Source organism: Rhipicephalus microplus, chromosome 1 (assembly GCF_043290135.1).
Source record: "Rhipicephalus microplus isolate Deutch F79 chromosome 1, USDA_Rmic, whole genome shotgun sequence".
NCBI lineage: Eukaryota > Metazoa > Arthropoda > Arachnida > Ixodida > Ixodidae > Rhipicephalus > Rhipicephalus microplus.
Window position 1 is genome coordinate 252,574,785 of NC_134700.1, and position 72,089 is coordinate 252,646,873.

General features: G+C 45.3%; 1 protein-coding gene across 1 annotated transcript; it reads left to right on the plus strand.

The window, feature by feature from the left end:
* The first annotated feature begins 5,268 nt into the window (after positions 1–5,268).
* Positions 5,269–45,049, plus strand: LOC119186551 (adipokinetic hormone/corazonin-related peptide receptor variant I). Its single transcript, XM_037435095.2, has 4 exons — positions 5,269–6,029; positions 8,219–8,386; positions 43,224–43,428; positions 44,226–45,049. The coding sequence occupies exons 1-4, from the start codon at positions 5,658–5,660 to the stop codon at positions 44,879–44,881; spliced, it is 1,401 nt and encodes a 466-aa protein (XP_037290992.1). The 5' UTR covers positions 5,269–5,657; the 3' UTR covers positions 44,882–45,049.
* Positions 45,050–72,089: the final 27,040 nt, after the last annotated feature.

Here is a 72,089-nt window from a genome sequence, read left to right on the forward strand (position 1 = left end):
ACAAAAAGCCAGAAAAGAACTTTTAACATGCTTCAACAACTCCTGGCTCAGCGGCAGTGTTCCCCGAGAATGGAAAATAAGTCGATTAATACCGCTTTTGAAATCGGGAAATCACCATTGGACTTGACAGCGTATCGTCCTATTGCCCTCGCAAGCTGCCTCGGAAAAGTAATGGAAAGAGTGGTTCTATTTCGCCTCGAATGGTACTTGGAACGATACACCAAATACCCTTCTTGCATGGCAAGCTTTCGTTGGGGCCGCTCCTCCATCGACTGTTTCCTTGACTTATCGAAATTTGTGCAACAAGAAAAAAGTTGCAAGCGCATATCAGTGGCACTCTTTTTTGACGTGAAAGGTGCATATGATAATGTAGCTCACGATGCCATCCTCACTTGTCTCACAGCAATGGGCATTGGTGCACGAATGTTTCAATGGATAAAAGATTATATAACTGGTAGGGGTTTCTTTGTGCAAACATATGAGGGTACAACTTCTCAACATTACACCTACTGCGGAGTACCTCAGGGAGGTGTTTTAAGCCCCACATTGTTCAATGTTGCCCTCATTGGTCTGGTGAAGGTTCTGCCAAAGTCGGTGTGCCTATCCATATACGCCGATGATATTTGCCTCTGGAGTGCTGCAGTTACTCGTTCTCAGGTGCGTGCACGAATACAGCGGGCAGCAACCATCACAACAGCCTACCTTCAGAAGCAAGGCCTAACTATATCAACTGTGAAGTGCCCGTTGATGGCGTTTACACGCAAACCACTGACGCCATACCCTGTTTACATCAATGGGCAGAGTGTCAAATATGCACGGGCGCATCTTTTTCTGGGCATAATAATCGACAGAAGTCTTTCGTGGAGCCCACATTGTGCGTACTTAAAGAAGAGACTGCTATCTATTGCGCATATAATGAAATTCATGTGCGGGAAAGCAAGGGGAACTTCTGTGGCCTCCATGCTACAGCTGTACAGGGCCCTATTTCTGGGTCTATTGTGCTACAGCTTGCCGGTACTGACTAACACTTGCAAATCCAATACTCATTCATTGGAGGGTTTGCAGGGTCAGGCACTGCGTATCTGCCTAGGACTGCCCCGATGCGCTTCTACTTATGCCACGATTATGCTTGCCAAAGACCATCCGGTCAGGACATATAGAGTTGTGGATTGCCTCAGAGTGCACATTCGACATGCTAGCCGTGTCCCCGACCACCACTTGGCCCTTCTACTCTCCGAAAGACCACGTGCTACGTTTTCAGACGTCATATTCAAGCACCTAAACAGCATTCCATCAGGATATACGCCAGCTGCGAGAATGGCATGTCCTTTGTGGTGCCTCGACCAGCCGCAAGTACGCCTAGAAACTCCGGGAAACAAAAAGAAAAGCAATCACTCCAGAGTAGCATTGAAGCAAGCAACACTGCTATTATTACATGAGTTGTACTTAGACCGAACGCAGATATACATTGATGGGCCCGTCTCGTCCAGCAGCTCATCAGGTGCCGCTGTAATTCCGGCTGCAGCAATGACAATCAAGTTTAAGTTGTGGCATATGACTACATCTACGGCATCAGAGCTTGCTGCTAAAAGGGCTGCTTTACAATATCTCGTTCAAGAACGTCCAGGAAAATGGGTCATATTCTGTGATTCGAAGGCAGGGCTTCAGAGTTTGCAGTCTGCCATGCGTAGGAGGAGTCATGACCAATTGGTACAAAAAATAAGACATTGTCATCATGAAGCTCTAGCACGAGAGCATGATATTATATATCAATGGCTGCCTGGACATATCGGTAATACCGGAAATCAATTAGCCAATGATGCAGCCCGCTCAGCGCATGAAGGAACCCATGTAGTCCCGATTTCTCTATGAAGGAATGATGCAGCAAGACATCTTTACCTGCTGGCTCGAGATCTCACACGCACGTTCTGGTCGTCTACCAGCTTCCAAAGGTGTCAATTTTATGAACTGGATCCTTCGCTCAAGCTTAAGCTACCATCACAACTTTCCCGCTCCGATGCGACACTGTTATGCCGCCTTTGGTTGGGTGTTGCATTTACAAAGGTGTACTCCTTTTGCATTGGTATGGCAGACACTCCTACATGCGACTACTGCGGAGCTGAAGAGACCATCGAACACGTCCTGTGCAGCTGCGCTTGCTACGACACACAGCGATGCCAGCTCCGGATGGTTTTGAATCAACCTGACCCCGGACCATTTTGTGTGCAGAAGATACTAGAACCTTGGGCATCTGCCTCAGTTGCGCAGAAAGCAACTAAAGCACTGCTACTTTACCTAAAGTCAACAAACCTGAGCGACCGCCTGTAGACTGTGTGTGCTCCCCGAGTGTGCTCGTGATTGTGTGTACCTTCTCATCTCTCTGCAACCTCTTTTCTCCCATTTATCCCTTCCCCAGTGCAGGGTAGCAAACCGGATGTGCGTCTGGTTAATCTCCCTGCCTTTCCTTGCCCCTTTATCTCTCTCTCTTTCTCTCTCTCTCTATGTCATCAAGAAGTGACTTCCGTATACCTTCAAAGTTCAAATGCCTTTTGCCAATCTCAGGGATAACGGCGGTACTACGGTCTACAGGTCATGGGGAAGCGACTATGATAGTCAAATGCGAAAAGGGTGAATACATATATAGAACTTTAAAAAGTACGGCCTATCATGAAAACTACGGAAGCTCGCATGGTCCTTCATAAATTTGCATAAGACGACTGGAAGTCGAAAGTCAGCTTATTCTTATTGATTGATCTCCCTTCCCGAAAACTTTCTGCCCCTACCAAGCACTGCACTGCTTCCGAGATTGGAGGCATTCAAAGCTTTCTCTACATGGTTTTATTTCAGGGCCTCCGCGATTGGCTGACCGTTGACCTAGCGACGATGCAAAACTTCTAGCGGGCTTAGCGTGAACGAATTCATCTTTCAGCCACTTTGTGCGAGACAAACAAGGACGATGTAAGAAACACACACGGACGAGTGCTCGTCCGTGTGTGCACCTTACTTCGTCCGCGTGTGCTCCTCACTGTATGTGGCTAAAATTTGAACTAGCGACGATGTCACGTGATGACGTCATATTGTGACGTCCCTTTATTTGTCCATAGTGACATCATGGTGTCACAAACGTTCGTAACATATAACGTCATGTGACGTCATTTGTGTCGTAGTCGCATGATTTCTTTAATCGCTCACGTTGACGCCGATGACTAGTTTTCACGTTCCATGAAGCACGATTTAAAATTGTTTATGTAGGCTTTGCACAAAGCAAATCTGCATGTGTATTTTCGAACCAAGAAGTATTATGCTCAGAGGCAGACTTTGAAAAAAAAAATGAAGCATGATGAAGCATCTAATGCTTTCACCTTTGTAGTAGGGACGTGCGAGTGTTTGAAAATTTCGAATAACAAATCGGTCATCGTTCTATTGAATTCCGTATTCGAATCAAATTGCACGTGTTCATAAAATGAAATACCTTTCAAATAATTTTAGAATCTTAAGCACCGACGAGGAAACCTCTAAGGGAGAATACGTTGAAAGAGTGAAGGGTCATCTGTTCCTGTTTTTTGTGCTGTATAACAACTGAAGGGAGATACTACGGCTGACCTCCGCTTCAAAAGCGTAATTCTGCACACCTTTACATGAATAACTACAGTACAAGTTGTTGTGTCATTGTAAATTGATCTTGCCAGTACCAACGTTACTAGAACCAGTTGGCCAGTAGAGTATTCAGCATTGATAATTAGCTGCTTTTTGTGCAAAGGCACATGTTGTGATATCTTATTTAGATATTTACCTACACGTGTGCTGCACGGTGAAACATTGTTTCAGGATATATAGACAGAGTAGCCCCTTGAATACGGTGGTAACCTCCTGTACTTCAACTTACCGTTACGAAATACCTCGTTGGCCATAATCACTGCATTAGGTGAGCTTACCTCAGTTTTCTTAATCTTGGTTTTTTTTTGTTGATTAAGGTACTGGTAATATTTCTCTGTTAAAGTGAAGAACATTTATTTCAAATACTTAATAATATCTGGGTTTTAACGTTCCGAAACTGTGATTTGATAATGTGGGATGCAGCAGTGGATGGGCTCTGGAATTTTTGACCGTCTGGTCTTCCTTCACGTGCACGAACATTGTGCACCGGCCTCTGTTATTTCATCTGTACCAAAATGCTTCTTTCGCTTCTGGGACCGATTCCTTCAATTCAGAATCGGAGCACCATAACCATTGATCTAGCGTTCCACACAATATATATATATATATATATATATATATATATATATATATATATATATATATATATATATATATATATATATATATATATATATATATATATATATATATATATATATGTATATATATATATATATATGTATATATATATATAATTTTTGAGGAATTACTGGGTTCTATTGCAATTAGTTTCATGATTCGAATAGTTCCCAAGTCGTATTCGGCGTGGTTTCATCGCTATTCGATTCGTGTTTGATTCGGTTCGAAAATTCAGTATTCGCATGTTCTTTCTTTCTAACTTTATAAGGTAACGTCATGACAGCCACCATGTCCTTCCCGTAAGCGGTGCCTGTTCCGCGACTCGAACCGTCTTCCCGCCCAACGCACCTGTACATCTGGTGTGAATTTCAGCTTGTTACCGAAACGAGCTCATTGAACTTCTTCCGACTGCGTCTCCTATAGCTCGTTTGTAATTTTGAACACGCGAACATTCCGAAGGACGCAATGAACCACTTGAAACGAGGCGCGCCGTGCTCCCATTGGCGGTGAGCGCATTGCTCCGGGCCCTATCGACTTCCAGCTGTGCTCGCTCTTCCGCTCGTCCGAGCGCGACTTGCGCGGCGCCGAACGCACTCGCACCGTTGCGCTCATTCGTGGCGCAGAAGACGGCGCAGGATGAACGCTTGCATCCGAGAAGCGGGCGGCTCGCTCCGGCGTACTTCGTTCGCGAAGCCGCCAGGATTAAGGGCTACGCTATGGCTCAGTGACGTCTCGTCGTTGAAAGCTTCGCCGTAGACCGCTGCAGAGGCAAAATTTTGCAGTATTTCTGATTACGCGAAGTGCGGACAAAAATTTTTTCGCGAAGATAGCGACGAAATCATCGTGATACGTCGGGAAATGTTACATTTGGAGAGTGCGAACTGTTCCGAGGTACTCGCAAAAATGTGGATTGACGATGTAAGTGCCGCCGCAAGTGTGCACCGTGCTTGTGAGTGAACGTGACGTACCGCGCGTGAAGAACTGACGCATCCGTAAGTATGCGATAATTACTTTCATCATCTGAACATTTCTTTTCTATACGGAGTGAAAATATTTTGAAGAAGGCCGCTGCTCCAGGTCAGCCTAACAAGAACTTCGGAGCGTGAAGTATGCTTCGTGCTGAATAGATGAGTGTGCGCATTCTCTTTGGAATTGAATGGAGTGCTCCCAGAAGCAAACCATATAAATGAAAACAACTTGGAGCACTGAAGAATGATCACGGACCTCCCTACAACGCTCTGCTCGTTTACGCTGTGTTCATACAAGGACAATTAACAGCTAATAAATGTGCCGGCAAATGAGCTGGGCTTTGGCTGAGAAAGCTGATACCGCAAGTACCGCTTTCAATTACGACTGCTTTTGACGAGGCACCCGCTACCATGGTATCGAACGACACGCTTTCCAAGCTCATCTCCATGCCTATTTTCTCCGAGCTCAACGACACTTCGTTGACAATGGCGTTGGACGCCAGTGCCGCGACGCCAGCGCTTCCAGAAGAGTTGACGTTCACGCGCAAGTCGCTGATTCAGGTGATCGTTTACGTGGTGTTGTTCATGGCCGCAGCAGCCGGAAACGTGCCTGTATTCTTGAGTCTGCTCGGCAAACGAGCCCGCAAGTCTCGCATCAAGCTGATGATGATGCATCTGGCGGTGGCTGACCTGATCGTCACCTTCGTCATGATTCCGCTAGAGGTGGCCTGGCGCCTCACGGTGTGCTGGGTGGCTGGAAACGCCATGTGCAAGATCATGCAGGTTAGTGCCGGTGAACAACGTCGAGCTATACACTCTTAGAAAAAAGATTGACATATTCCCTAACAAAGTACTAGCCCTTACTTGTCACAGAATCCACTAACCAGCTAGCTAGTAAATGCAGCTAGCAAAAGTAAGACTAGTGAATAGCACTACCTCGTTGGTCTTGTAACCAGCAATAGCCCAAATACTAAAAGGCTGGATAAAAGCACTACGTCATTGGGTAGTTCAAATTATTAGTAAGTGAATAGGGCTGACTCTATTGGTTAGTTCGTTACTAAATTGTTAGTAACCCGCGCAAATCGATGTTTACGCCTATTTTGTTAAATGTTCGTGTGCGTGGCCATATCAATATGGTTTTATTACAAAAGTATAGGATAAAAAAACAAATTGACATGGCCTTCGTAAATTAATAATGGCTCTTAATTACGCCATGTAACTTACTGGGGTAAGTGCGCAGCACAACTACATACTTATAGAGAATTGACGGCACTATTATACGATCAAATCAGATTCAAATATGTGTGATCATATGCGAATCTCATATGCTCATGTGAGTCCATATGAGCATATGATTCTCATACTCACATGAATATGTGCTCATAGGAGTATGAGAACTCATATGAGCGGATCACGAGCACACGCATGCACAAATGCATGCACAAGTGTGTTTAGAAAAAGTTGTTAACGATTTAGAGTACTTGGTAATCTACTATGGCAGAGCAAAAAGCCGTCCCGTACGCCTGTACCCAATGAAAATCTGGACTGAATTGCACAAGTAAATCTTAAAGACTTGAACGTAGCGGAATCCTGCTATAGCAGCATTTTGAAGACTATGTATACCCCTGCTTTGGGACTGCACCCCACGTACTGGTTAGCAGTCTCAGAATTTATAAGAAAATTGTTGTTTTCTATGCATTATCATGTCCCCTTCTATTTACTTACGTGTGTGTCATTACGTAGCACGAAACTTCTTTATAAGGTAGTAAATAAAATTAGAGCTTGCCTGAATTTTGCTTGCGATGCCACTATTACGGCAAAATGTACTGCGGCATCTACGACCGATCTGGCAACGTAGGTGGCTTAGTAGTTGCTTAGTTAAAAACACTAAGAAAAGTTCCCTGGTTAGTAACGGCTAAAATTACTAGCTGTACTAGCTGGTAGCTAGGGAAAGTACGCCGCGAAGGTAGTAAAATGCTCCGGAAACTAGTAAACATACGCATTTACTAAGTGATTACTTACTTTTTTTCTAAGAGTCTACGACTGAAAGAAGGAATTACCGTTGAGTAGATCTCCACTAAATCGGAGCTGTTGAAACAAAGCGAAGTAAATGGACAAAAGGCACGCGAACACAACTTAGTTTGAACCGCGTTACATCATTTGCTCTGTATATTTCTCCGTAGTAGCGCATGTTATAAAAAATGCGGAGAATAAGAGTATGTTGAATGTTATAACATCAGCGTTGCTACAATTGTTTTTTTTTCGTTGACGCTACTTTTCAATATCTAGCTGATTAATCCACACAATTCATCAACTGCTTGTTTGACGCCATTATGTCGAATACCACATGCTGCTGCAATCTCATTTTGTCGTTGGTGTCAGTTAACAGAATTTTTCATAATCGGAAGACTTGGGAGGAATTACCGCTTAAATGTTTCAGAGGTTAGGTTGTCTCAATGCGTGCTCTCGTCACTGAAGTGTGGCGATCATATTGTTCATTTTATTCTTACTGATCGTACGCATCTCAAGTGGCATTATATTCCAGCAGTCTTCCGAGGTTATGTATCTTGCAACTGCCGTGACTTTAATTATGGTATAGTTCACATTTTGTCAATTGAGCTTAGATGCACTTAAAAAAAACTCCATTATCTCTAATTTAGTTCTGAACACTCAGCAACTGCCAATCAATCAATCAATCAAGCAATCAATCAATCAATCAATCAATAAATCAATAAATCAATTGTTCTGCAGTTGTGTGTGCGTCTCGGGTCTGGTTCGAGCGTGGGCGTCAAGCAGTAGTCATATATTAATGGCGTACTTTAATGTGCCGCAAGTAGGTACCTTGCGTCTGTATTTCCGGTCTTGAGCGCGCGTTTCGAAAGTCTAGAGAGCGAAAAAGCGCGCTCTAGACCTGCCGTGACCTTACATTCGCAGGCACTCAACCAACATCTCTCTTTACTTTCTGTACGCAGATTCTTCGCGCGTTCGGTCCGTACCTGTCCTCCATGGTGCTAGTGTGCATCAGCGCTGACCGGTACTTCGCCGTGCTGCATCCGCTGCGGGTGCATGACGCCCGCAGGCGAGGAAAGTTTATGCTGGCCGCGGCGTGGTACATCAGCCTCGCTTGCAGTTTGCCGCAGGTGATAGCCACAACCATTTTTCTTTCTTGTACCACGTGTTAGATCTGCAAAAAAAAAAAAAAGTGCGGCGCTGCTCAGTATACGGCTGGACTGTATGTGTGATATATGATACGTGTGATATTGTATGGTACATCACAATCGTAATATTCGATTTTAATGGAAAAAGAACATGAAAAATGTGCAAGATGGTTGCTTTGACTTGCAATATTCTTTCATAAGAAGCATATGTGTGAGAGAAAATATGAAAAATGCCGTTCTTTTGATTGATTTGTGGGGTTTAACGTCCCAAAACCACCATATGATTATGAGAGACGCCGTAGTGGAGGGCTACGGAAATTTCGGCCACTTGGGGTTTTTTAACGTGCACCCAAATCTGAGCACATGGGCAAATGCCGTTCTTTTGTAGGTCTTGGTGTTGTTATAAATTCTGCACTTAACTGGGCCCAGCAACGCCTCTTCCGCATGGTCAGAAAACACTGCAGATTGGTAGACAAGGCTCCAGGAAACATACGAGCCAAACATTGCAGCACAGCACGCCACCTGAAATTTAAGACAAATGAACAAAGTCCACTAGAAATCACTGCCTCTTCTCTCTGAAAATCACTGCCTCTTCTCTAGGAGAAATTACAGTGGCAGTTGATTCGTGAGGCAATAAGCTCTTATAAAGAAGCCATTTGATGTTTACTTGTTAAGTAGTTGAGTGCCCTTTCAGTGAAGCTCAACTGTCATGACAACTGAGGAAGTTTGCACGGGCGAACCAGTTTTTTTTTGTTTAGGCAATCGCGTGCTTGCCGAGGTGGTGGCGCCCTCTTATGCGTGGCGCGGGTATCAGTCAAATCTTTAAGAAGCATTTTCATACATCACTGCGATTTATTTTGGTTATTTTTCTAGTTTATGTTATTCTAGATTTCGTGAGAATATATTACACTGGTTCAAGTGTTGTTGGCCTTGCTTTGGGCCCGTATCGATCACTGCGGGACTGTACGACATGACAAAGTGGACGGATGAAAAGGCGGGCTCCTAAAGTGCTACACGGCCTTAAAGTAACACAATTTTCTTTTGATAGTTCTTATCCCCTGTGTTGCTGCACAAGCATGTTGTACAGTTAACTTAAAGGTATTTAGACTATGTGCACGGAAACACGGAAAAAAATTACGCCATCTTTTGCTAACGAAAACCAAGCATACGTTGATGGTGGTGGTAGTGGTTAGAAGAGGACAGTGCATCTAATTTCTGTAGCCCGGCAGCAAGCATGGCGCAGTGTCTGTTGTGTTGACGCTGGCGCTCATTGCGGCGTTGCACAGGAGAAAAACTTGGCGAGGGGCAAGGCACGCAGTGATGGTTTCCTACTGGAACATGCCAGTCACTGCTAATGGGCAACGAGAGACAGAATACTTCGATTGGACACAGAGACCCACAGTGCACAGTTCGTTCAATTTTCAATGTTCAATGATGCACAGAAGAAATCTCTGATCGCCACTGCCTTGGAGGTCAAGATCCAGTGCCTATATATACAGAGTGGCCAGTGAATGGTTGTGCAACGTGAGAAGCCGGTTTTTTTCAACGAAAAAACACGCTAGCAGACACTGCCCGCGTCAGGGTTGCGAGGCGAGAAAGGGGGAGTTGACGCGCATGCGGAATGGGGGTGTAAACACTGCGGGGAGGAATGCCAGAGGACAGAGTGAGCGCAGGCTAGCAAACGCTGCCTTCGTTGCGAGGCGAGAGAGGGGTAAGAAAAGGAGATTAGAGAGTGAGGAACAGAGGACGTGCATGCGCAGTGGGGGTATAAACGCCGCGGGGAGGGATGTCTAGAGAAGACAGAAGGGAAGCGAGCGTGGGTTAGCATACACTGCCTCCGTCGGCGTTGCGAAGCGAGAGAGGGGAGGCGGAGCATAGGAGAGAAGGGAGAGGGGGACGCGCATGCGCAGGAACTGTGGTCACGCCGCACACCGGCGGATTGAACCTCACTCTAAGATGCTTCGCATTTATAAAGTCGCATGTACTAATATTAGAACCTGAGCAACTACGCAATGTTTCTTCTGGTGCTTTTGTGCGGCCGTTCCTTCCCAAAATATGAGCCAACTAGCGCAAGATAAAGCGTCTCGCGGAATTTTTTCATTCAGTGCCGTGTTATCCCACGCTGCAGTGTTTCCGCCAGTACTCCGATCGGAGCTATTGATTCAAAAGTGGGCACGTACACGAAGTATACGCATCACCAGCTTCAAAAGCCAACGCCATATTACGGCACCGCCTGCTACCACTGCCCAGCGCACATGTGAAGAACAATGGTATATGAGACGTCAACTACGGCCCCTTCGCGAAAGCGCGAGCAGACCAGCTGACGCGTATCAAGCCGAGCGAACGCTGGAACGATCGAGATATCGAGGCGTGTTGCAATTTCACGAAACGCGTCCACGATGTGACATAGTTCTCGTCTTCTCCCGAGCGGCCACTGCACTGTGAACGGGGAGTCGTATTGATAATCGAAGTATCTCGAGTCTGGGTTGGAAACGAATGGAAGCCGGCGTAGGTGTAACAGAAATGGTTTATATATATATATATATATATATATATATATGTAGTGTTCCTACTTAAAATAACGGAACAGCATTAAAGCTTCAGTATGGAACTGGCGTCCATCTTAATCTGCTTTATTTTTCACTTCATCCTCCTCTTCTTTCCTGCCCCGGCCCTCGCGCTTCTTCATCTTCTGTCCAAAGGCTCATACCGCTTCACCCTTCCCGCTTTCTTTTAATTACCCCTCCTGGGGTAATACTTGAAGACATTCCCAATTGAAGCACATTCAACAGATCCACGTTCACCAGTGTACCAGACAGTCTTCAAAATTCCGTTCTGGGTGGCTGTCTTGGTCACAGAGTAAGGCCCATAAAATTTGGCACTGGAATCTCTTATTCCTTTTCTCACTAGTACGAGGTCGGTGACTTGAATGTCTGGCATGTCTGCTCGATGCCTCTTGTCGAAATTCTTTTTCATTCGTTTTCGGTACCTCTCCTCCTGTGATTTTTGTTGCCTCTCCTCGACAATCTTGAGGTTTTCCAAGAGTCCCAACTCACGGTCTGCCTGCAGAATAGGGGTCTCTCCTGTAGAAGCGTACTGTGGACTGCACCCCAAGCCACTTGTGTAGGATCGGTTATGATGTTTTACGGCTGCTTCTAAAGAACATTTCCATCCCCCAGGAAAACTATCGTACATCTTGATGTATTGTTTCACGTCCCGTATGGCACGTTCTGCAAGCCCATTCGCCGCAGGATGGTATGGCGCACAGAACTTGATCGATACATTGTGATCTCGAGCCCATCTTACTAGCTTTTCACTCTTGAACGCGGGGCCGTTATCGCATACGATTGTCCGCGTAGTTCTAAACATGTCCCTTTCGAGAAGGGTTATGACGCTATTTGCATCTTCTTTTCCTGCTCGTGCCGCGACCATCCTGGTGCATTCATCTATGGCCAGCAGAAAAGCTTGCGTTTTTCTGACTCCTTCCCGTTTCTTGTTAAGTTCGGCGAAATCCAGGTGAACTACTTCAAAAGGCACGTTCGAGTGGCAAGGTAGTATCATGGTGTCCGTAGGCTGTTTATACTTGACTTTGTGTACTTGACACACATGGCATGAACGAACGTACTGACTAACGTCTTTCTTCATGTGAGGCCACGTAAACCTCTTGACCAACTTGTTGTAGGTACGCCAAAAGCCGTCGTGTCCTCCAGATTCTGGGCTATCGTGGTACAAGTAAAGCACTTTGGAAACAAGAGTTGGTGGGACTTGATACCGACCTTCCGTAAAAACCAGTTGTTCTGAGCCTTCCCACAGCTTCACTTCATTGATTTCTTCAGATTTTTCTGTGTTGTTTTGTACCATCAATCTTGATAGAGCATCTGCATCGGTTAAAAGCGGTCCTGGTCGGTGCGAGATGGTAAAGTCAAATTGCTGCAAGTAATTCACCCATCTGGCGATACGCCCTTTAGTTTGGGTCATATTCAAGAGATGAGTGAGTGCCTGGTGATCGGTGAACAAAGTGAACTTCGTACCTTCCAGGTACGTGCGGAAGTAGTCAACGGCCTTCAGAACCGCCAGTGCTTCTTTTTCCGTAGTAGTGTAGTTTGTTTCAGACGGCTTGAAAGTGTAACTGTAGTAACCGACTACGTGTCGCTTTTCTCGGCCAGATGCTTCAATACATTTTTGATACAACACTGCACCAGTCCCATAATGTGAGGCGTCAGTGTTCAATTCAAAGGGTAAAGTGAAATCTGGTATACGCAGAACGGGGTCAGAAGAAATTCTGTGCACCAAGTCACGGTAGACTCTCTCACATTCGTCACTCCATTTAAAGGGAACTTCTTTCTGCGTTAAGCGCGTGAGGCATCTAGTTTTGACAGCAAAGTCCTTTATGAAAGATCGGAAATGTCCTGCCAATCCCAAAAACACACGCAGTGAATGGACGTCATATGGTTTCTTCAACTGGGAGATCTTCTCGACGGACTCTTGTTTTGTGCTTTTGGTGTTCCCATCGAAGACTCTTCCAAGAAACACCACTTTTTGTTGAAAGAATACACTCTTCTTAAAATTAACCTTGAGATGTGCCAAGCTCAAGGCGTTTAACACCTGAGACAGATGGTCCTGATGCTCAGCCTCTGTTTTGGAGAAGACTATAATGTCGTCTATGTACACATTACAAAAAACACCAAGGAATGGCTTTAGGACGTCGTTCATGATCTTCTGGAACCACGCTGGCGAGTTTTTCCAACCGAAAGGGAGCCGGTTGTATTCGTAGAGATCGAATGGCGTGATAAAAGCGGTGTACATTTTTGTTTCTTCGGTTAGTGGGATCTGCCAGAAACCTTTGCATAAATCGATGCGGGAAAAATGTCGGCAACCCCCGGTCTCATCTATAATTGTGTCGATCTTCGGCATAGGAAATGGTATGAGTTCTGTCTGACGATTGAGAACCCTGTAGTCGGTGCATAATCTGAAGGTTCCGTCTTCTTTCGGTGCGATCGTTATGGGAGAAGCGAAGGGTGATACCGAAGGTCGTATGATATCAGCATCTAGCATCTCCTGCAACTCTTTCTTGAGCCACATCTTTCGCTCCCTTGACATATTGTAAGGTGCTTTCCGGATGACGGTCTTGTCAGCGAGTTCGAAAGGAACCTTGTGGGACTTCATCGCCTGAGGATAGCTTCCTATGCATACAAGTTCAGGGTAGGTCGTTGCGATATCCGCCGCGCACTTGACAACTCGTAGATTATCTTGTCTACCTTGATTTGTCTCGTTCCTTGCTACTCCTTCTACTAGAACCACATCGTCCCAGTACACGTTGATCTTTAGTTTCTTTATATCTGGTCTTGATAGCAAAAAGTCGTACGTTACCCCCTCTATCACCAACACTTCGCTCTCTATTTGCTGACCCTGGAACTCGATGTTTACCAAGGCCCACTGATCATGCAACGTTACTTTTCCATCATAGCCTTGTACTCGTAGAATTCTTCCACTATGCAAGCGATTTGCATCCACCAGCTTGGCATTTATAATGGACACAGAAGCACCGCTGTCTACCAGAGCCATCATATGTTTGTTTCCTACTTTGACGGGAATGTGAAGTAGGCTAGAGCAACTTAAATAAACAGTCTCATTTGGAGTCATCGGGTGGGACTGGTCACCCTCGTTTATTAGTTTTTTTCTGTCGAATACTCCTGAGCTTCAGTGTCGATATTATTCACTCGACCTCTTGGAACACGCCAGGGCAAGTTATCTGTGCGAGTTGCGAGGTGGCTCGGTTCTCGCTGAGCGCGGCTTGACCAGTCCGATTTACTCCGACTGAAACAGCTGCTTGACTCGGCGGTTATGCTTGTTTCCGAAGCTGATGGTATGTTCTGAAGACACGCGAGGAGGTCATCTAGAGTCTTTGGTGACAGTATTTGCACTTGCTTCAACACGTTAGTGTGCAATCCATGCATTATTAAGGCAACTACGGCCGTAGATGGAAGCAAAGGCTCCGCCAGCTTTAAAAGACGGCGTTTCTCAAAGAAGTACTCGACAAGGCAGCTTTGCTCAGACTTGAAATTAAGCGCCGTGTTCCATCTTTCTACTGGATTGCTTCGGAATGCAGTCAAAAACTTTTTCCTCCACTGGCTCCAAGAGTCGTCACTGTCTTCCAGAATGCATGTTTCATACCACTTTCGCGCAACACCTCTCAAGTAAACGCGCATGTTGGTGATTTTAGCCTCATCAGAGAGCCACTTGTTTTTTCCAGCGGCATATTCGTAGAAATCAAGCCAACTTTCTGGATTTGAAGACACACCGTCGAAAGCATCAGGTTCTACGAAATTAGGTGTCGGTCTCTCAGCATTCAGAGAGCTTATAAGAGATGTCATTATTTGGTTTTGTTGAAGCATCTGTTCCTGTTGCAGCTGAAAAGCTTTCAAAACGAGGCTCACCTCTTCCGTCGAAGATCGTGATCCTGAGTGTTTTCGACGCGCTGGTTCAAGAACTAGGTCGTTGAAGGTCGCCACACGCAAGTTCACTTTCACAGCACCTTTCCGTCGTAGTTCAGTAGTGTCTACGGCTGCCTTTTCCACAACCAGGTTTACGAGTTCTTCCGAGCTGAGCTCACGAGGTAGGTCTACCGCTGCTTCGTCTTGAACTTGGTACTTCGAAAAGATGATCTCCTCGGAGGTCTCGTCTATGAAGAACGTCACCCACATGATGGCTTCGATGGCCGGCTGCGCCAAAATAATGTAGTGTTCCTACTTAAAATAACGGAACAGCATTAAAGCTTCAGTATGGAACTGGCGTCCATCTTAATCTGCTTTATTTTTCACTTCATCCTCCTCTTCTTTCCTGCCCCGGCCCTCGCGCTTCTTCATCTTCTGTCCAAAGGCTCATACCGCTTCAATATATATATATATATATACATAAAGTTGGTCAGTGATGTGAAATGGTGTTCTCAGTGATGAAGTGAAGCGAGGGTCAAACGTTGTAGAAGCGATAGCGCTTAGTACATTAGATAAGACCAGTGGAATTGACAGGACGTGCGTTACTCACAATCGATTTTAGGGGCGGAGCTCCTTAAAGCGGCACCTGTTCGTCCCTCGTAGTCGTAGTGTGTAACAAGTGTTACATTTTTACCTGCAAGGTGGTGCCGGTGGAAGATTTGTCCTGTGCTTTGTTGAACAATAAAAAGTTTGCGGCGTGCACGTTACCTAAAAGCCGAATGCTCCTGTCTCTCATTCCCCATTAGCAGTCATTGGCATGTAGATTGATCCCTATCTGACAAGAAAGGGTTGCTACGTGATACTCGCTGGGTGTAACTTCCTTATTTTTAGAAAGGTTTAGCGAGCGTTGAGCCGCAGTGCCATGAATACAGTGAACTAGTATATACTGTCACGATGAGTCACAAATACTGGGAGATATATTGAACAACCGGGTAGCTAGCTCTAGGACGATGCGTCAGTCGTGGCTGGCTCTCGAGCCGAGAAGAGACACGCAAATCTTCTTCCTTTCCTCCAGATGGTAGAGCCGCTCTTGCAGTCGACCCACTACGTGTGGGTGGCATTATCCCCCCTTTCGAAAAGAAAAAAAAAGTCCCAAAAGGGGGAAAGAAAAGTACATAGCACCACCACGATGTTACGACATAGGCACGTGGAAAAAAAAAAGAAATTGGAAATTCGGATAAAGTAAAAATAGAAATGAACGAGCGTGCCAATATAGGAAAAATCAGTGAACGAAGAAGCAAGTTCACAAAAATAAATAGATAACACAAAGAACGCTGTACGGCAAGAAAAAAGTTATGAACAACGCGCAATAAATGGTTTCATGCGCAACACATGAACGACATCCGACCTCGGTCGTGTCCTACTCCGTGCCTGCGATGTTGAGTCCGGAACCACTTCATAGTTCACGTCACTGACGCGACGTAACACTTTATAAGGGCCAAAGTACCGGCTCAGTAACTTTTCACTAAGGCCACGGCGGCGGACGGGCGTCCACACCCAAACTTGGTCTCCGGGGTTGTAAAATACTTCACTGTGGCGGATGTTATAGCGCCGTGCGTCTGCCTGCTGTTGCTGGCCGATGTGTAGTCGCGCGAGCTGCCGGGCTTCCTCAGCACGCTCTGCGAATTCATCGGCGTCAGTTGTCAACTCGTCTTCGTCTTGACACGGTAGCATAGAGTCCAGCATGGTCTGCACTTCGCGGCCGTAGAGAAGCCGAAATGGCGTGAATCGCGTGGTCTCTTGCACGGCGGTATTATACGCGAAGGTCACGTAAGGTAAGATCCGGTCCCATGTTTTGTGCTGTACGTCGATGTACATTGAGATCATGTCTGCAATGGTCTTATTCAGTCGCTCGGTAAGTCCGTTGGTTTGCGGGTGGTACGCAGTTGTCTTTCGGTGTCTGGTGTTGCTCAGTTTGAAAACTTCGTCCATAAGCTGCGCCGTGAATGCCGTCCCTCTGTCCGTTATTATAGTGGAAGGAGCACCGTGTCGTAACACGATGTGGCGCATGAAAAATTGTGCTACCTCAGAAGCCGTGGCTCGTGGGATCGCCTGCGTCTCAGCGTAGCGTGTCAGATAGTCGGTCGCGACGATCACCCATTTGTTGCTGTCCGCAGATAGGGGGAATGGCCCGAGAATGTCCATGCCGACTTGGTCGAACGGCGTGCAGGGTGCTTCAATGGGCTGAAGCAAACCAGCTGGCTTAACAGATGGTTGCTTTCGACGCTGACATTCCCGACAGCTCTTGACGTACTTCTTGACGCTTGCCGAAAGTCCTGGCCAATAGTACCTCTCACTCACTCTGGCAAGTGTCCGTGAGTAGCCCAGATGACCGGATGTGGGTTCGTCATGGCAAGCGAAAAGGACGTCGTCTCGCATGTCTCGAGGAACCACCAGGAGGTAGGTACGGTTGTTCGAACGAGCGTTCTTCTTGTACAGCACACCCTCTCGAAGGCAGAATGACGGCAACGAGCGGGATAAATGACGTGGTATGATTGTGTCCTGGCCCTCTAAATGATCGATGATCGGACGAATCTCTGCGTCATCCCGCTGCAGTTTACTCAAGTCTGATGAGCTAATGGCGCCCAGGAAGCCTTCGTCTTCCTCTGCTTCCTGACTGACGACATGAAGGGGTGCGCGTGACAGTGTGTCAGCGTCTTCATGCTTACGGCCGGACTTATGGACGATGGTGACGTCAAATTCCTGCAGCCGCAAGCTCCACCGTGCTAGCCGTCCTGAAGGGTCGCGCAGGCTTGCCAACCAGCAGAGGGCATGGTGGTCCGTCACTACCTTGAAGGGACGACCATAAAGGTACGGGCGAAACTTGGTGATTGCCCACACGACTGCGAGGCACTCTTTCTCCGTAGTGGAATAATTCGCCTCGGCACGGGATAGAGAGCGGCTGGCGTAGGCTATCACCCTTTCGATGTCGTCTTGACGCTGAACGAGCACTGCACCAAGCCCAACGTTACTAGCGTCAGTATGGACCTCCGTGTCAGCATCATCGTCGAAATGAGCGAGAACGGGTGCTGATTGCATGCGCTGTCGCAGTTCATCAAAAGCTGCTTGTTGCTCGTTTTCCCAGACAAACGGCGTGTCGTCCCTTGTGAGACGAGTCAGAGGTTCTGCTATCTGTGAAAAGCCATGAATGAACCGGCGATAGTAGGCGCACAAACCAAGGAAGCGCTGGACGGCTTTCTTATCGACAGGAGCTGGTAATTCGGCAACAGCGGCAAGCTTGTCTGGATCGGGCCGGACTCCTTCAGCGCTAACTACATGTCCAAGAAATTTCAGTTCTTCATAGCCGAAGTGGCACTTCTGTGGCTTTAGAGTGAGGTCCGCCGATCGGATAGCCTCCAGCACGCTGCGCAGGCGCTGTAGGTGCTGCTCGAACGTGGCAGAGAAGACCACCACATCATCAAGGTAGACAAGACAAGTCTGCCACTTGAGCCCTGTGAGGACAGTGTCCATCATTCGCTGGAAAGTTGCCGGCGCTGAACACAAGCCGAAAGGGAGTACTCGAAATTGGTATAGGCCGTCTGGAGTCACGAAGGCTGTCTTTTCGCGGTCTCGCTGATCTACCTCGATTTGCCAGTACCCGCTTTTGAGGTCGAGAGAAGTGAAATAATGGGCACGACGAAGTCTATCCAGCGAATCGTCGATACGCGGTAGCGGGTACACATCCTTTTTGGTCACGTTGTTGAGCTTTCGGTAATCGACGCAGAAGCGTAGCGATCCGTCTTTCTTTTTAACAAGCACGACTGGAGATGACCACGGGCTGTTGGATGGTTCGATAACGCCATCGTCAAGCATCTCGCGAACTTGCGTACGTATCGCTTCACGTTCTTTAGCCGACACGCGGTAGGGGTGCTGGTGTATTGGGCGTGCGTCCTCGTACGTGATGATCCTGTGCTGAGTGATGGACGTCTGGCGGATCTTTGAGCAACTTGCGAAGCAAGACCTGTACTCGAACAAGAGCGCTCGCAGCGCAGTCTGGTTATCGGTGGACAGATCAGGATTGATGTCAATGTTGCTCATTGATGTGTCTGCGTTATCCACTATTTCTGACGTGGGACAGTTGGTTACGTTTGCTACTTCGTGGGCAAACGCTATCGAAGTGCCACGGAAAAGGTGTCGATGCTCGTTGCTAAAGTTGGTAACGAGCAATTCAGATCGGCCGTCGCGAACGTGAATTACACTTCTCGCTACACATATGCCTTGCTGCAGGAGGTGTTCTAAATTTGTCTCGGCCACCACATCGCCATCGCTCAAACCACAGCATCTTACGTCGACTAGAGCACTGGCTCGGGGAGGAAGCGTCACGCTCTGTTCAGAAATACGGAGTACGTCGACACGCATTCCGTCATCCTGCACGTTGATTGCTCGCTGGGCTGAGAACGTGACGCGGCGCTCTTGCAGATCAATGATAGCTCCATTTTCCTGTAGAAAATCAACTCCCAGAATGACGTCACGGGAGCATTCACGTAGAACAAGGCAGCTTGCTACGAATGTGTACCCTTGAATCTGTACTCTAATTGTGCAGGCACCCAGTGGAGTTACGACATGGCCACCAGCTGTCCGAATCTGCGAGTTATGCCACGGCGTGATTACTTTCTTCAGCTGCGTTGTCAGTTTCCCGCTCAGTATGGAATAGTCTGCGCCGGTGTCCACTAACGCATTAACTACACAACCATCAATTGTTACTGCTATGTCGAGTGAAAGCCGGCTATCCTTTGCAGCAGCAGGTGATGTCGGACCAGTTTCTGTACGGTTCTGCGTCAATAGGAGGTCTTCAGCGCTTCGACGTTCAGCGACCCCGCCCCCAGAGGTCGCTTCGGCTAGTTTTCCCGGCGGGGGCTGGGAGATCGTGTGGTAGAATACCGCTGGGGCATTGATGAAAATCGCCTCGGTGATGGCGAGCGCGACTGGCGCCCGGCAGACGGTGGTTCATGCTGCTGGGAGAGGTAGTTTTGGATGTCGCGTGGTCTCTGACCGTAACGGGGGGGCGGCGAGTACGCAGAGAAGCCGCGAAGCCCAAGACGGCGATAAGGACACTGGCGGTACAAGTGATCAGCTTCTCCGCAATGAAAGCATAGAGGCCGGTGATCGGGTGTGCGCCAGACATCAGACTTCCGAGGATACGAGTGCCGATCGTCGATGTACTGGACCGGTTGTACCGAACGATGGGCAACAGAAGCACCACGGCCAAAGGGCAGGGGCGGTGGCGTGTACGTGCCTTCGTAGTATGGCATGTGCTGCGCTGACTCGAGTGAAACTGCAGGGACAGGATGAACGAACAAGGGCGGCGATGCAGCAGGGCGTTTCAGGGCTTCCGCGTAGGTTGTCTTACGGTGGTATTCAGCAGGAGCTGGCGCAGCTGTGTCAGGAGGCAAGGTGTCCCGGAGGGTGTCCCGGAGTTTGTCACGATGAGTCACAAATACTGGGAGATATATTGAACAACCGGGTAGCTAGCTCTAGGACGATGCGTCAGTCGTGGCTGGCTCTCGAGCCGAGAAGAGACACGCAAATCTTCTTCCTTTCCTCCAGATGGTAGAGCCGCTCTTGCAGTCGACCCACTACGTGTGGGTGGCAATACCATGAACTCGAGGTGGTTAAAGGTGGGAAGTAGACCCGTAGCGCAAGCCGTAAGAAAGTGTGCGTGTGCCACCTCTCGTTTAGTCCTTGGAATGTCCGCTGGATGGCGGTGCTTCTATATGGGGATTATATCATGAAAAGATGCGAGATGGTGGTACTTGTAGTGTTGAATAGACGAACGAGCGGACGCACAGACAAATGCATGGGGGACGCATGAACGGACGCAGGGGCGGATGCATAGACGAACGCAGGGACGGACGCACGAACAGACGCACGCACGGACGGGCGGATGGACGCATGGGCGGTCACACAGACGGACGCATGGACGGACGGAAGCAAGAACGAATGGGCGGACGAATGCTTCGCCCCACTCTCGATCATTCATTCCGTGGATATGCTGCCAATTTTTTTATTTCTTAAATGTGCTGTACTCATAGCAACGATGAAGACAGCCAGAACGGTTTCAAAAATGCAAGCCGGCATGATCAAGATAAATAATTTACTTTGAGCTCACTTTAATGGAGGAGGCACTGATACATCTGGCATATTCTTGTGCCATCCGACTGACCTAGGCAATATCCCATGTATCCTTATCAATGTTCTTATCAAATAGTTAATTGGTACTTTCATAAGGGAGATAGAGGCCAAGTACTGCACCAGGGTGGCTAATCCTTTTCTGGTGAGGAAGTGCATTGCTGATAGGTGCTCGCCGGTGAGGCGACAGCCCAGACCTCTTCATTTTCTCAATTTTTAGCGACTCATTTATTTTGCGTTTTAAGTAAATATACGACTGGGAACTGAACTTTGTAATTGCATGCTAGGCTACTGCGTTATCTCTATGTAGCGGGTTCTGTTTCACGTTCTTAGCACTGTAGATTACCCCTGACAGCCTATCAGTTCTCAACTTCACATGGTTCATAGCTCGCCTTGCCTTTTTGTAACTGTTTGAAGGTCCATATTTCTATATAAAAAAAAAAAAACTGGAGTGGTTTCGAACCTCTGATCTTGCGAGCTTAGGTCGGCTTAGTGCCTTAAATGATTCAGCCTCTCACGCGTTTATGTTCTCCTTATTTCTTTCTAGATACTAAAGTTTCTAGTAGTTGTGTTCAGTCTGGAGTCAGACATACGTGCTAGTAATTACATCTACGGCTAGCCTAATAAGTAATAACGTAAAATAGTGAACGAAAAGGTAAGGAGCGGAATATTTCTAATCCTATAGAGAGCGGCGATAGGCCAGAAACGTCGTACGAAAGTAATGACTTGTTTGCATCCCTCCCCACATAGCGAAAGCTTGAATTGATAGGCTTTCGGCACCACACACAGCGATGAGTTCACGCACACATTTATTGAACGGAGGAAGACAGCCCTTGCCAACTGTGGCAGCGCCTGCTCGATAGCTCTGTGCGAAAAAAAAAAAACGAATATTCGGAATATGCATGGCTGGCATGTGTGTTACAGTTTATGCTGCCCTAATGCTTGTAATAAGTGTGACGCAATTACGAAATAGGATAATTTGTGTACGTGTGATGTATTATGATATGTATGTATAATGCTTTCGATGTGAATGCTATGTAAAAAAACACTTGGTGAGAAATGTGATGTATGTCCTATTGCCATGTAAGGGACCCTGGGCCTTCGTCAAGCTGCTGCTTTTTGGCCAGGTGTACCTCGAAATAGCTTTTCTGGTAAATAAACTCAAATCGAAGCGAATTGAATTGAATTTGTGAGCCGCACACATCGTGTCCCCTCCCTTGGTGCCAGTGTTTTCAGCGCTGTGCACTTTATTGAATATATCGAGCCCAAAAGCCTGTACTCGTAAAGGGAAGGGATGCCAGGCCGTCTGTGAGGCAGTGGCGTAGAGAGAAGTCGTGTAACTTGCCGACATCGAGAGGGGCATGCCTGGCTAGCGCTACGCTCAACATAATACGAGATGCATTCGCGTTTCTGAAAAAGTGAGTGACAGAAAGGACACAAAATTACGGTGTGTACCACAGTGTGAACAAGCATTGCGAATGAGAAATAACTTGCAGCGTTCTTAGGTATTCTCTGATGAATGACCTTGCATTTCTGGGGCAAATATTAAATTTATTGCTAGCAATCATTGCATACCAGACAGAACCCTTACTTCACTTTGAACGAGACTCAACGAGACTTAATGCAACTCCTCACCTCAGAGCAACTGCATCCAACCTTCATCAACGCGAGGCTTCGCTTCCATATTGGGTTTGGTCGCGAGTTGCCTTTACTAATAAAGCATTTATTGAATTGCCTTACAGTACGGTACCAGACGTATGCGGCACCGAATAAACGATCAACCCCTTGCTATGTCATTCTCATTGGTTTGCATCGGAGAGAGAAGTGCTTTTGAGCGCACTGCGACGGCTCAACGATCGGCCACATTCTCTTCAAAGGACACCGTCCTCATATCTCTTTGGCCCACCAGGCATTGAAGGCCCTGCCGTGCTTTTTGAGGGCGATGTGCTTTTTTGAACACCTATGACTTGTGTCGCAGCCTCGCACGCTTCAGCCTTGCACGCTTAGCCCCCCCCCCCCCCCCCCCCCCTCTACCCCTCTATTCTCTCTGCTCTCTTTTTTTATTCTTCAATTTCTCATTCGCAATCTTCCTGTTTGTGCAGCCAACCGGAAGCTCTTCTGCGTCCGTTTTGCGTAGATAAGAGTGGTTGTAGTACTTTTACCACTTCTCGAGCGTCAAAACCCACACTATAGGTATCCCATGTATTGACAACGACACTGAATGAGTGCGCCACCTGGCAACTTCAAGCAGTGGGTTCTCGTTACTTTCTTTGGAACAGTTTAAAATTGACGATCCTTTTTGCAGTAAGAAGTCAGATAGATAGTAGCCGTTTTTTATCAATATTATTATATGCGTCTTGATTTCTTTATTGCTAGAGCGGATCTGTTTTATTCTGTGCTTCTTGATACGTTGTGAACAGCGCATCGTAACGGCACTGAACCACGTTGAGAAGTAACTTTACAGAATAGTATTGGCATGAACATTAAGCACTATTTAGTATTACTTGACACCTACCAGAAGAATGCGTTTGTCGCGTTCGACTGCGAATTGTTTTTACAAAAAAAGGGGGTCTTGAATAGCCCCTTTTCCCGGTGGCATGTTTTCGCCGAACGTAGAGATAAAACTTTTCACAGCGTCCTTGAAAGTTTGCTCGTTTTTAATGTTTTAGATACGTAGATGACCTTTTTGATTTATGGTAAATTCGAGATGTACATTGGACACTTGGGATGTCAGTAGTATTTTGAATGCGTGTAGGCCTCACGGTAGAGGTCCGACTTTCAGATATGAACTGCCCATTGACAGCACCTTGCAGATTTAGGTCTTAAGCGATGTTTTCGAAGGATCAAGTGTATTGATGCAACTCAACACGAGCAAAAAAAGCAAGTTTAACCATACGACTACGTGGTCTTAAAACTAGTAAAAATGGGTGCTGCTATGGCGTGCCGGGAGTCTACAATCAAGAGATCATTTGAACAGAACATGCAGGTTGTTTCCGAAAGGTGGCTTATTAGGCTTTCGAAATTCGGCTACCGTTTTTTGAGGTCCCGATGTCTGCGGCCAGATCGCTACGGCAGAAAATGAAAGCGTGCGCACCGATGGATTTTGGTGGAGTCGGTGACCTGAGTGGTCAAAGGCTTAAAGTTGCACCGTGTGCGTTTAAACTGAGCAGCAATTAGGAAAGAATTAAGGCAGGTTTGCACTATTGATTCCAAGCCGGAATGACACGTGAAACAAGGCGGCCTTCTCTGTATTTCTTGTTATTTCTTCGTCTCTCATCTCTTAGTTTTTCCTGTCTGCAATAAGCGTCGCATACTTATTTTCATTTCTCTCTTCCTCTTTCGTTCTATGCTAAATTGCAGTCACTCCTCTCCTCCTCACCCTCCCGTCCATTTCTCTCTGTATGGCTGTACTATACTATACAAAGGTATGCTATGCTCTGCGGCTAGCGTACCTGGATAGCCATTATTAGCCAAGTGGTTACGACCCCCGTCTTCAGATCGCCGGTACATGGGTGTGAATCCGGTCCTCCCAAAGTGTTTTTGCAGCAAATTTCTTTCTTTCTTTCTTTCTTTCTTTCTTTCTTTCTTTCTTTCTTTCTTTCTTTCTTTCTTTCTTTCTTTCTTTCTTTCTTTCTTTCTTTCTTTCTTTCTTTCTGTCTTTCTTTTCTTTCTTTCTTTCTTTCTTTCTTTTTTTCTTTCTTTCTTTTTTCTTTCTTTCTTTTCTCTTTCTTTCTTTCTTTCTTTCTCTTTCTCTCTTTCTTTCTTTCTCTCTTTCTTTCTTTCTTTCTCTCTTTCTTTCTCTCTTTCTTTCTTTCTCTCTTTCTCTCTTTCTTTCTTTCTTTCTTTCTTTCTGTACTCGTTCTCTTGCCCATCAGGGTCATTGAATCTCACGCCGGATAAATCGGCGTACGTAATCTGCGAGTGAAGCAGAATAGGAAGAAGAGGACGAAGACAGGACGTGTCGGTTCATGACGACGACAGTTTTCTGTCGACGACTATCGGCGTAAAAACAAGCACCGCTGCCAAGAGGCGCGGTGTATACCTATCGTGCTCTCCGTTCCAAAGAGACTCGCCCATTTGTGTGCCCGCATCCTGAGGATACGTGTGGAAAGCGACAGACAGTTACGCCGAGAAAAGCGCAGGGCACACCATTAGTTGCTTTCTTAGCTGTATCGTAATCGTTCTCCCTTAATTTCAGAGTTACTAAAAGTGGAGGAAAAAGTCACCCTCATTACCCTGGGTATGATCCGAATCCAGCGTATGAGCAGCCATTCGAAAAGGTGCCATTTAAAACACGCCAAGCCGCACGTGCGTCGGACCATCGAAGAGGGCAATATAGGGCACTATGTTTTACTAGAACACCATGTTTTAGGCCTGGTTTAAAGGCATGGGGCACCAGGGGTGCCGACACTGAGGGAAGTGCTGAGCTGGGCAGCCTGCTCTTTGATTTTTATCTTGTTTCATGCTCTCTTTCTTTTTCGTTATTTGTTATCTTTACAGCGAAAGCTGTTATGAGATCAGAACAGGAGTCGCGTGCGCCATAGTTGTCCGCCACCGCCGGTGTCCGTAACCACTATCACGCGAAATATATAAAAAAGCACCAATGACACACTGGAACTCTAACACAGTTCCCCAACGTGCGCTTCCAGCATTTTACCACACAGCCACGCCTGAGTTTGAAACTCCGTTGCAAACTGGCCTAAGGCACGCTTGATGTCGGAAAAGGAATGGCGTTGACATGACTTGGCATTGCGTTGATAAGTCATTGGTGCCCATTGAACCTGGTATTTTTACTTCTATGGTATCACACACTAACAGTGACGCAATGTTCTTCATTGCATCACGCTCGCACATTACGACAGCGCCTCGAAAGTATATCTGAAAACTCTGTAGTAACGCTCGATCTGAGACAGAGCAAATCACTGTCTTCCGCGCCCGCGCCGGCATGAAATTTCCATCATATATTTTATCCTCGCCATCAGTGCATCGTGTGACGTTCCTTCCACGTCTTTGTTATATAAGCGCCGCTTCTTTTCTTTTCATTATGTCTCAGCAGGTCGCTTGATTTACAAAGAAAGTTATCTGGGTGCAGCAGCTCGAAGAAAATCGGGATTGAGCTGCTGATGTGAACTAAATCGTAAAGGTTTAAAACATTCTTATGATTTATTGGGCCCTAACGGGGAATATGAGCCCATCCATTTCCATCCCTCTTTTTCAATCTCGACACGCGTTCCTCGGTGCGGGAGAATGGATCCATTGTCTGGTACATGAAAGCGCCCACAGTGAAAAAGTTTTCGACCCTGCTTCCGTTCTTAATCTAGCATGCTCAAATCCGAGTTTTTATTTACGGCGAGTAGGAGCGCTTTGATCACCGTGGTTTGCAGAGAAAAAAAAAAGAGGCAAGACTGAATCTGGGTTGGGAAAGAATCCACTCACGCATTTCAGAAAAAGCCGATAATGATGACGAATGTGGGCGCAAAAACAAAGTTTTCGCATTTTTTAAAAGATAATGTCTCTGTGTGCCTTTTCCACCCCTTAAAAAATAGACGTATTATTCTCAGTGTTGTCAACGGCATATATTTCTGAAGAAAGTTAACTACTACATTTATTTTAGCTCTACTAGCGCTGCCTAACCGTGGCTAGTTATAGTCGAAGGGAAGGTAATATGTCCAGTGTTTGCCACACTCGTGTTTAAAAAATGATAATCTGCAAGTTGCAATGCTTTAGGTCGCTAAGCGGGCATGCAGCGCCCATGTTAGGCCTCATGCCAGTCTTCCCGTAGCCGACAGAATATATGAAGAATTTCGCGAAGCCGGCATCAGAGATCAATACAGAGCAGGCTACATTGCTGTACAAATAGTATGATGGCTGATCGGAATGCTCGGGTCTCTTTGGTATGTTCGGACGCCTAAAAGTAAACCCTTTCCTGAGTGCTCAATGTAAGCTGCATTCGTTCTTTTTTTTAAATACATTCAAACACTAAACAAGTATAAAAATAGTGAACCTGTTTGCTTTCACGAGATTTTGTTTGTCGGTGTGTGCTAGCGTAATGTCGTATAGAAGTTGTCTGCATGCGTTTCATTCATCGAACGACAGTGGTTCTCAGCCAAGAGTGTATTGGGGACACCTTGTTAATCGGTGCGAGTGATGACGGACCCCTTGCAGTTATAGAGAAAAGAGGTAGAAGTGGTGTTCCTAAATATGCCCAGCGTTCAGCATCAAGGAGGTGCCTTTTATTTCTGCCTGGCAAGGAGTAATCGAACTTAAGGGCCGTTTGAGTTTGATCCCATCTAGTCAATAATATGTGCGATCTGCAGCCATATTCAGCCTGTTTCTAGTTATGGTTGCTCTTCAAATAAGCGCGCCTCAGAAAAGTATACTCGCGTGCATAACTCATGAAAACATTCATCAAGAAGGGCAATAATTACTTAGCGTCGAAGCAGTGCAAACGTGTCAAAGGTGAAGCATACAAAAAATCAGAAAGGCCTGCTGTAACGGGACGTAGTGTGCCTCCAGAAAGAGTTTCTTATGATTTGTTTTAAACACGAAGTTTGTTTTTCTTAGCGAGGCGAAGGCACGTTCAGCGTTTCTATCTTGACCCTCCGTCGTACAGCTGAGGAAGCAAGCGAGACACCGAAGCAGAGCAGCGGCCATTGCGTCCAAACGTTCTCTGCCTCGCGCTGTCGTCGTCTTTTCCTCCTGCCGACTGACCATCACTAGCGCTGCGCTACAACAGTTTGCAACAACGTTTCCAACGTTTCCAGTTGAAAGTCAGTGTTAATTGTTATATATATATATATATATATATATATATATATATATATATATATATATATATATATATATATATATATATATATATATATATATATATATATATATATATATATATATATCATGTCGATCCTTCGTGAGAAAGGTAACAACGGAAGTGTTTAGTTCGACAGGTTTCGACCAGAGTCCTTCGTCAGGAATGAGGGTACATTCTGTTCGCGCTCACATATATAGTATTTTGAGTGAAAAGTGAGAGGAAAAGAACGGCTAAGCCAGAAAAAGAGAAATAAAAAATAAAAAAGTGGGCTGGTAAAAAAAATTGGGAACGTTTCTGTGTTTACTGCGCTGTGCGAGTGGCGTCGTCAGTGTGTATTTTGCGTTTAGTGTAGTTCGGTGGCGGTCCCTTCATTGTAAACGGGGCCTGGCTAAGGTAAGGGCTTGCTTGCGGTGGAAGTTCTTTTTTTTATATCTATTCTCTCTCTTTCGACCGTCACTATTCAGGCGTCGGAGACCGCGTCCCGAGCCTCCAGTGAGGCGGCGCGGAAGAAAAGGGTTTTTTTTTTAAGGCGCTGTCTGACTCGCTTTGCAGGGGTACTCGCAAAGCGAGTCAGACAGCGTACTGTCTGACTCGCTTTGCAGGCAGTCTTGCTGAAATACGGGAATAGACGTTTAACGTGAATATTATTTTGTTCTGGGAATCCACGTTTGGGGGCTTTTAGTTGTGTATGCGGTGTGCGGTGGTTGTTCAACATGTCGGGCTTACAACCATTGATCAGTTATTAAGAGAGATAAAAATGGTGCATAAGAAAGGGTGAAACACGGAGATATATTTGCAATTGCCCAGTCCTCGTCATCGTTACAGTGCCGCAAAATCTCGAAATGTCATAACTACAATTATATATATATATATATATATATATATATATATATATATATATATATATATATATATATATATATATATATATATATATATATATATATATATATATATATATATATATATATATATATATATATATATATGTATATATATATATGTATATATATATATATATATATAGTATGAGTGTGTGTGTATGCAAATATACATAAATACATGCGCACATTCATATATATATATATATATATATATATATATATATATATATATATATATATATATATATATATATATATATATATATATATATATATATATATATATATATATATTATAGTGCTTTGATTGCTGCAAGTGTACCGGGACTTTCATTTCTGCCTTTTTCGAGGATGTTAAATCGGTGTATGAAGTATCACTCACGTTGTTCACGTTCCCGGTTTGACTTAAATCCTGTCTATAAAAGTGCGACTGACTATTTGTAAAATGAGTGGCCGGGAAGGTTAAGTTGTTTTTATAGAGGTAGATTCAGGGCTGATTTTGCGTGGGCTTTGTGATTACATTGAAACGAATCCTAAAGTGTGTTTCCGTTTGTTCGATGTATTGCATGCCACAAACGTTGCATTCAAATAGATATAGCACATTAAAAAAGAATCGTATGTAAGATTTCTTCGTATGTTAATTAAAAACTTGGATTGTGCGCTGCTTGCCTTGCTTGTCTCTCGCATCGCTTTGGATAAAAGACATTGAGGCTTTGGACAAGGTCGTCATGAACTGTTGGAAGTTGAAGTATTTATTTGGGAGTTTACAAGTGTGTCTTTGAGGTTGAATGTTCGTCGGTAAACGACGCCAGGAGCCGATGGAAATGTGCGTTTCAGACGTTCTCTTTGTTCCAGTATGTTGCAATGTCGCTTAAGTATTTCGTTAGCATTCGGGGGATTCATGCTGTAAGTTAAACACAGGTGTTTCTGCTGCAGGTTGTTTTGTGGTGACCTCTTCATAAGAAGGTCATCACGTTTCAGTTTTCTAGCTTTTTGAATAGCGTCATCAATTACATACGGAGGACATTTCAGTTTGTCGAGCATAAGTTTTAGCCTTTGTGAGCTCGTTGAAGTCAGTGTCTTTTGAGCAAATTCGCTTAAAACGATGGGCCTGCCCGTATGGAATGCTATTTTTACAATGACGTAGATGATCACTTTGTTAATGAAGGTACTGTTGTCAATCCGTTAGTTAGCGGTAGAGGTTTGTGAAAAGTTTGTCATCTTCTATATTTATTGTAACGTCAAGGAAATTTACGGTTATCCAGGTGTGTAGGTGTGTGTGAAGTGTATGTTTGGATGCACTGTATTGTAAATATCGATAAAGCTTAGCAATTCCTCCTCGCTGTGAGTCCAATTAAGAAAAATGTCGTCAATGTACCTCCTGTATTCGTAACATTCAGCGAATATAGGGGGCGCCACAAGGAAACCGAAATGGCTGTTGATGTTGTGATGCATGCGCGGAGCCTGCGTCACGGGTGTTGTGACTGCGTGATTTCCGCCGCTTTAGACTAGGATAACTTTCCGTGGCATTGAAATTCCCATGAAGTAAGCGGCTCATGCTAGAGGGTGGGAACACGGTATGATCTTTCACCAGATTCGACGTCCAACGCGCTCGTGAAGCAGCCAGTTCGGCGACGTTCTGTCACACTGCATTGCCGGATCGGGCATTCAGCGTGCGTCAAACTTGGCAGATTTTTTTCGTCCGCACATTCCGGTGATTACACTGCCCGTATATGGTAAACAGCACGGGTGACAGGTGACGTAGACCCGCTATTGTTACCGGTCGTTTCTTTGCCACTCGTATCATTTTGACCGAGCATACCAGTTTCGTGTCAGCGAATATGGCTTACAATTGCTTCATTTCACAAACTAATACTGTGGGGTCTCGAAACGGCGGGCGCCACCACCGCGCTTTTGGAGTGAAAGGACACAGCAGACGCGGTCGGTCCAAACCAAACCAAGCGCACATTTATTTAACTAATTTAGAACGACGATATCGCCTGCCGAATTCATTTTGACACCACTCGCGATCAACACGCTAAGACATCCTTACACAATGTTAAACGACGCGCAACAATATGTCAAACAAGGTGGTGTTGCTGACGGCTGACTCACCCTGTGGGCCCACCGCCGATGGCCTGCGGCGCCGTCCACGGCAGACCCACCGCGAGAGACAACCAACCGCTCGCGCCAAGCGCCCCTAGTCTTGCGCGCCGCCACCAAGGCTTGTCTGCCGCCAGGAGTCACTTCCGGCGCTACCGCTCTAACAACCGTGATGATGATAGTGGTGATCACCGCTCGCGAACACAGCGCCATCTATCGCTCAATAGTTGTCGCCTCCAAAACAAGGCTTTTGTGTGAGGCATGTACGCAACGCGGCGCAAAACACTTTACAGAGAGTGTCAGCGCCTCTTATCATCGCGAATGCTTGCCGCTGTTCGTGTTCCATGTGACGTCAATAGTACTCCTATGACACAGGCGCCATGTCTAGATAACGTCAATTGTGGTTCCAGTGTTGGCTAATTACATTTGTATTTCTATGATTGAGCATGCTATATTAAAGTGTTACTCGACGCAGGAGGAATGCGCTATTAAAAGTTATGCATGATATTCCCACTGTTGTACCGTAAAGGTCACTTTCTCTCGATAATACTGACATCTGTGCTAAATATTGAGTGTTGACGTTACGTCAGACCATGAGTTACCGTTTACCAGTTCAGACGGCGTTTCTGGGAAGCCCACGAAGTGCACGCAACTACTACGATACAACATTTCAAAGAGAGGTCGATCCACCTCGTGACACCTTGTTCAAAGCCACATAATGCAGCATAGACAAATACCGAGCAATTTGCATCAAACCAATTTTCACAAGGTGCGGAACCCGCCAATTCTAAAAAAATTGACAATGAGTTGCGCGAATCTTAAGTAGAGTGCACTACAGAGTACACACGCTACCACCAGAATTGCCAGTGTTGGCTTGCTTACGGACATAAATTAGCAACACAGTAGAACAAACCCAAAAAGGAAAGAACACAGCGTCCTTGCAGCTTCTTTTCTCCTAAATGTGGCAACAAAAAATAACTGCTGGAAGAAGGGTATCAATAACATCACTACAACTAATGAATTGTGATTTTCAAGTGTTTACTAAAACGAGCTTACGCATTAAATGGTTTTCATTATGGTGCTAGTTTTACGGTGACTCAGACTCAGTGACAGCCACATTATCGCTATCGACAACGGCGTCAGACGTACTCCTCTGACTCAGAAGGTCAAGCTTCAACACACACACACACCCACACACACACACACACACACACACACACACACACACACACACACACACACACACACACACACACACACACACACACACACACACACACACACACACACACACACACACACACACACACACACACACACACACACACACACACACACACACACACACACACGCACGCACACACACGCACACGCACCTGCACACACACACACACACACACACGCACGCACACGCACGCACGCACGCACGCACACACACGCACACGCACCTGCACACACACACACACACACACGCACGCACACACACGCACACGCACCTGCACACACACACACGCACACGCACCTGCACACACACACACACACACACACACACTCACTCACACACGCACGGACACGCACACGCACGCACGCACGCGCGAATTCGTGCTGGCGTTTTGCCGGAAAAATACGGTCACGATACAGATTTATCGTTTCATCGCGACACATGTTTATGAATCAGGAGAAAACCGACTGGTTTTAAAGAGGAGTTAATAATATGGTACTGCGTGAAAGAAGAATAACATAAAAAGAGCAAGGGAAAAAATAGAGGTGTAACAAAAATTCTGTCATGTTTGATGGCGTGGTTAAAGCGGTAAGGAAGTACAAGCTTCGAGTGCGAGCGCTCTCATAGTGTGAGCTCCCGCTGGACATGATCGATCGCGCAGCAACTGGCTAGCACCGAAGGCAGAACGATGCTCGCCAGTCTGGGCTCAATAGGCAGGAACAGCTAGGGAAGTTCTGTGCATAGCTGATGAAAGCATATGGTCATTTTCTTAAGGCGTGAGCGAAGTCTACATCTGCTTTATTTTACAACGTTGACACTCAAGAAAGACTTGCACGCGTGGTGATTCTGAGTGACCGCTTGCGATGCAGTCAATGTTTGCGTGATATTTTCGGTTTCACGCATATCCTCTCCAAGAGTAAGAGGTGTTCCTTTTAGCCTCTGTAAAACTGTAACCATTGTGTTTATCAATTCAATAAGCTTCCTCCGCAGTTTGGCAAACAAAGGAACAGATAGAAAGAGAGAGAGAGAGAGAGAGAGAGAGAGAGAGAGAACGCTTGTTTTGTCATTAGAAGACAAAAAGTTTCACTCGTGGAAAAGAAAACAATGATTCGCTTGTATAAAGCTTGCGTAATTACGAATTGTCCTATAAGCCATTAGGATTGAATATATTGTATATATTGTATATTGCAACTTGAACATATTGTAATTTTACAGTATCGCAGTTGTCGTTACTTTACGCTGTTACCATGCCATGAATCAGTATACACAAGTTAAAGAATGATTTTTTACTTGAAACGTGGTTCACCTGGCACCATCATGACCCCCCTCCTCCACTTATTGCTCATAAAATTAGTTAACGTAGCTTATTACATGAGCAACATTAAAAGATCATCTTACGGCTGGACATTCACTTGGCGGTTCGACATCAAATGTCTTCTCTGACGCAACAGACTTCCTAACACAGCACGCTAAACACAGGCTCCATTGAGGGACGGTGCACGCAACTCCAGTATCCCTGCGTGCAGCATCGGGCATATACGACGCGAGGATTAGGAGCTAATAGTAGCGTTCCGCAGCCTGGCATTGTCCGGCTTTGATGGGTGAACGATGTTTTCGTTCGGATGGCGATATAAGCCGACGAGCAAGAGTGCATATGCACGTATTGCAAACAGAGGGCTGTTCTAGCTTGGCGTTGACGGGGCGTGATAAGACCGCGCCGTAATTGCGGAACTCGCGTCGATGACCGTGCCGCATTGCCGCACATGCTTTCCGACGTCCATCTTCCACAACAACATTTTCCAAGTAAAATTCAAGCGGTGTAATAAAATGCAGGGTTATAAAACAAGCGCTGTTTTTCGCGCGAGTGGCTTTTTTTTTTTACAGAAGAGCACCGATTGGGACTAATTGGTGGACGTCCATTATTGAACGGCTTGACTGTGCCAGGTTCATGAAGAAAGTAAAGGACAACCAGTGAATGTTAGAAAATGATAAGTTATTTGTTCTTGTTCCTGAATATTTCATTCATGTAGAAAAATTATTGTTCACGTCCGTTCTCGGTTCTTCAAGCTGAAGCGTGATCATCATTGTCAGTCTGTTTTAGTGCAGTGCAAAACGAAGGACCCTCACAATGATTTCCAGTTTACCCCACATACTGTACGAGCTAATTGCACTTCACTTCTTAATTCTGTCACTCCATCTAAAGGTGTTCCCGTCGCTTAGGCCCAAGCTAAGCTGGCCCGCAGCGCTCATTTTAAGGCTAATTAGTCTTACCCAGATCCATACATAGTATATGTATCTATATTATGTGCGCATGTACTCTAATTGCTTATACAACCACGGCAAACTCACGCCATCTAAGCTTAGACAGGCGCTCTGGTAGTGCACAGCTGTGTATAACGATTCTAAACCTGATGTATGCTTTGGGACGCTGCCTTGCGAAGCTCCAGCAGCCTAGCCGATCAGAAATACATGGGCCGTATACAGCAAGCCCGCGATGTGGCCTTTCAGTTCCAACGGGGGAGCCCTGAACGCGTTCGCGCGTATCTTGCAGGGCATCAGTAAAGCTTTTCCATACCATCAACTCCCTGGCTTCCCCTGCTACGTTTCCAATCCCTCGGTAATTGGCAATCATTCTCTTACTCTATAGTCTCTTGCTGCCCTCCGGTCATCTGTCCCGTATATGTATACGCATTACGTGGCTAGGGGGCAGCTCCTCTACCTTCGCTTGATGTCAACTGGGATATCCGTGATCCTGTTTGTTCCCTGTGCACTCCTATCTCATTTATTTATTTATTTTTTATTTAACCCATCAAGGCCAAAGGCAGTACAGAGGGGGTGGGAAAAATTACATACATATATTGTCACGGGGTCGTGACGTGGCTGAAGACAGGAGACTTTGTGTTGGAATTTAACCGTTTCTTTGAGCGAACCTGTGCCCGGTAAATGGAAAGTCCGATTACAGTATAGCAGTCTTGGACTGATAGCGGCGAACGGAGCGTCGGCCGTCAATCAGCTACTGACAAGTGGCGAAGCGCGTCGGCATTTATACTCTTGCCGTCGAATGTTCTAGCGTTATCGCTGGCGGTGGCGTAGGTTCCAGAATAATCTGTACAGTTCGCAGAGTGGGCGTGATCTTATCGAAATGATCTACTACAGTCCGGAAGCTTCTCCAAACTGCAGGCATGGTTTGCGCTTAGAATTGTGTAGTGTTTTGGGACGATAACAAAACTTGGGAAATGGAACGTGGCAAAATGCACTAGTAAAACAAACACAATCAGTAATAATAACAGTAAAGTAAAACGGGCTTATGTACTTAAAAAAAAACATCGGTTAGTGCTTTTCGAAAACGTTTATTGTTGATGATTGATGTGATTTCAGATGAAAGATGTTTCCACTCAACTGTGGTGCGTGGTCAAAATGATTGGGAGAATTTTTTTTTAGTTTTTGAAAACAGAACACCGACCTTATCGTGATGATCGATGCGGTGGGACATATTCTGTGGTAGAAGAAGGAGTGCGCCGTGAAGAGTTGGGTGATAATATATGTTATGGAACAAGTTCAGGTGAGCAATTTTTTGACGTGTGCTCAAAGAAGGAAGAGAAAGGATGGCTTTCATGGCTGATATGCTAGCAATGCGATTGTATAGTTAGAGAGAATGAAACGAGCGGAGTTATTCTGAACGAGTTCTAAGGCAGTGGTTATATTTGTTTGCATTTTGTCCCCCACAGAGGGAGAGTATTCGAGCTTTGGCCGAACGAAGGTTTTGTAAAGTTTAACATAATAAACAGTGCTTACCCGCGCAAACGACAGGGCAAGAGGGGACAGGAGAAGAGACGAGACAGAGCGCTGAACTGCCAACAATTTATTTCTTGCGAAGGTCTTCGCTTATATACAGTTACCAGTCGCAATAGTCATGCGCGAAACACAATAACAATGAATAAGTACATCATTATTGGCCGTTCAGCGCTCTGTCTCGTCTCTTCTCTTGTCCCCTCCTGCCCTGTCGTTTGCGCTGGTAAGCACTCTTTATCATGTTATACCTGCACACCCAATCCTACTGTCTCTTAAAGTTTAACAGTTTAACTGAAGTTTAACAAAAGAGGGAACGGCAGAAAAGTTGCGGCGTCGATAGCCTATAGCATGCGGTTAGCGTTGTTGATGATGTACTCTGTGTGCAAAGTCCAATTTAGATTAGATGAGATGTTACTCCTACAATTTTTCTACCCACATCATGATGCGTGGTTCACAGTTTTTTTCTATTTAGTTGTTCTGTTATCCTTCGTGTTTCAGCCCCCATATTTCAGAACTGCAACCAGTACGCAGTGATTGTACACTTTTTGCTTTAACGACAGTAGCACAATTTGGGACATTATTTGGGAGTGCTTGCCGAAAGCGCTGCATCCCATTCTCATTCTTCTGTGAATTTCCCTTTTCGTTAATAGAGGCTCTTTTGTTAGTACCTGTCCTAGGTATACATTGCTTGAATACACTCCAATGTATAGTTTCCACTCGTAGACTCTCCCTCTTTCATCAGACTATTCAACCTTTTTAAATATTTTATATACTAAAGAAAATGTCATACCTATTGCATATACTGTATAAGTCCGCATTTGTTCTCTGAAATTGCCTTGAGGATCATTTAAGGCTAGCTTATCTCCAGGGCCCAGGAAGTGGCTCTAACAGAAGGTGCATCTTCTTAACTGCATTATTAAAAAAAGCCATTTATTTCCTTTTTGCTCGTTACAAAGAACCAAAAAATAATAAAGACTAGAAATTGGTTCACATATATGCTTGTATTAAGTTTATCTTTTTGGAATCTCATCGAAAACTGATACACTGCAAAGAAAAAAAAAACGACCTTTTGCAAGCATAATTGACAGGATAGAACATCCTTATTAATTAAATTCTTTAGAGATTAACAGTCTCAACAGTGAGATAAAACGTTCGGCCTTCTAGAAATAACCTTAAGGAGGGCTTGTTTTTAGGCGAGTTGAATAGGGATTCATTATTCTGACAATGCGCCATAAAATAAGAGGGGCTCACAGAAAGCTGATGAGCGTGAGCTACATAATTACGTGCCTTTTAAGTTCCTGTGAGACTTCATCGTGCCTTTTCAGAATATTGATTAGCATTCTATGGCATGGGAAATAAGCAGGATCCTGTATTTCTTTCTAGAGCTTTAGAAACTGCGAATTATTTCTGTAAGCAAATAAAGAAGAATAAAATGAATGAAGAGAAAGAACACCCTGAAAAACAATAACAAAACAAACAAAAAAGCACCCCGCTGGATGCAAAGATAAACTCACTCTAAAAATAACAGCATGTTAACAATATTCAATAAATAATGATTGAATACTGACTGTAATTTAATGAACGGAGAATAGAAGTGTTGAACCGACAGTAACAAGTGTGGATGAGTAAGGAAGACCAGGTAGCTGATATTTCAGTTTAGTTTGATTTGTCAGTTCAACTTGACGTGCGCGGGGCGCAGATTGCCAGTGATGCATCATTATGACGAGAAGATCTTTACTAATAGTTATGGAAAGGATGCAAAAAAAACTAGAAAAGATCAGGAAGCATATACAAGTAAATATAGTGCACACAAGATATGGGTATTGACAATATTGCTTGGAGCGGCCGTACTGCAACAGGGAGTAAAATAATTGATATGAGTGATTGAAAAGAAAGAAGGGAAGAAAGAAGGGAAGAAGGAAAGGAAGGAGGGAAGGAAGGAAGGAAGGAAAGAAGGAAGAAAGGAAGGAAGGAAAGAAGGAAGGGAGGAAGGAAGGAAGGAAGGTTAACCAGGCAGACATCTGGCTGGGTATACCCTACACTGTGGGATTAGGAAAGAGGACAAGAAAGATAAGAAAGAGAAAAGAGAATGAAAAGGAAAAGAGAGAGACGGATAGTAAATTCACTGCAGCATGTAGTACTCCACCGCAAGTCACTTGCTACGTACGCATTGAAGTATTTAGGAACAAAACACAAGCGTCTGCGTCGTGTGCGATTGTTTTGCCCTTGTGTCTAGAATTTGCGTCGTCACTCCTGTATCACGGAGGCGGGGCATCCGCCCATTTGTGTTGCTACGCAAGTGTTGTCCAGCAGTTGGTAGCCGTTTTCAGGTCCAGTTTTGATTTTACTAGCTCGCAGCGCTAGTGCATTTAGAAAAAAAAAAAACGGGTACATGCAAAACGTGAACGAGGGAATGACATTCTGATCAATGCACATAGATACATCTAATTAGTATATTCAACTGATATTCAGATGATTTCCCGCTTTTCGGATGCGTGTGACGCATAGCCTGCTACCCCGAGGTACGTGGGTACGTGCCACACATGATCGAGTGCACTTGCAGTCTCCTGGTGCAGCTTAAATATACAGCCGGTTGAGGCACAGTACAATGGCTATGTAAGCTTTGAAAGTTGACGAACGTCACCAAGGACGCGCCGCAGCCAAGTGATGCGAGTACCATAGCTGAATCGGAAGAATGCATGAGAACTCACGTGTAACAAAGAAAAAAAAAAGTGATTCATGGCCTTTCATTGAGTTTCGCTGGTCAGTCTACCCTCGCAAAGTGCGATCACAAGCTGCGGCTATTTTCTTTTTGCATATCTGTACATGTATTGCAACACAGGTACTGTCCATAATACTGATAGTTATTGGTGGAAAAAAATAGTTTATGAAAATAGTTCACCTATCTTACTGCATAACAGCCATACATTATTTGAACTTACAGACAGGCGACAGACAGGGAAGCGTATCAATATTTTTTTTTCTATTCGTACCTAAATTTATTACCACAAGCACATGAACGGAAAGCTTGCAAAAGGTAGAAGAACTCAAGTACTTACCGCTTCTGCCTTCGCATTCCTCGGAATGTTCGGATGTACTTCCGACGCCATGGCATCATTTAGTCACTTTCGCGAAACGCGAAATGCCTTTTTCTCGCTCGAAAAGAGAACTCGCAAGTCGTTCAGTAGTCTGCACCATGCGCGTGCTGAAGTTAAGCACGCACACGTCAGCGTCGCTGATTATGTCGTTGCGGAGCTTCTCGGCAGAACGCATCGCGTTGAGAATGAAACAACTGCAGAACTGCACAGTTGACTGGAACGGTGCCAGCACAAACGTTTCGTAAGCGCAGTGAACTCGTTTTGCTGCTTATACGTTTGCCAGTTTCGCCCGTGAAGTTCAGTTACTTGCGCTTTGGGGAAGCGATTGGGGACCGCGAACTTGGGCTTTGATTCGGTACACCGTTCACTCATTATGGCTACACGCTGCTACGCAGCATTCGCCGACAATTCAGGCCGATGGAGCTGCTGATTACTTCATTGATAGATATTGACAGCCAATTTCTGTCAGATTTTGAGCATATTTTTTCTCGAAGAACGAAACCATAATGAGGAATCAACTTTTACTGAACCCAAACTAAATTGGTGGTGCAAGCACCGGACGGGGTGGCTCTCTTAGGTTCGGGACGATCACAGCTGCTCCTATTCCTATCCGTCAGTGTGGACTGAGTCGCTGGACAACATGGTCTCCAATCGCTCAAGGAGTTGTTGGAGGAAAAGGAAGGAGTAGAGGGGGAAGGGGGCTTTAGTTTTGTGCACTCTGCAAGATGTGTGCCAAGGTGCCCTCACAGAACTGCTGGTAGGTGACAACAGTTTACTGCGACAACAGGCGTGCAGGCAATGTGACGCTGTACAAGAAATGAAGAAATAAATGAGTAAAAAGTAATAATAAGTGCACAATATTTCGTATTCACCAATGGCTTCCCACGCTAGTCGTATTAATATAATCAAGAAAGTGTACTTATGCGAGCTAGGTAACTATGAAAGATAGGTTCTATTTACTATAGCGCAGCGTGTAGACGAGCGTTTAGGTTCTGTAGCTTTGATAGTGCTGCCAAACAATGCCATCGCCGAGTATTAAAGTCCGCCGGTACATACAAAGCATGAATTATACTGCAGCCGCTGAAGATACCTGCGAGGAATTCACGCTCTCGCAACTTAGAAACAAGAAAAAGATAATTGAAGTGTTCTGTCAATTTATTATTATTATTATTATTATTATTATTATTATTATTATTATTATTATTATTATTATTATTATTATTATTATTATTATTATTATTATTATTATTATTATTATTATTATATTATTATTATTATTATTATTGTTGTTGTTGTTGTTGTTGTTGTTGTTGTTGTTGTTTATTCTGGAAATATCCTTCGAGACAATAAAGAACTGCAACACACTTCAGCACACGTTGCAAAAAGTGTCAGCGTTCCTAGAGCTATATAACGTAATTTTGTAAATGAAGCTATATACGACGTGATTACTTCAGTGTATAGACGTCTAATCTAGACCATGTAGGCTGGTAAGGACCATTCAAAGGGTCACCGTCGTAAATCCTCGAAGTGAGAGGCGATTAAGCTGTCCTCGTCAGGACGCATAACACCCTACGAAGAAAAGAAGCGGAAATATGCGACATGAAAAATTGCAGCAGCGTCTGCTCAAAACGACGAAGTACTATTAGGTCGTCTCCTCCCGGACTGGCCGTCCGATGCTCGCCAGAAATTGCGGCCATTACCTGTCGAGTGTGAATTGTCGCCCCCGTCACCGAGTTGGCAATGCGATTGCGAAGTGCAATCAGATGGGAGCGACAGTCCCTATAGAGATGCGCAACGAATGACGTATGCGAGCAAACGAAAACAGCTCGGAGGAAAAGGGGGAGGGGCAAGAATGGAAGAGCGTGAAAGAGACGAGTGGGCAGTTTTTCATGAACGACTAGGCTGAGACTTACGACACCCACGTGCTCTCTGTGTCTGTGGTGGCCACTTACGCAAATGGATTGATTGATATGCAAGGTTTAACGTCCCCGAACCACCATATGATTTGAAAGACGCCGTATTGGAAGGCTCCGGAAATTTTGACCACGCGGATTTCTTTGACATGGACCCAAATATGAGCACACGGGCCTACAACATTTTCGCCTCCATCGAAAATGCAGCCGAGCTTACGCAAACAGCGTCATCTACGCGAGATTGCCATAAAAATGCTGGGCCACGAGGCTAGGGCATGGAGGGCATTCAGGCTTCACACCCAATTGGTATTAGATGGTATCCACTGCATGCAACTCCCAGTGAAGGCTACCTACAATAGACGGGACTTTACTGTATGTATTTTATAACGCAGCTATCAAGAGCCAGTTTTTGCATCGAGTGGCGTCACCATCACTGTTGCAGTCACCATCGGTGGCATAACCAATAGACATTAAAAAAAAGGAGAGAGAAAATGCACAGCATTGATCGGTATTTGTACACGGGCCTTCTGCGTGGTAGAATATTCTACCACAGAGCCACGCTGACGCTTGGAGCGCATTCACAAGAAGACTGCGGTCACTTGTGTCATTGCGCTCAAGGAATAGCGTTACCCTTTGCATTATAGCGTGGCGGGAGAGTAAAATGACTGCCAGACATCACACAATACTAAGTGCACAACGAGTGTGTGGTTTATTTCTTCACACCCACTGCACTGCGCTCTGCCATAATTGGTCATCGCCATCAGCCATGTGCAGCTTCAACTATGTTGACATAGTACCTTAGAGATGTGTAGCACGTATGTGTATATCTGCAGAAGGACGAACAATAATGTTGTTTGTGCTGACCTGCTTCGCAAAAATGAGGATTTATGACACAGTTGATACCTCGCGGAAAGTAAGAACTTCAAACACTTCAAAAAACTTGCCCTATAACGCAGCTGCATTTAGAATTTGCATTAGGCATTATGTCAAAATCGCCAGTGAAATTTTAATTGATGTGTTTTTATTGTTTGTTCGCTATCATTCTGGGACATGTAGACAAATATATAGATGAAGCATTTACGAAACCTTCCTAAACAGTGTAATAAGGTTACGCAAGGTGCTGAGCCGCAGGTCACGGAATCGAATCCCGGATGCGGCGGGTTCATTTTCGAAGGAGGCGAAAATGCTGTGGGCCCACCTGCACAGATTTGGGTGATCGCAATTTCTGAACTCTTCCACTACGGCGTCTCTCATATACATATAGTGGTCTTGGGACGTTAAACCCCACATATTAATCAAATGAATCAATCAAGTTTACGCAAGCTAAAAATTAAGTGTTCCGGAAATAAATGTTACAACGAAAATGTTTCGAACGACGACGATATCTGTGGCTGGAGCATTCAATGGAAACATACCGGTAAACTTCGCGCTTTCTATGTTTTTAGAATTCACATATTGGCGGCAACGCCACAGAAAGGTTTGCGACGCAGACTTAAAGTTGCGATTGGGAATGCCACTTGTTTTTCTCAAACACGACCACTTTCATTCGCATCCGCCCAACGGTTTCCAAATGAAAGGACTGCGCAGTTTAACTGCTTGAATCAAGGCACACTGCAGTCGAAGTTTTGCATTTTAGCAAGTGCATTGGAACACGCAAAAGAAAAGAAAAAAAGAGAAAGAGACATGAACATGACGGGCTGTTTGTGTTCGGGGAGGGGGGGATGTACAGGCCGCAGGACTGAGGGACAAGGGACACAGCCCCCGGCATAAGATGATTCGCCTCTGAAACCCCTTCCTCCCCTCATCACTTGTTTAAAACGCGTTTACAGTTAACCTGCATAGAAACAGGGGCCACATTCACAAAACTTCTTTTTGGTAACGGCGTTTTCCTATCGGACAGCCGATTTCGCTAATTGCATGTCCTGCATCATGATTGGCTGAAATGTTCTCCTGCAAAAATGTTTAGCGTAAGACATTTTTGTGAATACGGGCGTGGGGTGTTTTTGACGACGTTGGAACTATGTAGTCTTTTTTTATTTCGGGTATTACGGGCTTACTTCGCGAGATGGGATTAATGTGAGAAAAATACAGTTTGGTTTCCCACTTAATGTATCGCTTATTTGCCTGCTTGCTCTCTTTTCGTTGAAACATGCTTGAACATGGTGTTGTCTCCAGTGCTGACGTTTCGACAAGCTCACTTGTCTTCTTCGAGGCTTAGAATTTCGAAGAAGCCTTGAAGCAGTTGCAGCCTTGAAGAAGAAGAAGAGCTTGTTGGTCGAAATGTCGACTTCAGTGCACTGCAGCCAGTGTTGCAAGTAACTTTCATCGCTTTCAGCTTTTGCTGTACTTCTACCCTATACCTGCTTTGTGCAGGCGCTCATCTTTCGTGTCATGGAGCATCCTGAATTTCCCGGCTTCTGGCAGTGCGTCACTTTCTCATCCTTCCCGTCGCCACTTCACGAGACGCTGTACAACCTGTTCTGCCTGCTCGTGCTCTACGGGATTCCACTGGGCGCCATCATTCTCTCGTACGGCCGAATCCTCTGCGAAATGCATCGCCAGGCGAAGGACTCGCGTGGTGAGAAGCTTTCTTCGCAGCTTTCTTTTAATCATTGACTCATTAAATGCGTTGAATTACATTTCAAATTCAGCTCACAAATTATAGAGAGAGTCCAGCAGAAGTAAGGTCACAAATTATTATTTTCTCAAGAATACAATCGCCACCCTCTGTGCTGTTATAAGAACTTAGGTAGATGAGTATACCCTATGAGCAGCTATTTTTTATCATTTAAAGGTCGATACAGATCATATTGGGGGCTATAATATTGTTCACACGCGTGGCGCTGATATTTTCTGCAGTTGGGCAGTCTTTATGACATGATGGTAGTAAATGCGCATACTGTAGCACTTCGATGCATCTCTGATCTGCCGATTGCAACCAGAGAAAACTTCTGGCACGACAATACTGGACACGATACGTTGCTGCCCTGTCTTCTTTTTTTCTAATAACGTGATGTAAGGAGATGTTGGCGCATAAGTAAGGCACCGGCTACTCCTTATTTCTTAGAGTATCTAACGTATATTGTATGTCTTTTCGCTCCTTCGGGCCTCGCGAACTTCCCACGCTACCTTTCTAGCTTTTCGCTCGAGCCCATTTCTCGCATTTTGCTGGAGCATTCATTCATTCATTCATTCATTCATTCATTCATTCATTCATTCATTCATTCATTCATTTCTTGCATTTTTAGCCATTAAAAATAACGCTGTGGACTTTAACGTAATCAATACATGAAGAAAAAACGAAGCGCTGTCTCATTGAAGGAAAACAAACAAATAAGTATTGCACCGCTTTTAATGAAGCTTCCTTTACTCCAGCCCAGGAACCGGGCGTGGCCGACGCGGCTCCCTGCGCGCGGTTCAGGCTGCGCTGCTCCGACATGCTGCGCATGCAGCGTGCCCAGTACCGCACCCTGCGCCTCACGGTGGTCATCGTGCTGGCCTTTTTCTTCTGCTGGACCCCGTACGTGGTGATGGTGCTGTGGTACCAGTTCGACGCCGAGAGCGCCAAGGACGTGGACGACTACCTCCAGTCGTCGCTCTTCATGTTCGCCGTGTCCAACTCGTGCGTGAACCCGCTCGTGTACGGCAGCTACACGGGACGCCTGAACGTGGGACGCTGCTTCTCGTCCCGATGCTACCCGGCCGACGCCGTGCCGGAGGAAGATATTCGCCGCTTCTCGTCGTCGCTCAGGCGCTTCTCTAAGCGCACGCTCCTCTCCTGGTTTCCCAGGTCCCTGGTGCCCGCCACCACCGTTGTCGACCCCACCGCTGCAGGGTACGGCGATCCGCGGGCACAGCGGTGCTCGCTGTGCGTTGCCGACGTGAAGGACATGTGCGTGTTCAGGGTAGACATCGTGTGCATGCACGATGAGCGGGTGTCCGAGGCCCACTCGGCGCAGGTTAACGGCCTGGCAATGCGTGGCCTGGCATCTGCGTACGACAAACCGCTCAGACAAAACCACAGCCTCTGAGGGAATGGGCGTCACTTAGTTGGTTGCTGGTAGCTATGGCCGGAAACAAGCTCTTGATTCGAGCTATAACACTCGTCGATAACATGCAGCGTGTACCGTCCGATCTCTTTGCTCAAGAGAAAGAATTAGATTGGATTATGTTAATAAAACAAATGTAGAATACTTCAATGATGTATTTTGTCTCTATTTCTTTATTTCACACAGTGGACTGAAAGTTCAATGTGAAACATGCGACTAAAAACAAGCAGCAAGGAAGAAAGAAAGCCACAGCTTTGCTGCAAAGGCGAGGCAATGAACGCGATAACAACAAATTGGAAGGTCACGAGAAAATGGCAATTAGGTCGAAACCTGCATCGCGTTTCTCACGCCCAAATTACGCACGAAACGTAATCACAGGTACAGCTGAACACGAACACCTCATGACAAACATTATACCCGAATGACACGGCCTGCAAAACGTGCCTGCAAAACGTGCCTAGCCGCAGTATACCTAGGTGTGTCTCAAGAAGCTTTCTCGGTGGCTATGTTTACTCGTGCACATGTTGTCAAGTGCCGTTTGTGACTGTGGCAAGGATGATTGCACAAAGTCAGTTCAAGTTCACCAAAAAAGTGAAGCAATGAATGTGATAGCGACAAATCGCAACATTATACGAAGTGAGGCTCGCAGCCAAGTCATCCAAATTTGATCTGATATCTATCTATCTATCTATCTATCTATCTATCTATCTATCTATCTATCTATCTATCTATCTATCTATCTATCTATCTATCTATCTATCTATCTATCTATCTATCTATCTATCTATCTATCTATCTATCTATCTATCTATCTATCTATCTATCTATCTATCTATCTATCTATCTATCTATCTATCTATCTATCTATCTATCTATCTATCTATCTATCTATCTATCTATCTATCTATCTATCTATCTATCTATCTATCTATCTATCTATCTATCTATCTATCTATCTATCTATCTATCTATCTATCTATCTATCTATCTATCTATCTATCTATCTATCTATCTATCTATCTATCTATCTATCTATCTATCTATCTATCTATCTATCTATACGCTTACGTCTGGGTGCTGTCGTGCTTACCTCAACTTGGGGTAGACCAAAGTTAGTATGAGACGACAAGAGGGTTTGGCGATTATGACTGTCTTGTGAGAATACAAATAATGTGAAAAATTCCGTCACGTACGACGTGCAACTCTTTCCTTCAGACACGTGGGGCACATACCCGCCTTCCGTGGGCCGTGTCATGCGGGTATGTGCCATAGGTATTGGGCAGTGTATATCTACCGAGGAACCTAGAGAACAATCACTGATAATTTAAATGCGAGGGCATTTAGTGAACCGCGACATCGGAAGCGTTGGCCCCACGAATGCAAAGAATAAATATCAGTGTTCCAGGAGAAATCGAACAGAAGAATTCTGCGTGGCAATTAATATACTGTACCGCAGAGCCATGCCAGGTCTCTTAACTCCTTCGGAAAAAAGATCCTATGCAGGCGTAATGTTGTTTAAATGTGAATTGTGGTTGCTGTGTTGCCCATATGATTTTATAAGCATATAAGCATTACATATGTGCTCTAATGATACAGGCGTCAAAGAAGGTTGGATAGATATATAGGGTTTAACGTCCCGAGACCACCATATGATTATGAGAGACGCCGTAGTGGATGGATCCGGAAATTTTGACCTCCTGGGGTTCTTTAACGAGCACCCAAATCTGAGCACACGGGCCTACAGCATTTTTTCCTCCATCGAAAATGCAGTCACCACAGCCGGAATTCAATCCCACGACCTGCGGGTCAGCAGCCAAGTACCTCAACCACTAGACCACCACGGCGGGGCTCGTCAAAGCAGGTTATCGTCAATTTTACTTAAGTGCCATCCACTGAAATTTGTCTACGTATCACTATCTAGGGCCACCATCCTTGCAAGCACAAGCGCTGCATTTCAGCTAACCACTTCTGGTGTTGCTAACACACGCTGCTGTTGGCATCGTTGCGCGGCAGTAAACAACTGGTTACATAAAAGTTATGCGACTGTTTAACATAAGATATCTGTGCGTATAACGTTTGTACAAATGTTTAGAGTGATTTCGTAACGTTGCGCTCAACAAAAAAGTTACAAAAGAGTGTCCGTCCCTCCGCATGCTTCGCATTACATCAATTCCCATGGTAATTTGGATCTGACAAATGACTTTTATTTGCCTTCATTTTAGCGATACGACGCCCCGGACATTCCCCAGTAAGTCGCAGAGTGGCGCAATCGTCGACTTTGTAAGAAGAAACAGTATTAATGAGAGGAGACTGCGCGTTCTTGCGTATCATTAATTATATTACCTTTGCCTTTTGCTTTGTAAAAAAAGAACATTTACCCTTAGGTTCATATTTCATCACGTATAATTGCTTTCGTGCTCTTCTGCTCCCAATTACTAAATGAGAAGGAATTCACGACAACGAAATATCATACCACATAAATTTAGTGGCCCTCCAGCCAAAAAATAATATATTGAAAGTGGATACGCCGCACTTCAGTTCTTTCGTCGGGCAAATTGGCACACCTCTAAAGTCTATCAGCACGAAAGACGAATGAATACTGAAGAAAACATGTATGCACAGAATCAGATGTGGGTGCGTGTGTGCGCATTTTTCTTTTTTGTCATGACGTAAGGAGATGGCTGAATTTGCACAGCATGCAATCTGGGTGGTTGGTTGGTAACAACTTTATCGGAAGTCCGGCACAGCTTTCACCGACCAGGCCTTAGGTATGCCGGGTGGGGACGTCAAGACCTTGTCTGACCGCTGCCTCGCGGGCCTGCTGGACGGCCCAGAGTTGGTCACCGAGGCTTGGGCTGCACAGGGCAGCGGCCAACCGCGGTGGGAAAGTGAGTGGGTAAATCAACATTTATTTGGTACACGTGCAGCGTGGCAAAGACTATGGACAAGGAAACAGGCGCTACCACTAGTCAGCCCTCGTGTCCTCTCTTTTCTTGTCCGTCGTACGTGCCGTGCTACTCTTTGGCCCCAAGAGGTGTTGAACATTGAGCATGGCGTGTTCTGTCGTGCCTTCGTCTTTCGTTCATATTAATCTCGCAGACGTCCGAGTTATGTCATGAAAGCCAATACTAGTAGACGTGCTTACCAATAGAAACGACTGCTGGGTAAGAACAGTGCATCCCTCAGAGCCAGAAAGAGAATGAGCATTCATTCGCAGAAATATTTAAATTGGGCTGTAAGGAACATAGCGATCATAACATTTTCCCTTTCATTTTATTTCTTTCAGTCCACTGACAATTTTTCTACATATGTTTACCAGTTACGAGGATCCCAGAAAGCTTACAGAAAAAAAAGAAAACGCTTATGGCTTGTTTTCTCAGGCCACGTGTTTGTCATCATTATGCCGCGGTGTGACCGCATAAATCAACAGAATAAAGACACACGAACCAAAGTTTCTGCCAACACTTGCGATTGTGTGTGTTCTGTCTTAGCGTGTCATTCCATCGACGTGCCAGTGTGGATAGTAATACATACACCGAACTTGCCGATTGTATCCTGTGGACGCGAAAAATTCGGGCAGCTTCGCGCCAGTGCTGCCAAAACTGAAAAAAAAAAAGCCAACCTTGGTGTTCTTCTCAGCATTACAGCGAAACCGATTATTTGCCTGTTGAGCCTAGACATAGCGACGTGGCCAAAGAAAGGGCCAGTTAAGACTGGGAAAACAAAGTCCAACATCTTCTTATATATTTACCTCTCTCTCTCTTTGTATTTCTTTCTGTATCTGTTCTTTCTATCACACAATTTATTTTTCATTTTTATTTATTTTTTGTTTATTTTTATATCTTCTTTCTCTCTCTTTTTCTCGTTTCCTCACACATAGAAGTGCAATCATACTGAGAACGTCGCGACAAAAAAAAAAAAACAAAAAAACTGCTGGAGCCCTCAGTGCATTCGGCTTAGGTAACTCAATGATGAAAAGCGTCGTGTTCCTCTTCATCTTTTTCGTCTCAGTCGATGTGTCTGGGCCTCCGTGCCCTGCTCCGAGTTTTTTTTCACCCTGTAGGTTAAAAATAAACAACGCTCAATCGGACGGGACGAACGACAACGCAGCAAAAGCGAGCGTTGCATTACCTATCTCTATCCTGTACGTTGGCGCGTTTTTTTCCCTTACAAGGTATTACCAACTAGTTCAACTTTCAGTCTTGTTTCTGCACCTAGAGCGTAGCTTTGCACTGCCTCCGGGATAGGTGTTGCTGGTTTTGCACGACCTCTGTGACCGGCCATTTTTTGACTGCGCGACGATGGCGTGAAGGCGTTTTTCTCACTCTTGGTCGTTTGCCCCATGCTGTCTAAGATGAGCATAGCGGCGGTGCATTCTCACAACCTGAAACTCGAGTGCCTTTCTCACAGAACGAGCGTCCAGCGGAGGGAAGCAAGAGAGGGATAAGAATGTGGCGATTTCTATGGACCGCGAGTCAACGTCCATGCAGGCATTTCTTCCACAATGGCTTGTTCGAGGAGGCCAACGGACCTTGTAGGTCGAGACAAAAGCGATAAGTCGCCTAATCCTTTGCTGTATTCCAGGGAGTGACTGTAGTAGGCTACTCCCCGCCAGCATGCCCCGTGATAGACCCTACTCCCTCTCTCTTGAGCGAAACCGACGAAAGGAACAATGCGTCGAGTGCAACGACTCATCAACGACCGTGTTTTATTGGCTGATGCCATGGCATGTGCCATGTCTGTGATTCGTTTTTCAATCAAGTAAGAGGAACCCGACAGGGCTTATAACGACTATTCAAAGTAGAAGAAGTCGCTCTGAACCTTGGTTTATCGGTTCATCCACCACGCTCGCGGATCGCTGAACTCGAACTTTCTATGTTGTAAATACTTGTACAAAGCGCCACTAAATCTGCTTGTTTTCGCTTTCCCCAACTTGTCAGCATCGTTTCCTCCACCCGGAGACGCTACACGATACCCCAGGAGTCCGGCTTTGACGTTACTTTGACGTCTAGGCAACCCACGTCAGCGGAGACGCGTCGGTGAGAACCCAGACTCACAATTGATGACGCCACAATTTTAGATTCATGACATCATACTAAAGTTTTGTGGTGACGTCATCATGTGATGATGATGATGTTTTGCGTCACTCACAGTGACGCCATAAAAAAAAGCACCAACAGTGCAAGTGCGTAAACCTTTTATGTGCAGATAAAAATTCATTATAATACGAGACCACGAAAAGCGCGCGGACTGGTCATGAGAACTTACAAGACATTAAAACTAATCATAATATACCTTTAACAAGAAGTTTATCAGTTGACTATGCAGTGCACTATCTGAATTAAGAAGTGATGCTTACTTTAGCGGTTGGCGCCTGCAAACGTTGCTTCTCATGTTCTCTCTTGAACAAGATCATCTTGGATTTCTTGTGCAGACGAGAAAACTAATTAACAAAAAAAGAGACAATGCAGTGTCTTAATCGAATTTACGGTTTCCACACAGTATGAAAAGCAACGGCAGTGTTCACTGCTCTTCAAATTACGTTAGAAGTTGTCCCATTTTTCTTTAGTAACCGAGCATGTGTTCGCTATACAAAGCGAATGTTACGTGCATTCGACGCTTCCCTATAATTTCTTTTTGTTCCCATCGCACAACCATTCACATTCCTTCCTTTCTTTTCCTTTCGATCCTAATTTTTCATTACGCTTGTCCAAAATGGTGATTTCAGATGAAAGTGCCTCTGTGAGCACAACCGAAGACTAAAAGGAAGAGCACAATACAACTATTGCAACAGTAACTGCAGGTGTTTAACGTCCCTAAACAATCACGGTATAATTATTATAGACTCTGCACTGGAGGGCTCCAGGAATTTCGACCGCCCTGAGTTCATTAGCGGGCACTTAAACCTAAGTACATGGGCTTCAAGCATTATCGCCTCCATCGAAAATGTGGCCGCCGCCGCCGCCGGGATTCGATCCCACGACCTGCGGGTCAAGAGTAGAGCTCCATAGCCACTAGGCCACCGTGGCAGGGTGACACCGTGGCAGGGTGATACGTCAATTTCGAGCTCATACATGGTGAACAGTTCTTTATAAAGTGAAGCATCTGTAGACTACAGATATCGGTGGCGGTGGGTGCAGTATAATCCACCTTTCCCACTTTCCTTGGTTAATCTCAGAGGCCTTCATTCAGGGTGATGGTGGTTGTGACAGTCCCTACCGAAGCCCAGGTGGAACGGTTGAGAGCATGGACAGAAAAATGGAAAAGGCGGATTCATGAAAAAACCTGGCGGTGGCGCATGTGTAGCAATGTCCACAAATAGGGCCTCGAAGGTGTCCCATTCACATGCTTGTTTGTATGCACCGTTTTTTACCAGCTTGCGCTCTCTCGACCGCGGGTTTGTCAACAATTAGCCGTTTACAATATGCATAGAAATGTCACCGTTAGCCGATGATGAAAGTCTTTTTTAAAATTTAAATGCAAAGGGAGGGTTCCTATTCCAGGACACCTGTGACAAAATATGCGAGGTCAATTAATTTTCATTGTTGTGTTTCACTGTATCACACATGAAGCATCATTGTCGCCTGTAGAAACGAAAATTTCGCGCTGCTATAGGCACGTGTGTGAAGGTCGAATTCGCCGTACGAATGAAAGAAAACTTTCAAGGGGATCGTCGCTGAATACGATAGAATGAAAAAAAAAACTAATTAGAAAATGGAAGAAAAAAAGAAAGAAAAGGATAGAAGACAATTATATGGGAGGCACGAACAGGCCAAGCTTCGCTTGTCGCCATTTTTCCGATAGCGGAACGACTTTCTGAAAGTTTGGGACGCAATTTATTTCTAGGGTGAAGCTCCTAAAACCATGGGTCTGTCCCTCCTAGCTCGTACTAGGCCGCCTAGTTCGATGACTCACTCGGAAAGTACAGGCAGACGGATGGATGGACAGATAGACAGAAGGACAGACGGACGGACAGATAGACAGACAGATGAACGGACAGACGGACGATTCACGGTTTACTGATAAAACCCTCCGAAGCTTCGTCCCACTCATCATTATTCGCTCCGTGGATATGCTGTGATTATTTTTATTTGATCGAGGTAAGGAAACTCGAGACACTGTGAGTGTGAAGAAATTTTTACTCTTGAAGAAGTAAAGGTAGAGAGAGTCTGCATGAACATCAAAACGCTATTGAAAACGAGGGAGATGTTCAAAGAGAATCGAACTCCCGGCTTCGTTTTATATTTATCGAAAGCAGCCAACGCACAGGAAAGCAATATACACAGGTAATCTGAGCGCGCCCACACTGCTACGATATTAATAGCGAATCTGTCCAAGCCGACGATAAAAGTTTTAGTGAGATATGGTATGACACGGAGAAACTTTATTTAGGTGCGTAAAAAAAAAAGCTACCATGAACGAGTATGTGCCATAGAAATCGGGTGAGTCTTGCTACTCATCCTCGGTCCACTGAAATCGGAGAGGGCAAAAGACTGGCGGCAAATACCAATTCAGATTTTCAGACGGACGTGACCAGTAACTGAGAAAAGCCTCCGCAAACTTACGGGGTTATCCCAGTGATGAACAACGCGGTCACACGTTTAAGCTTTAATGAACCATCTGTGCGGAGTGTTTCAGCGGTACGTAAAACGAGAGGATACTAGCAAAAGGAAAACGCCATGGCGACTGCGGAAAGACCCCTAAGTGATGACGCCCCTTCAAGAAAAGGGAGACCGTTAAGGTAATAAACTGACCTGTGACCTGAGCAGATTAATGAAAGGTGCGAACGGTCGGTTTCAATACAAGTTTCTGTCTGTGGAGTTTAAACAGCCGTATCGTGTCTGTGAATGCGTGTGGCTTAACTGGAACCGGGGCCTCTGTGCTGAAAGGCAACCTGCAAACAGTCTAGAATCCCCTAGCTAAAAGCCTAGCAGCAACTTATAGAAACAACTTAAAGCAACCTAGCATAATTCAGATAAAGCCTAGCGACAACTTAGAAGCATCCAGATTAGACTTCAGAATCGTCCAGCTTCGCTTTTCCAAGCGTTGTGGGACTTGGTGAGAACTTCAACGTTTTTTTTTTCATGTTTAAATAGGCAAGGCTAAAATGTGTCATTTAATACCCGTTGATATATGTGCAGATTTCACTTTGAACGCCATATAGAGGTTTAATTTCCTGCCCTAACCTGCCCGATGGCACTTGTTGGAGAAATACTGTTCGAAGTTCTTGAATTTTTGTCAGAGCAGTGGACTATATACTCGGTTTCTCATATTTGTACCCTTGATGAGCCCTTTAAAGCATACCAGCTTGACTTGTGCTATCCTTCCACCACTTCTACTTCACTTTTCTAATTTATCCCATTCACCTCGGGCGGAGTAGCAAACCAGAGCTCCGTCTGGCGAGGCTCTTTGTGTTGCCCTACTTGTTTCCATTTCGTCGTTTAGCGATTGCGCCAGCAGTGATGCTCCGGCTTTAAAATTGCAAAAGTGATTAAAAAAACTGTCGTCTTACTGCGAAACCCATATTGCGTCGTTTCTACATTTCTGGATTAGTAATGCTGTAGGCTACACTTCTACTGAATGTTGCAGAGCTTCCATGATCCTCGATAACAAAGAAAAGTTTCAAGAGTGCACAGAAATAAAAGGAAACCATCAAAAAAAAATGAAAAAAGAGATAGAAAGAGAGAAAGAGAGATCACGAGCATGCAACGTTACAAGCTGTCATCCGCTCTATCTCTTCCTAAACTTCGCCGACAATATCCTAACATTGACATGGGACACTTTCCATTAAAGCAACTTTCTCGCGTAGTCTGGGAAAACATGCTTTTTTTTGGTGGAATTGTCAATAGCTCGGACATGTGCTGTGAGCTGCTGCAGCTGAAATGCATTAGGCCTCAAACGCTGACGTATCAAATGGCAGAACGTGTGTCGTCTCGCAAGGGTTACGACAGCCTGAATGCATTGTTTGCTTTCAACTAGGCACAACTAGCACTAACATGCAGACGGTGGCTTTATGTCACGAGTCGAGAACTGCAAGGCAGAAGAATTTAAGAATAATGAAAATTTTACAGAAAAACAATCTGGCGGCTTCGCACCAGGTTTATCCAAACCCAAAGCAACAATGCATCTGAGTGGTCTTTATAGTTTTTCTTAATGTTTTTTTTTCAGTTTGTATCTCTTCGTCTCTCTCCCTGTTTCTTTCATCTGTTTTTTTGTATCCATTAACTTTCAAATTACTTCTTTCTCTTTATCGGTCTTTGAATCTGCATTATTTCTATCTCTTATTTCATGCCTGTTTTTTCTGTCTCTTTCTCTCTGTTTGTATCCTTTAAATGCGAAACATTTCTTAGCGAACTTCGGCGACATTGAGCGTGTCTATCTATCTATCTATCTATCTATCTATCTATCTATCTATCTATCTATCTATCTATCTATCTATCTATCTATCTATCTATCTATCTATCTATCTATCTATCTATCTATCTATCTATCTATCTATCTATCTATCTATCTATCTATCTATCTATCTATCTATCTATCTATCTATCTATCTATCTATCTATCTATCTATCTATCTATCTATCTATCTATCTATCTATCTATCTATCTATCTATCTATCTATCTATCTATCTATCTATCTATCTATCTATCTATCTATCTATCTATCTATCTATCTATCTATCTATCTATCTATCTATCTATCTATCTATCTATCTATCTATCTATCTATCTATCTATCTATCTATCTATCTATCTATCTATCTATCTATCTATCTATCTATCTATCTATCTATCTATCTATCTATCTATCTATCTATCTATCTGGGCAAAAAGCCAGAAAAGAACTTTTAACATGCTTCAACAACTCCTGGCTCAGCGGCAGTGTTTCCCGAGAATAGAAAATAAGTCGATTAATACCACTTTTGAAATCGGGAAAATCCCCATTGGACTTGACACCGTATCGCCCTATTGCCCTCGCAAGCTGCCTCGGAAAAGTGATGGAAAGAATGGTTCTATTTCGTCTCGAGTGGTACTTGGAACGATACACCAAATACCCTTCTTGAATGGCAGGCTTTCGTCGGGGCCGCTCCTCCATCGACTGCGTCCTTGACTTATCGACATTTGTTCAGCAAGAAAAAGTCGCAAGCGCATATCAGTGGCACTCTTTCTTGACGTGAAGGGTGCATATGATAACGTAGCTCACGATGCCATCCTCACTTCTCTCACAGCAATTGGCGTTGGTGGACGAGTGTTTCAATGGATAAAAGATTATATAACTGGCAGGGGTTTCTTTGTGCAAACATATGAGGGTACAACTGCTGAACATTACACCTACTGCGGAGTACCTCAGGGAGGTGTTTTAAGCCCCACCTTGTTCAATGTTGCCCTCATTGGTCTGGTGAACGTTCTGCCGAAGTCGGTGTGCCTATCCATATACGCCGATGATATTTGCCTCTGGAGTGCTGCAGTTACTCGCCCTCAGGTGCGTGCACGAATACAGCGGGCAGCAACCCTCACAACAGCCTACCTTCAGAAACAAGGCCTAACTATATCAACTGTGAAGTGCGCGTTGATGGCGTTTACACGCAAACCAATGACGCCATACCCTGTTTACATCAATGGGCAGAGTGTCAAATATGCACGGACGCATCGTTTCCTGGGCATAATAATCGACAGAAGTCTTTCGTGGAGCCCGCATTGTGCGTACTTGAAGAAGAGACTGCTATCTATTGTGCATACAATGAAACTCCTGTGCGGGAAAGCATGGGGAACTTCTGTGGCCTCCATGCTACAGCTGTACAGGGCCCTATTTCTGGGTCTATTGCGCTACAGCTTGTCGGTACTGACTAACACTTGCAAATCCAAAACTCATTCATTGCAGAGTTTGCAGGGTCAGGCTCTGCGTATCTGCCCAGGACTGCCCCGATGCGCTTCTACTTATGCCACAATCATGCTTGCCAAAGACCATCCGGTCAGGACAGATAGAGTTGTGGATTGCTTGAGAGCGCACATTCGACATGCTAGCCGTGTCCCCGACCACCACTTGGCCTTTCTACACTCCGGAAGACCACGTGCTACGTTTTCAGACGTCATAGCCAAGCACTAAACAGCATTCCATCAGGATATACGCCAGCTACGAGAATGGCATGTCCTTAGTGGTGCCTCGACCAGCCGCAAGTACGTCTAGAAATTCCGGGTATCAAAAAGAAAAGCAATCACTCCAGAGTAGCATTGAAGCAAGCAACACTGCTATCATTACGTGAGTTGTACTTGGACCGAACGCAGATATACACTGATTGGTCCATCTCGTCCAGCAGCTCATCAGGTGCCGCTGTCATTCCGGCTGCAGCAATAACAATCAAGTTTAAGTTGTCGCATATGACTACATATACGGCATCAGAGCTTGCTGCTATAAAAGCTGCTTTACAATATCTCGTTTAAGAACGTCCAGGAAAATGGGTCATATTCTGTGATTCGAAGGCAGCGCTTCAGAGTTTGCAGTCTGCCATGCGTAGGAGGAGTCATGAACAATTGGTACAAGAAATAAGACATTTCCATCATGAAGCTCTAGCACGAGGGCACGATATTATACATCAATGGCTGCCTGGACATATCGGTATTACCGGAAATCAATTAGCCGATGATGCAGCCCGCTCAGCCCATGAAGGAACCCGTGTAGTCCCGATTCTTCTATCAAGGAATGATGCAGCGAGACAACTTTACCTGCTGGCTCGAAATCTCACAAGCACGCTCTGGTCGTCTACCAGCTTCCAAAGGTGTCAATTTTATGAACTGGATCCTTCGCTCAAGATAAAGCTACTATCACAACTTTCCCGCTCCGATGCGACACTGTTATGCCGCCTTTGGTTGGGTGTTGCATTCACAAAGGTGTACTCTTTTCGCATTGGTATGGCAGACACTCCTACATGCGACTACCGCGGAGCTGAAGAGACCATCGAACACGTCCTGTGCAGCTGCGCTTGCTACGACACACAGCGATGCCTGCTCCGAATGGTTTTGAATCAACTTGACCCCGGAACATTTTGTGTGCAGAAGATACTAGGACCTTGGGCATCTGCCTCCGTTGCGCAGAAAGCGACTAAAGCACTGCTACTTTACTTAAAGTCAACAAACCTGAGCGACCGCCTGTAGACTGTGTGTGCTCCCCGAGTGTGCTCGTGATTGTGTGTACCTTCTCATTTCGCTGCAACCTCTTTTCTCCCCTTCATCCCTTTCCCAGTGAAGGGTAGCAAATCGGATGTGCGTCTGGTTAACCTCCCTGCCTTTTCTTGCATCTTTATCTGTCTCTCTCTCTCGTTGAAGTTCGTCTCTGTATGTCTCTCCTCCCAAGAAAAGAAGGACATCTATCTAAAGAGTTCTCAAAGGTTTCTTCAATTTTTTACGTCGTGCTGGGTTGCCACGTACCGTGCTAAAGAAAAAGAAAGATTCCAAATTGAGTTCCGCATGGCCCTGCAGCAGCCGCAATGAATCGTTCATTTCTCTAAGACGGCTGATGCACGATACGACTTCCGCATGCTTGCTCCGGGTTGAAGCTTCGAGTTTTGAGCGCCTTCCATCACGCAGAAGACGGCGCACCCGGCGAAGGCGGAATTTCATAAATTGATTTCTTTACAACATACGAATACATAAGCCACTATGTTTATTCAAAGAAGAAGAGGAAGCAGAAATCGCTCCTTTTACGACCAGGAATCTTATTAAATGCAGCGACATTAAAGTTCAGAAAGAGGCAAGAGGCGCGTACGCCACAAAATATGCTTGCTGCACCAAATGACTTTTTTTTTTCTTCTTTCCTCCGAATCTGTAACTGCATTACACTGAGGCTAAAAAAAAAAAAAAAAAAACGTTGCTCCCAGTTTTAGTTCTTTCATTGTGATCCTTTTAACTACGAATCCTTCACTCACACCAGGCGCTTATTCGCGATTCTAAACGGAATGTATTTGCTCGAGATTTTTACTTTATGCGTAGACCATAGAAATGATGAAATTGCTGAAATTAAGATGCCAACTGATGCCTTTTTTTGTTGTCGGGCTAAAACTAGTATGATCTCCTTTCTGCCATGTGTAAAACAGGAAAAAAAAACTCTGCACAGGACATGATGACGAAACAACGATATTTGGAATCTGTTTTTATTTCCTACTTTTAGTCCAATAAAAATTTAGTTCTATTACTAAATCTCTCGAAAATGTACCAGCTTAACAAAGCGACGCATTGGTCAAACTGCAAGCTTTCCTTAGCTTTACCGTTGTAGCTCATTGAAGAGTGCGATTTTGTTTTCCCGTTGTGGCGTTCATGTTCTAACAAAACTACAAATAAGCCGCTGTTTCATATTGAGCAAGTTGTAGTCATGCATCAAACTGCAATTGACTAAATGTAGAAAAATCAGCTCTTATATCAAAATCACATTGTTCTTCCATAGCAATTTTGCCGGCGGCGGTGCAATGTAGAGAGCTCAATAATTGTTTTTTCGAAATGTAAAGCTTACCACAAATGGCTTTATACCAAACAAAATAAAAACCGCTTGTTGCCGGCAGAAATTGTACGTCTATTTGCAACACAGATTGCTGGCAGACCAGTTCGTACACAATGAACCTGAAAGAGCGCGCCTAGACGGGAAAAAAATTTAGAGAAGCACACATATACAGCGATGTGTTTGTGGGCTTCTTTTAAAATTTTTGCTCCTACTAGGCTCGCTTTTTCTCGTTCTCTACATTTAAGTTTGGGGCTCTTACTAAATAGATGGCCAGGGGGAAAAAAAGGTGGGTGAGGGGTGGGCAGATTCCCGTTAGCAACATATCAGAAACATTAGCAGCATATTAGCAATATATTAAAACTGTCATTATTAACGTCTATAAAATTTGATCACAATAATACTTGCGCTCAAGCGAATACAGATAAACTACAGCTCCTGACTTTGACTCTAGAAAACGCTGTCCAAAGCTCTCTGTCTGTCCTTCAAACTAACCTACAGTTTACATATAGCTCACAGCACCACAGCTGGAATGTGTTTTCGTCAAGCTGATGTGCCTCCTCGCAGTGCTTCACAATCTTCGGCACTGCCGCCGGTCCTGACTTTGCGACACTCGTTGCTGGGATGCACAGTAACATCTCCCTGCGTCCTTTCGCACGTTCCTTTGCTCAACGCCTACGACTTTCCACCACCACAACAAGACCAATCATCCTCGGCATTCGGGCAATATAGCGCGTCGCAGCCGCATGCACGAACCCTGACTACATCTTTGCTACGTACGGAGCTAGATCCTGCTTCAACTGCTACGCAAAAAATTGCCCCCGATCCACAGCAGAGGCAAAAGGGCAGCGAGAGCTAGTAATAACTGCCGCAGTTTTACACCGCAGAGCCACAATGATAATGAGGGAGTGGTAGGCAGTTGGTGGCCCCGGAAATTTAAACCAGCGGAGGTTCTTGCATCTTTCTTCATAGTACGTATGCATGTACTTCATGAGGTAAATGTTTGCAGAAGCTTGTTCAAATGTATGGTGCTTCTTGATGTGTGATCCGATTTCTGCATTTTTTTGCGATGTTCTTGATCTATTATGAAGCATTATCTACTGAGGTATTCTGTGTTCTGCTTTCGTTTTTGATTTGCTATACCCATGCTCATGTATACTTTTTCTAACCACTTCCTGTATGGGACTGTACAAAGGCTTACAGTATTGTTAAAATAAATAAATAAATAAATAAATAAATAAATAAATAAATAAATAAATAAATAAATAAATAAATAAAATAAACCAACACACAGTGGCCTCTAGCATTTTCCCTATGTCGAAATGATGCCGCTGCTCCGGTATGCGATCCCGCTACCTTCAGGTGAGTGGACGAGCACTATGACCATGTACTTGACCACGTTGCATGGGTTAATGTAACCAGTGAATAAATAGTGCAGCAAGCATCCATTAGCTATTCACACCGACACTGCCTTGCACCAAATAAAGGTGTGTACTCTGCCTCTCTCTCTCTCCCAGTTTCAAACTTTGGAGGCTTCGAGAAGAAAACCTAATGCAGCTTGACTATAAACTGCTCGACACCCCCGGGCGCTCTCATCGCAGGGTTCTTTAAAAGCTCAGGCACACTTCCGCCGTGTTTTGTAGATGGACCTTTTTTTTTTTACGGAGAAGAGGACTTCCTCCTTTCTGGGCTGTTGCACGAGGGTACAAAAGCCGACGTCAAAGCCTCGGCAGTTCATTTTTTGGGGGGTCACGCGCACTAAGAACAGCCCAGAGAGGACTACGGCAGTGCCTAGGGAGCCTTTAGTGAAAAGGTCCACATGTAGGTGCCTATTTCATTAGCGACGAAGAAAAAGAATGAGTGACTAGCGACAGTTGCACGGATATCTCCCGCTAGGCAGAGTTAATTGCATTGTCGCCCTGAGGTCTGTTTCTATATAGTCCAACAGCTCGTACGTGAGTTGAGGGCTAAGCGCGCAGGCACAAAGCATACTTTGTTGGATGGCATTCATTCGAACCCTGCGCCTTCTTAGCACGTGTCAACCTCGTAAAACTGCCGCATGAACAGCGCTGTCTGCATCATGTTCTTTAGTATAGAGCGATGACGTCCCCTCCCCCCTCTACCATTTTTTAGCTACACAAGAGTGCGTCCCAAAGAAAAGTGTCCATTGTGTGCGCACGTGTTGAGCGAATGGAATGGAAGTTCTTCCGCGCTTTTATGCCGTTCACGTCGCTTGCGAAGTATACTACACACGTTTGTAGTAGAAACACTTGCAATGTTAGGTGTGCTCGTGCTCAGATGTCAGATTGTCCAAGCTAAACAAAATGTGTGTGTGTGTGTGTTGTGCGTGTTTTGCATCAAAAGAGAGAGAAGGAGAGAGAGAGTGAGAAAGAAAAGGCCGGGAGGTTAACCAGATATTGGCATCTGGTTTGCTACCCGGCGCTGGAGCGGGGAAGTAGGGGCAAGAAAGAGGGGGTGGATAGAGAAAAAAAACGCACGCACACTCATAACAAAACGAAAACACACACAGGAAGGGCGTCCTAGCTACAACCGTTCAGTAAGGCCAGTCAATCGCAAAAAGTGTAGTAGCACTTTCAGGGCCCTCTTCTGTGAAGTCGCATCCTGTCGATACAGCAGAATTCCCTGCTCCGACAGAGGTTGATCACCTAATTTGTTGAGTTCCTTGCGAAGGCATAGTCGTTGTTTACTATATGCTAGGCAGTCACAAAGAATATGTTGGATTGTTTCCTCTTTGCCACAGTGGCCACAGGCTGCGGTGTCGGCCATCCCAATGCGGAAAGCGTAGGCGTTGGTAAACGCAACGCCCAACCACAGCCTACATAACAGGGTCTGGTCTGCTCGGCAAAGCCTCGACGGGACTTGAAGACTTAGCGTAGGGTCAAGCGAGTACAGTCAGGCATGCTTTAAGTGTGGCTGATTCCATTGTGATGTGGTTTGCTGGCGAGCAAGCGTGCGGAGCTTTTGTGCAGCATCTGTCCTAGTATGTGGTAGTCGTAGTTTATAATCTTCTGTGTGGGCTTAGCGGGCAGCTTGATCGGCCCATTCATTGCCGATGATTCCGCAGTGACTGGGCAACCACTGAAATGTAATTTGGTGCCCTTTCTCAGTCAGGTGGTGTATAACCTCTGCTATCTCTAGTACCAGCTGCTCGTGTGGTCCATGGCGTAAAGCTGATAGTAGAGACTGCAGTGCCACCTTCAAGTCGTAGAAAATAGTCTACTTGCGTGTACGTTGATCAACTACAGATTGCAACGCGGCACGAAGTGCTGCCAATTCTGCTGCCGTTGACGTTGTTGCGTGAGATGTCTTGAATTTAATTGTCGTGGCCAACTTTGGTATCACTACTGCTCCTGTAGAGCTGTCCGGCTGAACCGATACGTCAGTGTATATATGTGTGGAGTCGTGGTATTTCTCATACAAGAGAAGTAGTGTGAGCCGTTTAAGAGCCGGTGACGACAAATTGGCCTTTTTCTGGACGCCATGTATGTTGATATTAATCATTGGTTGAGCGAGGCACCATGGCGGAGTCACAGGTCTAGCGGCAGGAGAGAATGAAGTTGGGATCGACTCACCATGTGCGGTCACTGTTTTTTAGTAAGATGTGCATGGTCGGACCACTGGTAGAGAGGCTAGGTGATGTCGAGGACTTCGAGCAAGGTGTCGTATATGTGTCCTTAGCACTTCCACATTAATGTGGGTCTTGATGAGGTTGTCCCTTGTGATGGCGATAGTTTCCGCTGTTGACGCACTTTGGGGCAAGCTTAAACATATTCGGAGTGCTTGAGCCTGGACACTTTGAAGCATTCGTATGCTTGTTTTACTTGTGTTGGTTAACACAGGTAGGCTGTACCGAAGGGATCCAAGAAAAAGAATCCTGTATAGTCGCAACATAGCAGTTGTGGACATTCCCCAGTTCTTTCCAGCGAAGAACTTGAACAAATGACAGATGCCTGTCAATCGCCTTTTCATGTATGATACATGTGAGCTCCATGAGAAGTCTCTGTCAATTATAACACCTAGGAACTTGTATGATCGGAGGTGACGTATCCTTTCGCTGTTTATCAGAACGCTGTAGTTCTGCATTGGTTTGCGCGTTAATGCCACAAGTGCACATTTCTCAGAGGAAATTTCCAGACCTCGTTGACGGAGGTAAATAGCAACTTGAGTGGCAGCTCTCTGAATTCGCGCTCGCAGCTGTAGACGTGTTACTGCAGACGTCCAAACGCAGATGTCGTCCGCGTACATTGACAATCTGACAGTACTTGGCAGATGCTCATTGAGAGCTATTAGCGTCAGGTTGAATAGTACAGGGCTAAGTAAGCCACCCTGGGGAACACCACGGTGACTGTAATGTAGCGAAGTGTCACCATTCTCGGTTCTCACGAAAAAGGATCACTCAGAGAGATAGCTGCGTAGCCACTGAAACATCCGGCCACCCACTCCTACCTCCTTGAGAGCAGTGAGGACAGCTTCATGTGTGACGTTATCGTACGCCCCCTTAACATCAAGAAATAAAAAAGCGCAGAGACGCTTACGGCCTTTTTCGTGTTGCATGTAGCTGACCATGCAGGTCTATGACGCTATCAATTGATGACCGGCCACGGCGAAATCCCGTCATAGCGTCCGGGTAGATGTTGTGATGCTCCAGGAACCATTCTAGCCGTCCAAGTAACATTCTCTCTATCACTTTGCCCACGCCACTAGCCAGTACAATCGGGCGGTATGATGTGAGCTCCAATGGTGACTTTCCAGGCTTCAGTAATGGAACCAGTTAACTGGGAGGGTGCCCTCTCACCACGAATCATTGTATATCTCGAGGAGGGCACTCCTCGCACACTCACCAAGGTGACACAGTGCTCTGCATGATATTCCATCAGGCCCGGGTGCTGATGTCCGTCTACACAAAGCCAGTGCTGCTTTAAGCTCATGAATAGAAAAAAATTGGTCCATGTGGTGATCGTGTAATGTCGTGCCACCACGTGAGAGTGTGGAGATGTTGGGATCTGCGAGTTGACCAGATAAGTTGGCACAGAACTCTTCTGCCACGTCGACCTCCAATCTCTCTTGAGAAAGGGCTAGAGCCTTGAATGGAGACCACTGAATGGGAGCTGTCCGGAGCCCTCTTATTGTCCTCCACAAGTGTGATAAAGGCTTGCGAGGATCTAACGACGCGCAAAAGGCTGCCCAACGTTGTGACTCTATAGCTTGTCTATGCGGCGTTGTATCTTTTTCTGAAGACGTCTAGCGATTCGTAAATCGTCGATCGCTTTCGTGCGTCTGTACCTTCGTTCCGCACGCCGTCGGAGAGCCCGAAGTCGTTCTAGTTCCACATCAAATTCGGTTGTTCACGAAGAGCATGTGAGGGCGCACACTGCGTCTTCCACTGTGAACTTGATCACCTCTTCTAAGTCAAATGAGGTGTTCTCTTGACAGCGTTCTTCCATGAGAGATTCAAACTTGCTCCAGTCCACTCTTTAGATAGTTTCGCGCACCTTTCAAGGTGATAATCCTCTGATCTTGACATATGTGGGAATGTGGTCGCTCCCATGTGTTTCTATGTCCGCAAACCATCCGGCACATCTGACGAGACCTCGAGAAACAAAAGCCAAGTCAAGGCAACTGCTGTATCCAGGGCCACGTAAAAATGTTGGGCTGCCATCATTTAACAAGCACAGCTCGTTGTCTGAAGCAAACGTTATCAGACTACTACCCTTTGCGCTGATCTTCGGGCTCCCCCATAGCGTATGGTGGGCATTGAAGTCTCCTATGAACACCTATGGGCCAGGAGTGGATGATAAGATGTGTCCTAGTCTTCTGTGGTCATATCTACTTGATGGCGACAGGTGTGCACCGACAACAGTGACAATAAGACCCTTTTTCTTCACTGTTAAACATATATATTGGTTATCGATGTCAGGTGGTCCAGGCCGAATAATGTAGGTCAGGTCACGTCGAATAAACAGCAGGACCTTGCTGTTTCCACTATAACAAGCCGACATAAATGATTCGTATCCGGAGAGTCTGATAGCGCTCGATAAATTTGGCTCGCAGATGACGATGATGGGAAACATATTAGTGGAAACGAACCGACTGAAATCTGCAATGCGTGATTTCAGTCCCATGCATTTCACTGAAAAATTGTTGCTTTTTCGACCTCTTCCCTGAAAGACAGTGGCTGGTGGGCCATTATCTTCTCAAGAGCCACCAGTACTGGACTCAGAGGGTCCAGTACTTGAAGTGCACTTCTGACTGATGTCGTGCGCATGTCAACACTGTGCGAATGGCATTAATTATGGGTCGTAGAAGAGCAATCACTTGCTTATCCAAGTTCCGCTGCTCCTCTGTTGTCGCAGCTTGCTCTGATGAATGCGGCTTCTGATGCGGTTCTTCCATAAGTTGCGTGCGCGTAAGTGGCGGCCACTCTTCAGTAGTGAGAGATCTAGTTGTTTTCTCTCTTCCATCGTCTGCGTTCGCCGCGGTGTACCCTGCAGTGGGCGCCGTTCCCAGATGCGTTGACTTACTTCTTGTAGTTGACTATGTTCTTCGCAGAGATTTTCGACGGTGACGTCGTCGTCTTCGCCGGACTTTTTCCGCGGCCTCTTTGTTTGTAGAGCTGTCTCGCACCATTTGTCTAAGAATAGTAAACTCCTTCTTTATGCGTGGACAGTCTTTAGAAGATGCACTGTGGGCCCCTTGACAATTAGGGCACTTTAGTATGGTTGCGCTGCATTTGTCCTCGGTGTGTGGTTCTGAGCATTGGGGACTCACTTCGGAGTTCCTGCATGCTCCCTGTACATGGCCGATCTTCTGGCACTTATGACATCGCATAGGTTTTGGAATAAATGGTCGGACCTGGTGACGAAAGTGGCCAACCTTCACATGGGAGGGGAGACAGTCCCTTTTGAATGTAATTCTCACACAATGTGTGTTACCAAGGCGGCTGACATTCACAATGACATTATCTTCATTTGGCGGTTTTATTAGCACTGAGAGATCCGAGTTTGTAATTTAAGTGGCGTTGTCATAAATGACACCTGTTGAAGTGGTGCTGTCAGCTGGTATTATAGACTTGACATTGATGTTACCCAGTTGCGTTACTTCCTGAAGCGCGTTTAGCGCACGTGGGTTCAGCACATCGATTGCCAAGATGTTCCTTCTTGCGTTTAGACGTATTTCTTTGATCTGATTTGGCGTAATATTCTCGAAATACACAGAGAGCGCTTGCCTGTTCAGCCCGCGTAGACTGTCGGTAGCCTTCAGTGGCACAAACAGGATAGAGTGAGGCCATCGCTGAGGGGCAGTTTTCACGGTGGTCGTGCTTGATGCCGAAGATGCATTGACGATCCGTCGTTTAGCCTTGCGGTACAGGACGGGTTGGAAGCCGTCCGAGGACTCGTCGCTTGATGCGGAGTACAGCTCAATGTCCTTACTCTCACTAGACGCGTTTCCTCGCTTCCTCGAAGCAGTCCCCGCGGTCGAACCGGACTCGGACGGTGCCCCGTGAGGTTGAATATCCATCACCACGACATATGGGGCGATATACCCCACAACTGCGGCGAAAAATCCAGAAAAGCACAAAGACGAGCAAGGTGTGTTCCGTAAACGAGTCACTTCGTCTTCCTTTTCTCTAAAAAGATCATCAAAGATTGCAATTGTGCTTACAAGACTGAGTTCAAACGCCAACAAAATTAGGGGCAAACGATGAATATCAATGCCATTTTGTTCTTAATTATGACATCCTATTTACTACTATAGGTGGCAATAGGTGGCCAAACATTGGAAGTTGTATAGGAATACGTCTACTTAAGACAGGCAGCAACTGTGGAGCCATACCATGATAGTTGATTGATTGATTTGTGGGGTTTAACGTCCCAAAACCACCATATGATTATGAGAGACGCCGTAGTGGAGGGCTCCGGAAATTTTGACCACCCGGGGTTCTTTAACGTGCTCCCAAATCTGAGTACACGGGCCTACAACATTTCCGCCTCCATAGAAAATGCAGCTGCCACAGCCGGGATTTGATCCCGTGACCTGCGGGTCAGCAGCCGAGTACCTTAGCCACTAGACCACCGTGGCGGTGTGCCGTACCATGAGAGTGAAATGAGTAGAAGATCAAGGACGGAGTGGAGCGAATTCGGCCAGTTTTCTCAAATCATGAATGATAGCCTAGTTTTACCATTATCTCCCAAGAAGAAGGTATACAACAGCTGCACCTTGCCGGTATTTACCTTCGGGTCAAAAATATGGTGGCCCATAGAAAGCGTTAAGCTTTAATAGGCAATGACGGACGCAGCGAGTGACTGAAAGGATAATGATAGGCGTAACCTTAAGTGACATGAATAGAGCAGAGTGGGTCAGGGAACAAATAGGGTTAAATGATATCATACTTGAAATCAAGAAGAAGAAATGGACGTGGACCGGGCACGTAGCACGGAGGCAGGATAACTGGTGGCCATTAAGGTTTACTGCTTGAATTCTTAGAGAATGCAAATGCACGAAGGGGATGCAGAAAGTTAGGTGGGCTGATCGGATAAAAAAATTCACAGGTATATAACGTGGCCGCAAAAAGCACAAGACCTGGTAGATTGGCGGATTATGGGAGAAGCCTCTGCTTTGCAGGGGTGGTGGTCAGACTAATGATGATGATGATTATTTATTAAAGCGAATGTTTTGGTGTGTGACCGAAGCGAAATGTGACTGTCGGAGTCAACACAAGTGATGAAAAAAAAAACATCGTGCAATGACGCTTTTGTGTAGTGTAACCTAATGGTAATAAATCAAAGGGGACTGACACATTGGAGCTGATGGAGTGCAAGCAAGATGTTCGTGCAGATTTAGATTAGAACTTGAAGTCTTGTGCCGTTTACGGAAACAGCAACACATCACCACAAAAACGTTTTTTTTTGTTGTATTACCACTTCTACGAGCGAAATCGATAGGTTGGTCTGTGTAGTAGAAAACGCAGCGGCCTATCGAAGACATTCCAGTGATACGGAAATTAGGTGTCTAAATATAAAAATGATTGTGAAAATTGAATATGGCGAGCCCCCGTGTAGTACGTAAAACAACAGCTTTACTAAATATGGCGGGATATCACCACGGTAAACACTTTCCCAAAATAATGCACTATATTCGTACAGCGTTGTCACAAAGAAGCTCACTCGCATATAAAGCGGTCTTCTTTCTCACATGCGTCGGTTTCTACTAGCGAGTGTCACGAACCCATCGGACACTCAGACGTGAAGAGTGTTCTCAGAAACGATTTCCCTCTGGACATAGCTCGGCGAGACAGCCTTGAACCTCTTTTCCTTTCTTTTTTTCTCTCTTCCCAATATATGCCTTTGAGAAACACGTGATCTCCAAGCATGTGCGCCTATTCAGAGACTAGCGGTTTGCTTGAGTATGGGAACCTAGAGATCACTCACAATTCTCAAAGCGCTGTTGGAGTGTAAAAGGTTCCTTTCGGGATTATGCTTTCAAAGGAATCAAGGCAATATATTGGCCGCAGAATAAGTTCCGAAAACAGTAATTAACGACAATTTAGTGAATAAAGCTGGGAGATGTCACGCGCTAGGAGAATGGACATCAATCCAAGCAGATGGCGTGATTTTGGCTGCGCAGCATGTTCTTTTATTTATTTATTTTTCGCATTCTGTCAGACGTTACTCGGGTAAACGAATGACGGCGTCAGCGTATAAGAATCAGTGACACGCGCTATTTTGGAACCACACAAGACTGCTACACAGATACTGTCAGTTTCACGTACTATATTCCAAGCACTCATAGGAGTCGATACGTTCACTGCCTGTCTTTTGACGAGTCACAGCGATGGCGTTGTCATGGCGATACTCGGTGGGCTACAGTCGTGCGCAGCTCTATAACGTAGCCGGTGGGGAGGAGGGTGGTGGTGGTGAGTTCAAACTTCCTCGAAATTTCTCAGCTTTGCACAAGGACATAAATACATGGACGCATACAAACGCATGCATGCATATACACGCACATAAGTTAGGCCAAACATACCCCTACCCAAACAAAAAAAAAAGAAAAAGAGAAAAAAGGTACTGGCCATGCTTCCAGTGAACGGCCTAGAATCGCCGCTAGAAATTGCAGGCCTCATTGCAGGACTGTGCGGCCATGTAACGATGCGAAAGGTCGCTGAAATAGGCAGCTACCACGAACACCATGCCAGAGTCGAAGGAACCTTGCGTCATCGTTACACCAGCATGAAATCCTACATAGCGATAGCAGCGAGTGCGAGTGCTTACGGCATACGGACCACCGCGCACAACACGCTTTGCTCCGCTTTACTGCGCTAGCTGCTACAGAGAAGGCCGGGACGTCAGTTAAAACGCTACGTTTTCCTTTCCCGTCGTTCTCCCACCATCTTTCTGGGTGCGCCCCACATTCCAGCGGCCAATAGAGTGAACCCACTCGCACTGAGGTGCATGCATTTCACCCAACATTTGTCAAGCCTACGAGAACAATACGCCATAAAACATACCAAGAAAACGACCACGACGGCTTCACGGCGTACACATCGTGCAATTCGCAACAGGCGTGTCGTGATACAATACATGAAGTTAATTTCACGACCTGTGACTCATGTTGTGGCACATATTTGGGGCAACCATGTGCACATACTCGTATACCGGTGGCACCCCCCCCCCCCCGCGGGTATGTGCCGCTCTCTAGCGGGAAGTGCACGCGATGTACGCGACGGGATTGTGACATTATGATGTGGTGACCAGCAAGTCAAATTAATCATACAATCTTACCCTCCCATACAAATTTTGGATCCTACCAAGTTAAGGGGTAGTGAAGAAAGGAGAGCACTCGGACATAGGTGGCTCACTAGATAGATAGATAGATAGATAGATAGATAGATAGATAGATAGATATATAGATAGATAGATAGATAGATAGATGCCAAAAGTGCTTACAGTACAGAAAGAAATACTCCCCATAAGAAAAAAAAAACGCTGTCGTGAATACTTGAAAAGAATGTCAGTTTTTCTAAACTATTACAGAGCTGAAAATGCGCGGCGATGAAAGAGCTGTTGAGGGAATCCGCGAGACCATGGAATTGAGTTTTGTTGAAAATAATTTTATTAGGTATTTCGCTTTTACCACGAATCCTTAAATGAGTGCATAGTTACCACCATAAAACATCAGTGTGGCCACTTCTATGCGCTGGCAAACATTCATTGTATAGTTAGCGCCCCCAATTTAGTCTTAGCGCCTCCAATTTCCTTGTTTTATTTATTTTTATATGCTTTCTAGCACTGTAAATTTAAAGGGCCTCTTGTTTAGATAAAAGTTTTATAAAGCTGGTCCTTAACACTGATGGCAGAAAACAAAGAAGATTCCACCCAGGGTTTCCGATTGCTTGAAATTGATTGATAAATGTTTCATACGCAGTACATGTATGCTTCAACTGCGCAGCATACGTTATTTCATGGCACATTTCGTAACACTGCACGGAATGATTCGAGGCCGTTATCGGTTACTGACTGATAATAACGAGTACACCGTAGTGGACGCTTAGTAATTTGTTTTAGCACACACAAAGGTATTCTCATGTGATCGCACTGAGGTCAGAGCAAACAACACCCGATGACTTGCTCGATGATTCAACGTTAGTTGTGAATGTGTCAAAAGCTGTGGGGAAGCGAAGCGTCTAGTGAAGTGTGCTCCAGCTCCGTTACCGTAAAACTAGTAGAGGGGCGAGTCATGTAGCGTTTCGAGATTTATTTATCGGTCATTCCAGCGACACAGGCGGCTCCACACGGCTTTCCTCCGAACCTGGCACACGGTGACAAGTCTGCGGCGCAGTTTGGTCTCGCGGTATTCATAAGCGCTGAGTGGTTTTCATTCAAGCATCTATGCGTCGCTTCAGCAAAAGAAAGCTTGGTCTGCAGAGAAACTAGAGGGCCTGACGAGCTTTGCTGCCTTAAGGTCATTGGATGAAACAAGTTTGTTTCTTCACGGGACCTTATGCTGCCTGAGACGCGCACCTCCGCACCATTTCGTCCGCTATTTTGACCTACTATCGCGCCGCCTATAGTCACTGGAATGATCGAATACGGGTATCGAGCTTCAAACCGGGCATGCAGAGACGGGCGTTCTCACTTCCCCAACGTCGCCGGAAAGCTGCGTCCAAATGCAGCTCACCTTAAGCTTCCTCTTCGTGGTCTTTTTTCCCACATGCCCGGTTTCAGTTCATGAAGATAACGGTGTTTCTGTTTCACTAACGTCCTCGGCTGTTTTCTGGGCTAGGTGTAGTCTTCATAATTTTTAATGAATTGGTGTGCGAATAGTGGAATTCAACCATTGTGGCGCCCACCCGTTTTTGTGATATACCTGACAGTTCGCGACGACTGGAGACGCCGACAAGCGTGGCCACGAAGGTGCTTCGCATCTAAAAGCGTAGGTGACTGTTGTGTAACATGAGTTGGCAAATTAATTACATTTGAGCGTGCATTTGATGTATCACTCTATGCCAAGTGGACTCCACTGAATAGGGGCCACTATGCTTTATCGTATATGGTAAGGGGCATGATTTACGAAAGAATGTTCCTTCTACAATGGAATGGGCGACAATACTTTCAGCGATGCGTGTAGTTGCGAGGAGACGCTACACCAGATCCTATGTGACTGTACGGTATATAATGTGTTGAGACAATCACTGGTTGCCTTTATAGCGCGCCTCTACAATAGACAAATGCCTGTTGAATCTGTTCTAGCATGTCGTTGACAAGGACAAAGGACGTTGCAGCTGAAGGCGACCAAAGAACTGCTGGGGTTGTTAAAAAAAAGAACGAACCTGCACAAGCGGCTTTGGTAGTAATGTTGCGTTTCCATGCCAGACTGATTGATTCTTACTGACTAGGTGATTGTGCATGTGCAGTGTGATGTGCTATTTTTCAGTCTGTCTCCTCTTTTTCATCTCCTCCTTGCAATGTTCCCTATCCCTTACCCACGTTTAGGGTAGCAAACCAGTTATTCTAGACCGGTAGACCTTTCTACCTTTCAATCTCAATAATTCTCTAAAGGACATCGTATCATGAAAGCCTAATTGTAGTGCACAATCATCCAACATATACATGCTGAAGTTTGCACCACTATAAAGATCGTAATTATTTTCATTGACATTTTCATTGACATGTTATTTTCATCGACAAGGAGACAATCTAAGCAATGTATCAAGTCTGATGCAACGCCGTTTGATGCGCGATGTTAAACAAAAAGTATGGTGTGGTTGCAACGAACAGAGAGCACTTCACAAGTATCAGTCAAGAAAGAGAACTCATGAATTTAAAAACATTAACGACACCAACGATCAGGCACGGAGACACAACCCCTTAGACGTCCACTTATGCTACAGGCCCGTGTAGTGCGCGATGTGACTGCACGTAAAAAAGAAAAAAAAAACTACAGATGGTTAAACTTTCCAGAGCCCTAACAACTCGGCGGTTCTCGAAATACTATCGTGGTTTTGGGACGTAAAACAATGTGTAATATTGTTATCAGATGTTCGCCCAGGTAATAATCTAAGCCCACCGGATACATCGGTCACATGAAACCTTAAATGTTTTTATTATTACACTGCTGATATCTTTCACTGCTGACACACGATCTTCGAATCACAGTCGCAGGTAATGGCACAATACGGCCTT

What these genes read in the sequence shown, in the direction of transcription:
- LOC119186551 (XM_037435095.2), top strand. Translation starts at nt 5,658, where the DNA reads ATGGTATCGAACGACACGCTTTCCAAGCTCATCTCCATGCCTATTTTC. An exon ending in CCATGTGCAAGATCATGCAG is followed by an intron (nt 6,030 to 8,218) that starts GTTAGTGCCGGT and finishes TTCTGTACGCAG; the next exon opens with ATTCTTCGCGCGTTCGGTCC. An exon ending in CCAGGCGAAGGACTCGCGTG is followed by an intron (nt 43,429 to 44,225) that starts GTGAGAAGCTTT and finishes CCTTTACTCCAG; the next exon opens with CCCAGGAACCGGGCGTGGCC.